Source organism: Gossypium arboreum, chromosome 4 (genome assembly GCF_025698485.1).
Source record: "Gossypium arboreum isolate Shixiya-1 chromosome 4, ASM2569848v2, whole genome shotgun sequence".
NCBI lineage: Eukaryota > Viridiplantae > Streptophyta > Magnoliopsida > Malvales > Malvaceae > Gossypium > Gossypium arboreum.
The window spans coordinates 40,002,066-40,074,154 of record NC_069073.1 but is presented as its reverse complement, the minus strand read 5'-3'; the positions used below and the strand labels follow the sequence as shown (position 1 = coordinate 40,074,154).

Genomic DNA, 72,089 nt, shown 5'->3' with positions numbered 1-72,089 from the left:
ATGTATGTCAAAATTTTAGTTGGCCCATGGAAACCACAAGATAGGTAAAGTTTACCTTGAAAATAGATGCTGGCAGCAGCTGTGGTGCGGATTTGAAAAATCACCAAAATTTGTAGAATTGGTATTAAATATTGAATAAGTTATATAAACGAACCTTGACGAGTCTATTTTCATATGAAAGTAACGAAACGATCATATGAACAGTATACCGAGAGATATTAAAGTTCTCGTGAGACAGGGCCAGGACGGTTTCTGGGTCCCCTTTCGCGACTTTGAAAATTTACTATAAATTATCCAGAAAGAATTAGAAGTTATTACTTATATGTGCAGATTCCATTTTGAGTCTAGTTTCATTAGAAACAAACAGGACCAGTATTAAAGCCCTGTACAGAGAGATATTCAAGTTGTAACGCGTGAAGGTCAGTGTAGTCGACCCCTGTAACATGGGTGATTTTTACTAATAAACTGTACCAATTGGCCCGACCAAAAATTCTAGAAATAAATCCATGGATGTATATATGAGTCTAAATTCAGGGAAAATTTATGGAATCAGTTTCGAGTTTTGAAACTCGAGATATGATTTTTAAGGCTGACAGTGACGCAGTTTTCCAAATTTGTCTGGAAAGGCCAAATTGGTCGGCACTTTAAGAGGATTTGTCTCGTTAACCCCTCGTGTCCGACAATCGCGATGGTCTCGGGTTCGGGTGTTACAATTTTATTGGTATCAGAGCTATGGTTTAGTCGATTCTAGGACTACCGTGATATGTTTGGGGTCTAGCTATACATGCCATTAAGTGATAATTGATAGTGTGGTGATTTCTGACATTCTGAATTTGTGTTTGTTTATAGCAATGGATCCCGATCCCAACCGAGCAATAGCTGATGATGTGGAGAGTGTGGCGCCTGCTCCCGAGCAAGGGACAGCGCCGACTCTCAACCTATGGCCAGCAATCCGAATGATGAGGCTAGGCAAGCCTTTTATAGCGTGATGAATGATTGGTTCAACCAATACATTCGAACTAACACTACTGCTCCACAACCTCCATTCCCAACTAACGCAACCCCTGCACCTACAATACCTCCATGAATCGACCAAATAAGGTCAAGTAAGCCCCAATCGACAGATTCGAAAACATGGGGCCACCGAATTTAAAGCTACGGATGACGACGATGCCGAGCAAGCTGAATTTTGGTTGGACAACACTATCCGGTGCTCGATGAGCTATCTTGTACACCGATGAGTGCTTAAAGTGTACTATCTCCTTGCTACGCGATTACGCCTACTATTGGTGGAGTACTTTGACTTGGTTGTGCCTAGGGAGCAAGTAACTTTGGAGTTTTTCCAAACCGAGTTCAAAAAGAAGTATATCGATCGAGATTCATCGACCAAAAGCGAAAGGAATTTCTTGATCTTAAGCGGGGCTCTATGTCCGTTCTTCGACTACGACGAAAATTTGTTAGACTCAATAAATACGCCGAAATGTGTTTCGTCCAAGCTATTATGTAAACGCTTCGAGGATGGGCTGAATGATGATATAAGGATGTTTGTTGGCATTCTCGAAATACGAGAGTTCGTAGTACTTGTTGAGCGAGCTTGTAAAGCCAAGAGCTTAGAAAGGAGAATCAAAAGTTGATGTGGGAACCGGAGAATTTCGAAAAGGTCATCGGAAAGTCTCTTCAACAGCATCGAAGAGATTTCGAGAAGATGTGAGCCGGTCTAGAGGCGCCGGGCCTTTTAGACGAGATCGTGATCGACCCACAATGGGTATCTGAGGCACTTCGGTCTCCTGTTGGGAATGATCGTCGAAACCAAATGGAGTGTTAGCATTGTGGCAAATGGCATTCGGGGAGCTGTAGGTTCCGTGATCGCTCCTGCTATAAGTGTGGATCGGCCGACCACTTTATCAAGGATTGCCCGAGGTTGCTTGAACAAAATGTAAGTCAGAGTGGAAACCCGGGTGCTACCACTGCTCGAAGTAGGCCATCCAGAAATACGGGCAATGCTAGTGGCGGTCAAAGAGGGTCGAGAGATGCTACAACAAGACCCGAGGCTCGTGCTCCTGCTAGGACTTATGCCATACGCGCACGCGAGGATGCTACCTCACCAGATGTCATTACCGGTACTTTCACTCTTTTCGATACTAATGTGATTGCTTTGATTGACCCTGGTTCTACTCATTCTTATATATGCGAAACCTTAGCATCCAGTAAGACTTTGCCTATTGAGTCTCTTGAGTTTGTAATTCGGTGTCAAACCCTTGGGTCATTACGTGCTTGTCAACAAAGTGTGTAAGAAAAGTCCCCTTGTATTTCGAGGTTCTTGTTTTCCGGCGGACTTGATGCTTTTGCCGTTCGACGAATTCGACGTTATTCTTGGTTTGGATTGGTTGACCATGCACGATGCGGTTGTAAATTGCAAAAGCAAGACTATCGATCTGAGGTGCGCGAATAACGAGATAATTCGGGTTGAGTCTATGGACTTAAAGGGGTTGCCGGTGTAATATCGCAATGTTGGCCCGAAATATGTAAGAAAAGGTGCGAAATGTACCTTGCGTATGTGCTCGATGACAAGGAGTCGAAAAGAAACCCGAATCTGTGCGATGGTTTGTGAATACCGGATGTTTTCCACAAGAATTGCCGGTTTACCACATGTTCGGGAAATAGAGTTTGGCATCGAATTGGTACCTGGTACCACTCCAATTTCGATAGCTCCGTATCGTATGGCACCAACAGAATTAAAGGAGTTGAAAGCTCAGTTGCAAGAATTGGTGGATAGAGGTTTTGCTCGTCCGAAGTTTTTCATCTTGGGGTGCGCCGGTGTTGTTTGTGAAAAGAAGGATGGAACCATGAGGTCGTGTATCGACTATCGTCGACAATAAAGCGACGATAAAGAACAAATATTCGTTATCACAGTATCGACGATTTATTCGATCAACGAAGGAGCCTCGGTGTTCTCGAAAATAGATTTGAGATCGGGCTATTATCGATTCTGGAATTCGAGATTCGACGTACCCAAGACGCCTTGAGCGAGATATGGTTACTACGAGTTCCTAGTGATGCCGTTTGGGCTTACTAATGCCCTGCGATATTTATGGATTTGATGAATCGGATCTTGAGACCATATTTGGATCGGTTCGTAGTCGTGTTCATTGATGACATCTTGGTCTATTCAAGAAATGAGACCGAACATCTTGAACACCGAGGTTAGTCTTTGCAAATTTTACGGGATAAGCAATTATATGCTAAGTTCAAGTGTGAGTTACGGTTAAGAGAGGTTAGCTTCTTGGGGCATGTGGTATCGCATCGGTATTCGAGTCGACCGAACAAAATTTCAGCCATACTTAACTGGAAGCCTCAGAAATATTATCAAGGTTCGAGTTTTTGGGCTTGCTTGTTATTACCGACGATTTGTAAAGGTTTCTCAACGATAGCCACGCCAATGACGGCTACTCCAAAAGGATGTTAAGTTCGAATGGACGGAGAAATGTCAGAAAAGTTTCGATCAACTGAAAACTTATTTGACTGAAGCCCCAATTCTAGTGCAACCCGAATCTGGCAAAGAGTTTGTCATCTATAATGACGCCTCCCTACTTGGGTTAGGTTGCGTATTGATGCAAGAAGGTCGAGTTGTGGCCTATGCTCGAGGCAATTAAAGCCACATGAGAAAAATTATCCGACCCATGATCTCGAATTAGCTGCCATCGTATTCGCCTTAAAGATATGGCGACATTACTTAGTTGGTGAGAAGTGCCATGTGTATTCGGATCACAAAAGTCTCAAATATTTGATGACTCAAAGAGACTTAAATCTGCGACAAAGACGTTGGCTCGAGCTGTTAAAGGATTATGAGCTGGTCATTGACTATCACCCGGAAAGGCGAATGTGGTTGCGGATGCCTTAAGTCGTAAATCATTATTCGCTTACGAGCAATGAATGTGCACTTGTCCGCTTCGATCCGACAATGTGTTAGTAGCTGAATTGAAAGCCAAACCATTATTGATACATCAAATTTGTGAAGCTCAAAAAGTCGACGATGAGTTGGTTGCAAACGGCTGAGTGTGTTCGAACAAGGAATCGGAGTTTCGGATCGATGATGACGATTGTTTGAGGTTCGGGGTCATCGGTGTGTTCCAAAGAATTGAAACTTATTTCGATAATTCGAACGAAGCCCATTGTAGCCGAATGGCAATCCACCGGGAGTACGAAGATGTACAATGATTTGAAACGTCGGTTTTGGTGGCATGGTATGAAGCGAGACATCTCGACTTTGTTTGAGATGTTTAATATGTCAACAAGTGAAAGCGGAACATCAAGTGCCTTGAGATTACTTCACCGATCACGATACCCGAGTGGAAATGGGATCGAGTCACAATGGACTTTGTATCCGGACCGCCATTGTCGTGAGTAAGAAGGATGCGGTTTGGGTCGTGGTAGATAGATTGACTAAGTCACTCACTTTGTCTCCATACGTCGGATTTTCAATGGACAAACTAGCCGAATTGTACGTTTCTCAGTTGTGAGATTACAAGGGTGCCTATTTCCATCGTGTGGGATAGAGATCCGAGATTTACCTCGCGATTTTGGAAGAAGTTGCAAGAAGCTTTGGGTACCAAGTTGTATTTCAAAGACCGCCTTTCACCCCCAAACCGATGGTCAATCCGGCGGATAATTCAAATACTTGAGGATATGTTGAGATGTTGCATCCTCGAGTTCGGTGGTTCATGGGAGCGGTATTTGCCTTTGATTGAATTCGCACAACAATAGTTTTCAATCAAGTATTAAGATGGCACCCTACGAGGCTTTGTACGATTAGTAAATGCCGTACACCATTGTTTTGGACCGAGCTCGGTGAAAGCAAAATTTTTGGGGTGGATTTGATTAGAGATCTGAATGAAAGTGAAAGTAATCCGTGAAAGTCAAGATAGCCTCCGACCGTCGAAGTCGACGCGGATCTGAAGTGTAAAGACATCGAGCATCGGTGGGGATAAAGTGTTTCTCAAGGTTTCGCCTTGGAAAAAGATACTCGATTCGACGAGAAGGGCAAGTTGAGCCCGAGGTTCATTGGGCCATATGAGATATCCGAGCGAGTCGGTCCGATTGCATATCGTTTGATTTTGCCCCGAACTCGAAAAGATTCACGATGTCTTTCATGTTTCGATGCTTGACGCTATAGATCGATCCATCGCACGTGATTAGTCCATCGAGGTTGAAATTCAAGCCAATATGAGTTATGAGGAAGAACCGATTCGTATCCTATCACGTGAAGTGAAAGAGTTGCGAAACAAGCGGGTTCCGCTAGTGAAAGTGTTATGGCTCAAACACGGGATAGAAGAAGCTACTTGGGAAACCGAGAACTCTATGAAAGAGCGATACCCAACCCTATTTACCGGTAAGATTTTCGGGGACGAAAATTTCTTAAGTGGGGGAGAGTTGTGACAGCCCAAAATTGACCCTAGTCGGGATGTGGTTTCGGGACCACAAAACCAAGGCATAAAAATAATTTAAAATTTATTTTGATGCCTATGATATGTGTTAAATTGTGTGTGACATTTTTGATGATTTGATTTAGTGTTATAAATGTGAATTTCACTAGAAAGGGCCTAGTAGTAAAATTTGAAAGTATGATGGGAAGATGTGGGATGACTAGTTAATCATGCATGTAAAAATAAGGGATTTGCATGTCAAATTTCCCCAAAAGAAGCATAGTGGCCGGCCAAGGTAGGTGTTGATGGGCAAGGGAAACATGTTTCCAACATGTTTGGTTAGTGAGTTATGTATGAAGAAATAAAATAAGAATTAGCATTAAAGAAATGAACAAAAAAAAAAGATGAGCATGGATGCCCCCCCTTGCCGTGAGTTGTAGAGAAAGAAAGAAAAAATTTTGTTCATCCATTTTTCACTTCTTTGGCCGAAAATACTAAGGAAAAAGGGAGGATTTTTGCTCCATTTTTTGGTTTAGAAGAGATCTAGAAGGAGATTTGGCTATACTTGCATCAAGATTAAGGTATGTATGAGGTTGTGTCATGAGATTCATGCATGTTTTAGTTGCTAACTTGATGTTCATGCTAGCCATGGTTCAAATCCTTGTTATGCCATAGAAATGGTATTTGGCCAATGTAACACCCCGAACCCGAGACCATCGCCGGTGTCGGACACGAGGGGTTAACAAGCCAAATCCACATGTTTCGCCCATCAATTTGACATTTCCAGTCAGGCTGGAAAACTGCGTCACTGTCGCCTTAAAAATCATATCTCGAGTTTCAAAACTCAGAAACTGTTTTTGTAAATTTTCCCTGAATTTAGACTCATATATCCATCCATGGATTTATTTCTAGAATTTTTGGTCGGGCCAATTGGTACAGTTTATTAGTTAAATTCACCCATGTTACAGAGATCGACTGCTCTGACCTTTGCGCATTACAACTTGAATATCTCTCTGTACAGGGCTTTAATACTGGTTCTGTTTGTTTTTAATGAAACTAGACTCAAAATGGAATCTGTAAATATAAGGCATGACTCCTGATTCTTTCTGGATAATTTATAGTAAATTTTTAAAGTTGAAACAGGGGACCCAGAAACCGTTCTGGCCCTGTCTCACAATAGCATTAATATCTCTTAACATGTAACTCCTATGACCATTTCGTTTCTTCCATATGAAAGTAGACTCATCAAGGTTCATTTACATAACTTATTCACTATTTAATACCATTTCTACAAATTTTGGTGATTTTCAAAACCACTCCACTGCTGCTGCCAGCATCTGTTTTCAAGGTAGGTCTTATCTATTTGTAGTCTCCATGATCCAACTAGTCTTGCCATACATAGGTTCACCTATGACCATTTAGCCATTCCAATGGCTGATCATGTGACCAACACTCCCATTTCCAATCCATAATTACATCATGAAACCATATATATATATACAAATCACAAATGGTCTAAGTTCGTACTTGACTTCTACGAGCCATTTTCGCATGGCCGTACACATATACATCACAACACAATTGAACCGACAAGGGGTAGTCCTATACATGCCATTTCAAAGTTCAACCAAAAATTATACCAAAATGGAGGCTTTGATAGTGTAGATGACTTGACTTTAATGATCCCGAATCCGATTGCTATCGAGCAAAATCTATAAAACAGAGAGCCAAAGCAACGGGTAAGCATTTTTATGCTTAGTAAGTCTCAAGGAATAAAATCAGCTTTAATTAAAGCAATACATTCACATAGCCAAATGCATCATTTCATTAATACACATTCACATAATCATTCTTACTTCACACTTCATCATTATATACTTTCACAAGGTATCAACCACTTCAATAGTTGATATCGTTAGTCGATTGAGCGAATGTTGCTCAAACATGTCGACTTTTCCAATGCACATATAAACATACCTTATTCTTTGGGCTTTTCGAGCGTACTAATTGAATTTATTACAGCAACCAACACTCACCTCCAGCCCAAGCTTCTTCAGAATACAACCGGATATAACCACGTGCACGAATGTCTTCGGGTCTTAGCCCGGATAGAACGACTTGCACGAATGCCTTCGGGTCTTAGCCCGGATGTAGCCGCTAGCACAATTGCCTTGGTCTTAACCCGGATATAATTTCCAGCATAAATGTCTTCGGGACTTAGCCCGGATATCATTCAATTGCTCATGCACACATACATCAATAATCATTAGACATTCATGTTTCATTTTACATAATTCAAGTAGGGTCACTTCTTGAGGACTTACCTCGGATGTTGTCGAACGGCTTTTACGGCTATTCGATCACTTTTTCCTTCCCCTTGTCCAATTGTGGCCCTCTAAGCTCTTGAGCTAATTCAAACAAATTTAATTTATTAAAACCTCATTATGCTAGCTTATGGCCGGATATGACAAGGAGTTTAAATGGTCATATGGCCACCCTTTAGCTTGAATACACAATGGTCATGCACATTTTATACTACATCAAGCAATTCAATACAATTCATTCAAGCATCAAGGAAAAGCTAAGGCCATCAATAGGCTACCTAAGGCCGAATATACATGTCCAATTTGAGGCCAATTATCCACTTAATACCACACAAAAAAACAGCATGCATTTTACTAGTTAATGTTTTACATATTGTGGCTCAATACTTATAATATAGCATCAAGCACTCATATGGCCGATTATACTTGCAATTTCACAAACATTCTTCAACATTTTCTTCTTTAAACAAACATATTCATCACTTACTTCATAACCAAAACATCATGTGCAAACATATATATACATATATGTGCATGGTCAATTTCAAGGTGCCCATAGCCATCCAAAACACAAATTTTAACTATCATGCAAGAAGCATGAACCATGCTCATGAATGCATCATGGCGAATACATCACAATCATGCCCTTTCAACTTCAATCATGGTTAAACAAAAAGAAAACTCAAAGTCTTACTCAAGATGGCTACAAAGAAATTTCAAGAGTAGACAATCCATCTTTGCATGCATCATCATCAAGCTTCACACTTAGCATGCAATGGCTTTATCACCATATTCACTTGGGCCGAATTTCATTCCCATGACATAACAAAGATTTGAACCATGGGCTAACAAGAACATCAATCTAGCAACCAAAAACATGCATGAATCTCATGGCACAACCTCAAACATACCTTACTCTTGATGCAAGTATAGCCATCCTCTTCCTAATCCTCTTCCAAACCAAGTATGAAGCAAAACTCCTTCCTTATCCTTAGTATTTTCGGCCAAAAGGAGAGTGAAAATAGATGAACAAAAAATTTTTTTTTCTTTGTTTTTGTTTCTCTCATGTACGGCACAAGGGGGGGAAAGCATCCACACTCATCATTTCTTTTTTTTCATTTCTTTACCCATGCTCTTATTTTATTATTTCTAACATCCACCACAAGCAAAACATGTTTAAGACATGTTTTCTTTTGCCCATCTTCATCACCATGGCCGGCCACTTCCTTCTCTTTGGGTAAATTGACATGCAAAACCATTCTTTTGCATGCATATACTATTAGACCATTGAAGATTGGCCTATCACCTTTCAACAATGTTTCATATAAGTCCATCTTAATAAATTCACATAGAAATGATCAAATTAATGCATGCAACTTTCACACATGCATTTGCTAACATCATAAACATAGAATATAACTTTTAATTACTTATAAGACTCGGTTTAATGGTCCCGACACCACTTCCCGACTAGGGTCAAATTAGGGATGTCACAGCCAAGGTTGATATTGTGTTGAAGCCATTGCATGCTAAATGTGAAGCTTGCTAATGATTCATGTAATGATGGATTGACTACTCTTGAAATTTATTTTTAGTATTCTTGAGTAGGGCATTGAGTCCTTTGTTTAACCATGACCAAAAATTTAAAAGGAATATGGTGTGTGAGGTATTCGGCCATGGCATGCTCATGAGCATGGTTTATGTTTCTTGCATGTTAGTTAAAATTTGTGTTTTGGATGGTTATGAACACCTTGAAATTGACCTTGCACCTATATGTGTATATGTGTTTGCACATGATGATTTGGTTATGAAGTAAATGATAAATATGTTTGTTTAAAGAAGAAATGGTTGAAGAATGTTTGTGAAACTTGCATGTATATTTGGCCTAGTACTTATATGGTGTGAAAATCTCGAAATTTATTGTTGATTTGTGCAAGTATGACTAAGTGTAATCGGCCATATGAGTGCTTGATGCTATGTTATAATTATTGAGCTTAAGTATGTGGATGTAAGTGTGTGCGGCCTTATAAGGGCTAAGTACCTTGGATTCCCCTTTCCATATTCAAAACGATTAAATCAATTTATTTGTTAACATTAAGCTCAAGAGCAAAGGGGAACTAGCTCCAATAAAGGAAAAGAAAAGGTGATTGAATAGCCGTTGGAAGCGCCGATAATCTCCAAGGTAAGTTTTAGAGTATCGAAACTTAGATTTTGATTCGATTGAACAAAGTAATAAGCAATCGAAATTGTGCCCTTGTATGTGGCCATTGAGCGAAATGATATTCTTGATTAAGTAAATTGTGCATAAAAGTTTGTTATGAAATTGAAACAAAGATGTGTATGAATGTGCGAATTGTGATATCCGGGCTAAGCCCGAAGGCAATTGTGCGAGTTGTGATATCCGGGCTAAGCCCGAAGGCAATAGTGCGAGCTATGATATCCGGGCTAAGCCCGAAGGCAATTGTGCGAGTTGTGATATCCGAGCTAAGCCCAAGGCAATGGTGCGAAGCTATGATATCGGGCTAAGCCGAAGGCAATTGTGCGAGTTGTGATATCCGGGTTAAGTCCGAAGGCATTTGTGCGGGTTACCATAACCGGCTATGTCCCAAGCGTTTGAACAGTAGCTATATCCGGTTAAACTCCGAAGGTATGTGATTTGAAAATTATAAGCTTGCTGGAAAATTTTCAGTTAATGCACTTGTGAAATTCCCAACAACAAGGTATGTGTTGTGTGTGCTTTGCACACTAGGAGTAAGTGCGTATGAATATTTGCTCCAATGATAAACGAGTTATCGGCCTTAACTAAGCCGTTATTTGTGTATGAATATAAGAGTTGAGATTGTGAAGTAAGCATGTCATTGAGAAATTGTGCATATGAATTATTGTTTAGCTACTTGAATGCTATGCTTTGGTTGTGTGTAAATTATGGCTCAAACTTACTAAGCATAAATTGCTTACTCCGTTCCTTTGTTTCTCTGTTTTATAGATTTTGCTCGTTAGCGATCGGATTCGGGATCATTGAAGTGAAGTCATCCACACTATCAAACCCCCTTTTTGGTACTCTTTTGGTTGAACTTTGGATATGGCATGTATAGGACTACCCTCGATTGTTTTTAAGTTCTTTGTGATGTATATGTGTACGGCCATGCGAAAATGGTTCGTAAAAGTGGAGGATGGAATTTGACCATTTGTGCTTTGTAATTATATTTGGTTTCATGATGTGATTATGGTTTGGAATGAGAGTGTTGGTCACATGATCAGCCATTGGAATGGCTAAATATGATCATATGTGGACCTATGTATGTCAAAATTTTAGTTGGCCCATGGAAACCACAAGATAGGTAAAGTTTACCTTGAAAATAGATGTTGGCAGCAGCTGTGGTGCGGATTTGAAAAATCGCCAAAATTTGTAGGATTGGTATTAAATAGTGAATAAGTTATGTAAACGAACCTTGACAAGTCTATTTTCATATGAAAGTAACAAAACGATCATATGAACAGTATACTGAGAGATATTAAAGTTCTCGTGTGACAGGGCCAGGACGGTTTCTGGGTCCCCTTTCGCGACTTTGAAAATTTACTATAAATTATCCAGAAAGAATTAGAAGTCATACCTTATATGTGTAGATTCCATTTTGAGTCTAGTTTCATTAGAAACAAACGGGACCAGTATTAAAGCCCTGTACAGAGAGATATTCAAGTTGTAACACGCGAAGGTCAGTGTAGTCGACCCCTGTAACATGGGTAATTTTTAATAATAAACTGTACCAATTGGCCCGACCAAAAATTCTAGAAATAAATCCATGGATGGATATATGAGTCTAAATTCAGGGAAAATTTACAGAATCAGTTTCCGAGTTTTGAAACTCGAGATATGATTTTTAACGCGACAGTGACGCAGTTTTCCAGCCTGTCTGGAAAGGCCAAATTGGTCGGCACTTTAAGAGGATTTGTCTCGTTAACCCCTCGTGTCCGACACCGGCGATGGTCTCGGGTTCGGGGTGTTACATTCCATCCATTTGGAAAAATTGCCTAAACACATGCATTCAATCAAATATGTTAGTCAAAAAATCTTCACATCAATCAATTAAACATAGATGAACTCATCAACGCAACATTCTTTCAATATATTATCATTTCATCTCATAATTCTATCATCATGTCAATTCTATCATCATGCCAAAGAGTTTTGTTAGTTGAATCATTGATATTCCGATGGATACTTAAGTAGTACACTCAAGGTGTATAATTTAATAACCCGTCAATTCTTATTCAGATGTACCCATTAGGGCACTTAATCGAAGAACACACTCTTGAGCCACATATTGTACTACAAGATTACCAGTCCAGGCTAAATCCTTTATGTAACGTATGCTCAGAAGAGCTCAATTAAGATTACCAATCTAGACTAAATCTTAATTATAACATATGATCAAGAGGGATTACATCAGGATTACCCATCCGAGCTAAATCCCGTCAGCAACAAATACAGCATCTCCTTCATTTCGGGAAGACACATTTATCCATCGAAATTCAATATTCAAACGACATTTTACCCTTTTTCCAACATTTCCGAACATGTAATCATTTCAAACATTTAAAACATTCACATAAATATAATTTATATTGCATACAATCATAACATTCAAGTTAACATATTTACATGCTCGATTAAGTTACACAAACTTACCTCGACACTAGCTCGCGTATAAAATTTACTAGTTCGAAACCTTTTCTTTTTCTCGATCTAACTTCAAATTTGTGTTGTCCAAATCTATATAAATAATTTAATCATCAATTTCACATATTTCATATTTATTTGGACTCAATTTCCGTCTTAGGAGAAATTACCATTTTGCCCCTAATTTTTCCATAAATTTCAATTTCGCCCCTAGGCTCGTAAAATGAAATTCATGCAATTTACTCCCTATTCCAAGCCTTATCGAAATTTCAATCTAAAATTTACAGCATATTTTCTATAAATTTCAAAAATTTTCATCAATTTTCACAACTTTGCATTTTAGTCCCTAAATCATGTTTTCATCAAAAATCACTTTGTAAAAGTTGTTTATCTATCAACAACCTTCCATTTTTTACCATAAATTTCTAATTTTTAGCATATACATCCATTACCTAATTTCCATACTTTGATAACTCTTCAAATTGATCCCCCAAATAAATAAATTATGCTATCTCGGTTTCAAAGATATCAAAATTACTAAAAATGGGACAAGGAAACTTACCCAATTAAGCCATGAAAGTTTCTCTTCTCTCTTTCCTAGAGTTTCCATGTATTTTCAGGGAAGAAGATGAGAAAATAAGATGATAATTCTTTTATCATCTTTTAATTAATTAAATTGTTTCAATTTCCAATTTAGACCTTGCCTTTTTTTCTAAATTTCCATGGATGAGTCACTAAAATATCTACATACTGTAATTTAATGGTCTAATTATCATATAAGGACCTCAAGTTTTGAATTCCATAGCTATTTAGTCCTTCTAGCTACTAGAATTTAACTTTTGCATTTTATGCGATTTAGTCCTCATAATTAAGCACATAACCGATAAAATTTTCTTATCAGAATTTTCACATGACATTTCTAACATATTACGGACTAAATAATACAATAAAAATAAATTTTATTTTCGAATCGGATTTATGGTCTCAAAACCATTGTTCTGATTTTCATTGAAAAATGCGTTGTTACAACTCTCCCCCCTTTTAGGATTTTTGTCCTCGAAAATCTTACCAGTAAAAAGATTCGGGTATTACTTCCTCATAGTATTTTCTGGTTCCCAGGTAGCCTCTTCTATACTGTGTCGTTGCCAAAGAACTTTTACTAAAGCTACATTTTTATTTCTTAACTCTTTTGTTTCCCGAGCTAAGAATTTGATCAGTTCTTCACTATATGTCATATCATGCTGAATCTCTACCTCTATCGGAGAAATAATATGTGAAGGATCGGATCGATACCGTCGTAGCATAGACACATGAAAAACATTATGAATCTGATCAAGTTTTGGTGGTAAAGATAACCGATATGCAATCGGTCCGATTCTTTTTGTAATCTCATACGATCCAATGAATCGTGGACTCAGTTTTCCTTTACAACCAAATCGGAGAACTTTCTTCCAAGGCGATACTTTCAAGAATACCTTGTCACCGATTCAAAATTCTATTTCTTTTCATTTCAGATCAGCGTAAGACTTTTGATGATCAGAGGCTGCTTTCAAACTGTCCCAAATTACTTTCACTTTTTCTTTGATTTCACGGACTAAATCAACTCCGTGTAACTTTTTCTCACTGAGTTCTATCCAATACAATGGAGTTCTACATTTACGACCATACAAAGCTTCGTATGGTACCATTTTGATGCTGGACTGATAACTATTATTGTAAGCAAATTCAACTAAAGGCAAATACTTTTCCTGTAATATCCCGATTTTAGGTCTAGTTAAAACAGTAGTTTCGGGATCACAAATCCGACGCAATAAAATTTATTTTATTATATTTTTATGGTCTACAATTTTATGAAACTATTCTGTGAAAATCTTGTTCGAAAATTTCGATGTTTGGGCACTCAATTTAGTTTTAAGGACTAAATTATAAAAAGTGTAGAACTTCAATTTTAGATGTTAAAGGTGTCCAATTTCTATGAAATTTTAAATTAGAGGTTCTTATATGATAATTAGACCATTGGTTAAGTTTATGGACAAAAATGGACATGATTAGGTGAAATTTTAAAGTAAGGCATTAAGGGCATTTTGGCTATTTGGTTATTAAATGAATTAAAAAGGGAAAATAAAGCCAAAATTTTGTCCATCTTCTTCACCATAGCCGAAATTTTCAAGCTCTCCATAGCTAGGGTTTGTTCAACTTTCAAGCTTGATTGTAAGTACATCCTAGCCCCGTTTTTAATGCTCTTATGTTTTTGAAGTCGTATTCACCTGATCTTTCTATTTCTACCAATGTTTTGAAGTAGGGTTCATGTTTAAAATTTTACTGATGAATGTGTTTTTATGTTTTATGGTAGAAAATGAAAGTTTGATATATAATAAACAACTTTTAGTAGGTGATTTTTTATGGAAATGCATAAAAGGACCTATTTGTAAAAATTTATAAAATGGGTAGTAAAAATCTGATTTAATGGAAAATGTGGGCTGATATGAGCATGTATATGGTTCGGCTAGACTTCGGTTACCAAGAAATTGAACACATTTCATTTTACGAGCCTAGGAGCTAAAATGTAAAATGTCAAAAAGTTAGGCAGAAAATGGTAACTTTGTCTAGGATGCAAATTAATGTAAATGCATGTGTAAAACGATAAATTGATAGTCAAATTTACTTATATAGACCCGAAACAACCGATTACAAAACTAAATTGAGAAAACGAAAGGTCGCTGAATAGTTGAGTTCGAATATGAACCATTCTCAAGGTAAGTTCGTGTACTTTAATTTGGTATGTTATTATGTTTTAATTGAATTGTGTGATTGGATAATATGTACGTAATGATACACACTATGAAATAATCATAAGATGAAAAAGATGAATAAAATGTCATTTTTCCGGTTGAGCATTGTATTTCGATGGATTATAATAATTTCCTTGAACTGAACAAAAATAATATAGAAAGGACTTAGCCCGGACGGGTAATCTTGAGCTACACTCTCTTGAGAAAATGTTATGAAATGGATTTAGCTCGAACGAGTAATCTATAGTAGGCTCATTAGAGCTAACGTTACTGAAGGGATTTAGCCTGGACTGGTAATCCTGAATAAGCTCTTGAGAGCGAATGCCAAAGATGGGATTTAGCCTGGACTGGTAATCTTATTATATAAATGTGGCTTGAGATTATGCTCTATGAATATGTGCTCTATGAATATGTGCTCAATGAGCACTCTGGATGTAAATTGATGGACAATTGACATGTATACCTCGAGTATACTACCCGAGTCTCCATTGAGATTTACAATAGTTCAACGAAAAGAAATCTTGAAAAATGAAAATTGTGAAATGATATGAAAATTTATATTATGGTGAGCACATCTATGTTGGTTTGAATACTTCATGATGTGTATGACTAACTTGTTAAATTAGCGAATGTATTTAGGTAACTTGTCAAAATTACTGATGGAATGAATGCGTAAGTATGCTTATTTTAATAATTATGACTGGTAAGTTTTCTTTCTATTACGCAAACTTACTAAGCATGAAAATGCTTACCCCGTTTCACTTTTCATTATTTTATAGTGCTCGTAAGGCTCGCGAAGGTTGAAGGATTCGGTCGGAGCAAGATCACACTATCCACACATCTCATTTTGGTATAGCTAAATGATTTATTTTCGTATAATGACCTGTATAAGCTATTTGCCATAGATGAAGGGTTGTAAGTAATATTTTGTGACTTAGCCATTGGAATGGCTAAGGATGTTCAAGTGGTGCATGTCTAATGTTAATGTATATCCAAACTCTTAAGTGTCAAGTATGGTGGATGATACTTTTTGTAAATGGCCATTGAAATTGGCTAACATTGGTTTAAGTTTATATGCATATGATAATGTCTTTCATTGATGTGGAAATTACATGGTATAAGTTAATAAGTATGTAAATGATGTGTGGATCCCTTGGTTGTGGCTGAATTGGTTGTATATTTATACTTGGAATGGTATTACATATTGTTGTGTAGGTTGTGCATGGAAGGGTGGCAAAAAATCTTGGTAAATAGCTTTATTTTTGTCCACGTGGGTAGACACACGAGCGTGTGTCTAGTTGTGACACATGGCTTGCCCCATGAGCGTGTGTTCTGGCCGTGTGTCCCTTACACCTTAATTTTTACAAAACAGAATGCCTAGTATCGAGCACACGAGCAAAAACACGGGCATGTGTCTCAGCCATGTGGACGGCATGGCCTTGAACACATGTGTGTGAAGTCTGCACCTATTTTATGAAAAATTATGAAAATTTATAGATGTCAATTTGTTGATGACGTCACAAACAGAGAGTTACACGGGATAGAGATACAGGCGTGTGTGACCACATGGCCTGCCCACACGGGCGTGTCTCAAGCCACATGTGTGTGTGACCTCTATTTTGATGAAAAATTTCTAAGCATTGTAAAATTTTCTAAAGTTCTCGGTTTAGTCCCGAACTACTTTCAATGTATGTTTTCAGTCTTGTAAGCTCGTTTTAGGGACGAAATGAATGTTTATGAAAAGTTTTAAATTTGAGTGAAAATTCGTGTCTTGGTTTTGAATGTTTGTTTGAATTCAAGTCCAGTAATGCCTCGTACCTTGTTCTGGAGTCGAATACGGGTAAGGGGTGTTACATTTCCCAGTTACCTTCAAACTCAAGTATACAACACAAAAGCATATCCTCTAAGATCTGTATTACACGTTCGGGTTGACCATCTGTATATGGATGCAATGCAGTGCTAAAGTGTAATTGAGTACCCAGAGCTTCTTGCAATTTGTTCCAGAATCGAGATGTAAATCTAGTGTCTCTACCTGAAATAATGGAGACAAGCACTCCATGCAATCTGACAATCTCAGAGATATATAATTCAACCAATCTGTCTAGAGAATAATCCATACGTACCGGAATAAAGTGTGTAGACTTTGTCGGCCGATCAACAATCACCCAAATGACATCTTTCTTCTTTAGAGGTAGAGGTAATCTCGATACAAAGTCCATGGTAATTGTAACGCCCCTTATCCATATTCAACACCGAAACAAGGTACGAGGTATTACCAGAATATAACACATACCATTAAATAAAACCGAGACAAAAATATGGCATCCAATTAGATCATGAATCGTTATAACATATGCCTTTACAATATTAGCCAACTTGGCTTTGTAAAAAATAATCAGTCAAATACTACAACCAATATTTTAAACCTAGGCAATTATGACACGTAACAAAATAACTAAGCCTACTATACATGCCATAATTCAAAATGTTTAGTTCAAATACCAAAAGTATTGATAGTGCAGGCAGATCTTCAACGATCCCTAACTCTTGTGCTAGCTGGGTGACACTATAAGACAAAAGAGAGAAAAGAAAGTAAGCTTATAGCTTAGTAAGTATGTATATAAATAATAAATAAGGAATCTAATATGTTTACAAAATAACTCAATTATATCTATTTTAATTTCACTATTTACTCCAATTTGATCAAACTGTCCCTCCTGCGTCATGTTCACAGAATAAATAATAACTCGAGTTACGAAACTCGAAATTCAAATCCATAAAATTTTTATGAAACTAGACTCATATTACTTCTTACTAAAATTTTTCTAGAATTTTTGGTCTAGCCAATTAGTACAGTTTATTAGTTAAAGTTTCCCCTGTTATAAAGCTCGACTGATCTGACCTCTATTCACTACGAATTAATTTTGTACCTGTGCAAAAGTCAAATAGCCATGAAATTTGTTTTATTTAAAACTAGACTCAATAAGGAATCTAGTAATGTAAACTATATTTCTTAATTACTTTTGTACAATTTTTAATGATTTTTCAAAGTTAGAACAGGGGATCACATAGTCATTCTAAACAAGTCTCACAAAAATATAAATATCTCAAAATATAGGATTCCTTTACTTGCTCTATTTCTTTTACATGAAAATAGACTCATTAAGCTTTAATTTAATATCTCATTCAGTTTCTAATTAAATTCCTACTATTTTTGGTGATTTTTCAAATTCACGTCTCTGCGACTGTCCAAATAGTTTTATTATCAATTTTGATCTTTGGTTGCATTCTTTGCTTATCCTTAACAATTTTTCCAACTTCCAGTCACATATCGAGCTTATTACTCATACGTTACACATCTGTATTCTTACACTTATCATTACAAGGTTATACATAATTTCATTTAGTCGATTTTCCCGTTGAACACTTCGGATCGAGTCTCCGATACTTGGTGGTTTCAGCGCGTAGTTCCACCCATCACATAGTTCAGCTCTCTTGTACACATGGTGAACATGAACACTTAGTACCACTCATGTGACCTAGCCATTTTACCTCGTAGCTCTCTTATCTACATGGTGTCCTTCACCTGGAACCACACATGCGACCTAGCTACATTTATCCCGTAACTCTCTTGTCTACATGGTATACATCCCGTATCACACATGTGCCCTAGCTACCACATAGTATCTCATAGCTCTCTTGTACACATGATGTGCACTTGGCACCATACATGTGACCTAGCTACATACCATCTATATCTTTCGATTCCGAAGGTTCAACCAGGAAGTATTTCACTTTCTAATACTTGTTTTCATTCTTCCAATAGTCGATTATGATTCAAAATCAGCTACAATATATAAAATATGCTGAAATATAAAAACATAAATAAAGATAGTGTATTATTTACATACAAACTTACCTCGGTGCAAAATATGGAAATTTTATAATTTAGTCCAAAATATTTTCCTTCCCCCATTCGAGGTTGATTTCACGCCTTTCTTGATCTATAACAACACATTTAGCTCATTTAACACTCATACTATCTATTTCAATCCAAAAACCAAATTATGAAAAAATTATGTTTTTGCCCCCTAACTTTTACAAAATTACGATTTTTCCCCTAGGCTCGAAAATTTAATTTCAGCCCTTATTCTTATGTTTTATGACATGGTGAACATTTTTCTCTTCTATGACAACATCAAATTCTCACTCTAACATGTACTTATGAACATTAGGTATTTTTACCGATTATGCCGTTTTGCTCATTTTCGCTAAAAATCGCTTAGAAAAGATCGTTCTCCTAACTTCAAACATTCATATTGTACCATCAAACATCAAAATACATGCATATCATTCATGGGTAAATTTTTAAACATAAACTTTAACTCGAAATAATGGTAGAAATAGGTAGACCGAGCTACGAGGATTTCAAAAATGTAAAGAACATTAAAAACGGGTCTTGAATGCACTTACTATGAAGCTTGAAAGCTTGGGAAAGACCCTAGCTATGGTGTTTATGAGAGTTTTGGCCAAGCTTGGTGAAGATGATACCAATTTTGGCTTTGTTTTCCCATTTTATTATTTTATTTACCAAATGACTAAATTACCCTTCATTAAAAACTATAGTGTTTTATCTTCCTTTAGGTATTTTTGTCCAAACTAGTATAATGGTCTAATTACTATTTAAGGTCCTTTACTTAAAACTCCCATTTCAATCAAGTACTTTATGAACTAGAACACACAGTTTTCACCTATTTCAATTTAGTCCTAAACATCAAATTAAACACCCAGTCATAAAATTTTCAACCTCGGATTCGTGGTTTTGAAACCACTGTTCCGTTTTGGCCCTAAATCGGGCTGTTATAGTAATTCTTTTCCATTTCCATTCTGGTATTGTGACTGGCTGTAGTAATTTCGAAAGCAACTGATGTTCAGCTTTTACTTGCTGACATATCAAACATTTAGATACAAACTCAGACCCGGCCACTAGTACATCTTTTTCAAATCATTATACATTTTATTACTACCAAGATGGATAGACATGTTACCATTATGAGCTTCATTCAAAATCTTCTGTACTAGTTCTAAATCTTTATTATGAGTTTTTGGGGGTTTGAATTTTTGTCTCTTTAAATTGGTATTCTAATTTGTCCAAGTTACAATTTAGCCTTGAAAATTGACTAGTTTAATTAGAGCTTTAGATGATAAGGAAACTTGGTAAAATTTTAGGATTAGTCTCATAATGGGTAAAATTCGATAGGAATGCACTTAATTTATAATTTGGAATAAGTACTGATAGTTTGCATTTGTTACAATTTACTCCCTAATAATAAAAACTTGATTTAGACATAGTAAACGAACTCAAATTGAGTTGAAAATTTTTAGGCTTGTATAATTTGAATAAAAGAAGGTCAATAAATACTTAGATCTAAAATTAGGTTATTTTTACCATAGGTGATAAAACGACGAAAATGTCCTTAGGTTAAATTACCTATGAAAAGTTTAAAATTGGTTTATAATTTGCTTCCGAATTAATAAATAACTAATAATTAGATAAGATTGAAGTGTTATAAGTCGGGGTGTGTCTTGAGTGGTTGTTAGCCAAAGGGTCACTTAGATGGATAATGTAACGCTTTGAATTCAGGCTAGTTAGTCCCGGTCAGGTTTGAGGTGTCACATTCATAGTCTCAGGAAAGGATGTCTGTGCTTGCTTGCTGAAAAAGTCTCTTTATTACTTGAAACAGTCACCTAGGCAGTGGTACAAGAGGTTTGTTCATTTATGAGTACTCATGATTTCAAAAGAAACAGTTTTGACAGTTGTGTTTATTTTAAGAAGAGTAATGATGGTTTATTTGTAAATTTACTTCTCTATGTTGATGACATGTTGATAGCAGCCAAAGATAAATGAGAGATAAGAAATGTTAAAATCCAACTTAGTAAAAAATTTAAGATGAAATATTTGGGAACAACAAAGAAGATACTCGAGATGGAGATTCTTAGAGATAGAAAAACATGTAAATGTACCTAAGTCATAAATATGGTACATTGAGAAAGTTCTTTGCAGGTTCAATATGCAAAGTGCTAAGCTTGTTATTTCGCAATCTGCATATGAGTATGTTAATCATGATAACCTGTTATTTTTGTATCTTCTTCCTTTATTTGTTTTGGGGTGAGATTTGTATATGTGGAAGAAGTATTCTGTACGGCGATAATCGCCTATTTTCTGGCAGCTTGGCTGCAAATTATCTTATGTGTCATAATGACACGATATGGTGTGTAGGGTTAGGTAAGTGTTTTTAACCCCACACGGTGTGATGGGATGGTCGGAGTTGGTGTGTAGAGGATGAGGTTAGGATTCTGATTATCTGATTTTTTTATCTAACTCTGTTATCTATATCCGAAATGGGCATGAGCCCGAATCTATATCTGACTGTATGTGAGTTTTCTACATGTTTGCATGTCTATTTCTGTTGAGTTACACACTGAGTTTACGTAAACTCACCTTTGTTTGTCTATTCTGTTCAGGTAATCCACAAATATAGGCAAATTAGTGCGACAGAGACTCAGCGGTGACCACTCATCTGTAAAATTGTTTAAACTTAGTATTTATGGTTTATTTAAATATTTTGGATTTATTTAGAAGTTTGTAAATTTTGGGACTCTCTAGACTGTTTGGTTCTTAACTGTTAATTTTCTGTTTGTTTGACAATTTGATTGCTTTGGTAAAATGTGTTATGAAAACGACAATTTTACGTAAATAAAGGTTTTTTGAAAATGGGAACTGGATTTTTAAAATAGAATGGTTTTCGTAAGCTTCCGCTGCAGAACATGTATCAAGGCAAATTAACAAATCAGATAACATTTTGATATTGGATACAAGCAAATAAGTATTGAAAAACTGAAATGGTTTTATCGTATTGACTTCGTTTTCAAACTCATTCTTTGTAACATCTCTGGATTTGGCCACAACGTCTAGGCCAGATTTGGGGTGTTACAATATTTATTTAATATTATATCTTATATATTGTATATTTTTGATTGATTAGGAATGATATTTTTTCTTTTTTTTAGTTTGTCTTTTAATGAGAATTTTAATTTTAAAAAATATTCTCTTTTAAGTTTTGAATATTAAATTTGTCAATAACTTCAATTATGAATTCTTGGTCTTCAGTTAACATAATTATTAAAGGCTTTTTTTCATCAGGGGATTCAAATATTCTATTTAATTCATCTATTTATAATCCATCTAATTCAATAGATGTGTCATTTTTGAGGTAGTGGATTCTAGAAAATTTCATTGATCATTTGTTCTGTTTCTTCATCTAGATTGAACTTATCAAATTTTCTCTCAATCTTACAATATTTTGAGATTTGTTCTAGCTTTCCAAATCTATGACATTTTATTGTTTTGTTTATTTTGTTTTATGATTTTTGTTGTTTCTTTTCCTTTCAATATTTATTATATTTTGGTTTTTCATAATATTCGATATGTTATTTTTCCTATTTTTGATTCTACATGACAACATATTTTTGAGAAAGAAAGTTTACTTCTAACATTAAATTGGTGGTAAAATTATTTCAATTACTTTTTACATTGATATCATTCTTTCGTTAGTTATTCCTTTTAATTTTAAATCTTGATAGATTTTTATCCTCCTTCGTGAAACTAATTAGTTCACCCGTATATAAGTTTTACATATAGAATAATACATTTGTAATTCTCCTTAATTTAATTTCTAATTTTTCTCTTAATGAAGTAGAAAGTCCTACTCGAAAGTTTTCTTTTTAAAATTGTTGTTGGTTATCGATCTTTATATGATTCTACAAATAAAGACATCTTTATACCATTTAAAATCTATTAATTTTTACATTTTAAATTTAATAATAATTTTGAAGTTCTATCTTTAAGATGACAATGATCTCCTATAAAATTTTTAGAGACTGAAAAAATCAAAGTTACAACCGCATCTTGGATTTGTTTTACTTGTTCATCTAAAATGATTTTTCCTTGCTCATCCTTTTTTACTACTTTTAGAATTTCTTTTTGTTGGGTTTCAGTAAGTGTATGGTTCCACCATCCTTTTATTTGGTCAATAAATCCGGTAACTAAAAGATTGATTATAGCATGATCACTAATCAACACATTTTGGTTTTAAGTTTTATAAACATTTGAAGTAATTGTCATTTGTTGTAATAAACTGAGAATATTATCTTCAGACATTTTGTCTCTATTCCATTCATAAATATTGTTAGCATTATATTTATTTTGGAAGATGGGTTTTTCTTTTATATTAGGATTAGGTGCAGTAATTTTTTTTGGTAATATAATCTTTTTGGCTAACTCCAAGCCATTTTGTTAATTTTTGTTCTTTTGATTGATCAGAGTCAAATTGAAAAGATTGGTGTAATGTGCTTACTGAATGTTGAGCTTGCATTGGGGGTATTTGGGGCTACTAAGTCAAACTTGTAACATTCCAAAGCATCAAGTCTATTTTGGATTTCTGTTAAGAAATCATTTTGGGGTTTTTGAAAAGATATTGGTATTTCATATGGTGTAAACATTGATTCGTTAGAACTTTTTTCAATTATTTCTTTTGCTAATTATTTCCTAATTGACTAACTTTCTAAAAATTTTCAATATAATCTAATTGTTTTCCTAATTTATGAAGGCCAAGATCTGTTCAGTTGTTTTGTCTCACTATCATTTTAATGTCTTTTGATAAGATTTATTATCTTACATCAGGAGCTCTCGTTCTTAAAGGGTTTGTTGCTTTTTTTTCTAGTATTTGTATGAAGATATTGATCCTCTATTAGAGAGGATGTTGATATTCAACTTCTCTATTTCTTTGCCATATAGTATTATTATTTTTATAATATTGATAGTTTCCAAATAATGCTTTTCAAACTCCCTAAAGAATTTTATATGAATTTTATGAGTGTTCACAAATTTGTAATATTTTTGGAGAATGCTCTTTTTCTCGTTATAATTTTTAAAGGAATCTTCTCTTTTTGTTCATTCATGTTGGAATAGAGGTGTTTCTTACACCATTTTTCATTGATCTTAAAAGACTTTTCTAGTACAAAAGTTTCTAAATATTAAGTGCATTTTGGGGGCTCCCTTCCTATCTGATATTGATAGGTTAGGCAATATTTGAGGAATTATCTATTCCTTTTAAATTGGTTCTAAATGTTATTAGGATGGAAGAGAAAGAGACTCTAATAGTTTTAAAATCTATTCTGTGTGTTTTGTGATTTGATTCTTCATCTATATTTAACCTTCTAAAGGTTATACTAGTAATTTCTATTTTAAAAGAATGCCTCAGGGGCATTCTGAGTGGTTTATTGAATATTAATTCAATTGTCACCTTGGTCTTAAGAAATTTCATTAAATAAAGTGTTTCTAATAGGTGTTGGTGCAATAGGGTCTTTAGCATCTTCTAGCTTCCATTTGGCAAGGAGATTGATTTCATATCATTGTATTGTTTTTGAAATTGTAGTATGAAATCTTAAAGTGTTTATTTCTATTAAAAGGGTTTCTCCTTTTGAGCTTTAGAGTAAAGCTTTGGTGTTGACTACAGAATACATGACTTTGAAATGGAGTTGATAGACTAATGTTAGCACTTTGGATCTAGGGTGCATTTGGTAATTATGAGTATGAATTTGAAGGGTCAATGATTTTAAAATGTTTTTATCAATTAATGAAACCATAAAATTTGGGTAGACATTACAATGTATCGAGCCATTACATAAGTTTGTTTCTACTGTTTCTAGTAAGGTGTCATTAAACATTGTCTTTGGTCCATTAAGACAATTAAAATTGAAAATATTTTGGTTGCTTTAACACTAACAGGTTTGACACCGACTTGAACTAATCCAAAATGAATGTATTTATGGTGTAGTTCTTTAAGCTTATTGATGATAACTCTATCTAATAATTAAATAGTTTCATATTCCTTTTGGATAGGTAAACTTTTTTCTTTTGCTTTTATAATATTGCTACAAAAGGCTTTTAAAGTTTCAAATCTTTTTTATTTATAACTTTTGTTTGTTGAAACTCTTAAAAGAGTCCAAGTATCACATCTTAGGGGAACATTTTCATAATGTTCTTGTTCATTGACTATTATTGGAGGTTTGGTCAAGCCCTTGAGATTGATTAAAGGTAAAGCTTGTAGAAGAATTAGTTTTCCTAAGGAAATGAAATATTTTTTTCATTTTTGAATTTACTACTATGGGTTCTACAATCAAAGTTTCAGGATTACTAAAATTGTCTATAGGGATACTTTGTCATTAATACGCCTAACTCATGACTACCTGGACTATGTATCATTGCTCAACATAAATAATAATACATGAATAAAAAAAATTAAACCATAACTCAAAAATATTGAAAAAAAAATTAAAGATTTCCAAAATTTAGAATTATCTATTCCTCCTTAGCTCTGACACCAAACGAGTCTCAATGATCTGAGGGATAGATACAAATGTGAAATTTAAATTTTTGAATTTAAATTTTTAAAAAGCAAAAACTTAAAATTTTTTGAAGCTAAGAGACTATTTTGGAGAAACTTTACCCAAGAGAATTTATTATGTCGTTACAACAACCCGCCCGACAGAGACTCAATATCAAGTTACTGTTTGGTAACTAAGTTGGTTAAGTCGAGTAGAATGGAGTAAGTAAAATATTTGTTTTGGCTGAGTGACTTACTCGGTGGGATTCGTCATCTAACGAACTCCAAGTTTTTGTGAACTCTAGGGTTTGACAGACTCATATGTTAAGTATCTGCCCACCCTAGATGTTTAGGGCGAACTCGTTAAGTTCACAAGTTTTAATAGATATATTTATATATTTAGTGCATATTATGAAAACTTAGCTAGTCATGTTGGGATTTAGTTGAGACCTAATTAGAACTAAACTAGAATATTGTAAATAATTAGACCTAAAACTTGTCAAGTGTGTTTAATCATGAAAATCAAGTGTTAGTGAAATCATCTAATTTTCCCACTAAACATTGTCTCTGTTGCATGAGTATATAAGGATATTGTTGGCTATCATGAGTCACTTTTACTATTCTGTAAGTTTCTGAAAAACCTTAATAAAGATCTCAATGTTTAGGGAGTACTTACGTTTGTACCAACTTACTGGTAATTTCTAATAAACCCATATGTTATTATAAAAGAAATTCATGTGTTCTAGTATTACATACATAGACCTTAGAACTGTTCGTGAGGAAGGAAACTTCTTGATTTTGGGATATTTGATACTAAATCTTACATACATGTTAAGTTTCAATAGTTTAATAATCTGATAGAGATATTTATCTTTCTTTTAGCTCAAGAAGCTACGAATGTCCCAATAATAAATGTAAAAGACCTGTTGAGTATATCATTGTACTAGAGTTCCTGGTCAGTTTTCACTTCAATGTTTTGTAAATTCCCTTTTGTATAAATTGTGTAAAGTAAGTAATCTCTCTCAGTAATGAATAGTGTCTGTCTTGGTAGTGGTCATCCAATGTCATTAGTGTGAGTATAGTCTGTCAGTGTGAGTACCCTCATTATTACACAAGCTAGTACCACCAATATGTAATATGTGACAGGTGATATGTGAGATGTGATGATGAAAAAAGGGATTATGTTTGTGATGCCTCTGGTAAAGTAACTATATTACTTAGTGAACCACTATAACCATACCTTTAGGGATACTTGGAAATCTTGTTTGAATTGCCATGAGTCAACCATATACTACACCATTTATTTTGACTGATACCATCACAATGTTATTTTAACGCCCCAAATTTTTGAAATGTTGTTATTTGTTTCTGTCAATAATTAAGTATCTGCTTCAATGATTAAGTATTCTATGGTGTGATTGAGGTTAGGGGTTCAAGTCTCGCTTTTAGAAAATTTTGTTATTCTTTTGGTTAAAATCTTATCCTTTAATGTTTGCCTTAAGTTTATTTTTGTGTTAATCTATGTTAAGAATGAGTATGCTAGTTCGATGGTTAAGTTCTGTGTAGTATCAGGTCCTATGTCTGAGTCTCCAAGCATGCGATAAGAAAATATTTTTATGCTACTTGGTAAAATTTTAGTTATAATTTTTTCCTGAATTAAATAGTTTTTAAAAAATAAAAACAAAATGTTCTTTTCCTTTCTTCCTCTTACCATATTTCTTCCTTATTCTCCTTATTTTCTTTTCTTTTTTATTACTTCCATAAATTGTGACTAGGTTGAATTGGGAGTTTTATGTTGCTCATCGTGTCGATTGGAAGGTTATTGTGTAAGTTCTGTCGTGATTCTGTTATACTTTAGCGAGTTTGCGTTTGTTATGGTTCGTTTTGTCGATATAGGTTTTTTGTTTATTTTGATCGGATTCCCTATTTAAGCATTCGATTAATTTCATTTTTAGGTTGAGATTTTACTAGAGATGCTCCTCCAACGTGTTAGTTCCATTTTTAATTTTACGTGTAAGGTGAGTGGGTGAATTTTAGGGTTAAGATTATGTCTAACTTCAACATAATTTTGGGTTGCTTATTATTTCTTACGATTTGTTTGAGATTGATTGTGTAATTGGTTATTAGATTGTCATTTTTAAGTCTCAGATTAACCCCGGTTGTTTATACGTCAAAATAATGTCAAGTGTATAATAAAAACCTAAATTTTGGGATTTGCGAATGCCGAAAAATATGACTGTCAACGCACATGGCCGTGTGGCAAGCCATAACTCATTATTTGTGAATTAGGGTCATACGGGTCAAGGACACAGATGTATGTCCGAGCCGTGTAACTCACTATTTTGGAATTAGAGTCACACAGACCAGAAACACGGTGTATGTCCATGCTGTGTGAGAGATATTTTGAGTTTTGAGTTAAACAAGCGTGTACTTGGTCGTGCATGGCATTAAGAGGGTCATACGAACGTGTGCTAAGCCGTATGGACAATATTGGTGAACTGTCTAGGCCGTGTGAGTCTACAATAGCGTGTGGGCCAAAAATTAGAAATTTTCTTTCAGGTCGTAATCATCATTCGAATCGAACGTAAGCCTATCGTAAGGTCTATATGATCTGAATTAGACAATAAGACTGTATTCTTATGATTTGTTACTGAACATTCTGTTATTTTTAAATATATAGTTGACATGAAATTTGAAAAGTAATTGTTATAATTTTATAAGAGCATGATCTGAATTGGTATTTCTGTATATACATATCTTATATATTAATATGCATCTGTATTGGGTTAGGATTGCGAAAAGGAGGAAGTGTGGGCAATTTAATATTCTGCCGAACTTAGTGGCTAAATCAAAATCTCATATCTGACTTAGCGAGTTATCACATTTTGATCCGACAGCTTGACTGCAATATTTCTAAAGCGTGACACATAATAACTATGCAATGTGTAAGGATGGACAGAGACGGTGTGTAACAGTTAGGGGTAAGAATTTGCATTTGTATCTTAATTGTTATGCAATTGTGTCTGATATATTTTGTTTTTGTTTCTGTATCTAATTTTTAGAATTGACTAACTAAAGACAAACTAAAATCACATATGCTATTTTACTGTTTAATTGAGAATGTAAGTTACACACTAATTTGTAAACTTATTAGTTGCCTGTTTTGATTACAGGTAACCCACAGGCTTATGCGAGTTGGCATGACATGAGCTCGGTCATTCTTCTTTAGTTATTTTATCGTTCCTTTTATAAACTTATACTAGTGTGCTTATTTTGGATTACGTTTTAGAAGTTAAATTTTATGTTTGATCTATCTAATTAAATGCTTTTCGACTGTTCAATTTTTAAGTAATTAAAGGTTGGTTGGTTTTAAAATAATTTGATGTAACCTTCAAACTTGGGGTGTTACAATTATCATACTTAATCTTCCATATCTTGTTAATTGAGGTATCCTTCTAATCATTTTATCAATTTCTCGTCCCATAATTCTTTCTTAACAGAACATACCCTTATAAACCACTTCCAACAATCCATACATTCAACCATACTCTTATTTCAAACAGCTGTTCACTAATATTATCTTAGGCGGATACTTCCGCAGTGTTTCACACCATTGGTTCACACTCAAACCTACCCTAGTCCAGTTCTGTTCACATTTCCATACTGATAATTCATTACGTATAATGTCCAAATGAACTTCATATTATGCTATAACAGAATCTCATAATTCAAAATATCATTGATTCAGATTCAAACCAAATTTAAAAGATGTTATACCCCATTACTTTTTATAATTATATATCATCATAACAAATACTCATATCTTATACATTTCGACACATATACATATTCAGCCATGCTTCAATGTTTTAATACTTATTTCAATCATCACATATCATACTCTTTATGACTTCAAACTAGAATTCAATCAATTTTCTCTAGATGACTCATAATATGAACAATATACATGCAAAAGTCAACATAGGATTCACCTAAATCTCACATACTGCAATTCAAAGCTCCAGATTCAGATATCCATCACAAACCCGTAGCAACCACTGCTTAGAAACATAATTTCACCATTAATACTCTTGTACAATAAAATTACTTATCATTTCAATCACTGACAACCTCATACAGAAATCTTATACTTACAGTCTTACTGTTCAATTACCAAATACAAATTTATCCATTCAGTACGTAACATACAGAGTTAAAATATTTACCTTGATGCCAAGTAACTACTACTAATAAAAGAACCTTAACCTCTAGATCATTGAGGTAGGATACATTCAAATTTAAGAAAGATTTCAATATATACCACTTAAAAAAGAGGAAGAAGAAGAAATAACCCCTTTCAGAACACATTCTCACATATAAATATTACTTATCTTGCTTAGTGAAATTTAAAAAGTGTCATGCGTATCATAACTTACTTTCTTATTAACCTACAATTTTCGAGAAAAATATAAATAACTTCCTTTCATAAAACTTATCAGACTAAACTAAACAGTTGATTTCTAATTAATGTACTTAAAATCTAACTAGCACGGTATTCCATACAATTCAAGCGTACTATATTTTTGGCAAATACTCATACCATATTTCTCTTATCCTTTAACACGAATATCTCCTTAATACATGGTAAAATATTTAAAAAAATCAAATTCGTACTCTTATGGCGTTTACTACACACCCACACGTATACGCCAAAACAATCTTTTGGGACGATAACACTACGCTAGAAAAACTATTTACTGTTATACGCCGAAATTTTGGATCCGCCAGATCTAGGGTGTTACAATTGGCGTATTGAATCTGTCTGTATTATGAACACAATTTGGCATATTATGATCCTTGTGTTGTGCTTCTCTGAAAGGTTTGGTACTATATTGGGTATTAATACGTATGATTTATATGTGCTTTCTTTATCATTGTAACTCATTAATTTCATTTGAATTGACTCGATTATCTTTTCATTCTCAAGAGTGTTAATTGAAGAAAGAGAATCCTAAAAGGTCTACACCAGAGCAATGTTGATTGTGAGCCTTCCGTTAATTTCTATATCATGTATACCGTGGACAACATGGTGTGTAGAAACGTTTTGTATCAACTCTTGTAATGAATTAGAGTTTTTGCTAAGCTGTGTTTTATAAAATCCTTAGTTAACTCTAGTAATATATATAAGTTTTTTTTTTATCAAATGAGATGATTTATGACATAATAATTTTAGGCGTGCACCAAACTCTTTGATAATTAATTACTAATGATGCACTTGAAACTTTTGTAAAGGGGATAACTCTAATGATTTTTATAAGACTTCCGCTACATGTTTTGTTTTATAATTTTTTTCTTTGCATATAAATAATTTGATTATTTTCATTGTCGTATTGAGAACTACGCCAATATCTTAAGTTTTATAAGTTTCCAATAATTTTACTATCCGTATGATTTTAACTTATGACACACCATACTCGGATTCAATTATTGGGTCGGGTAAGACATGTTATAGTCATGCCTTCCATTGCCAAACTGAGAGCCTCTTATAAAGGGCTTTTGCCTCTTTCCATTGTCTTTTTTAGAGAATATGATCGCTTACATTATTATAATGATTTTTCTCTTCCTACATAATTGCTACTTTCAAGGCTATAATTATAATTGTAAAAAATATGTTCTTTAAATGACAATTTTTGCAAAGAATCTCTACTATGTATTTTCGTCTTTTGTTTTATAAGAATATTTCCAGAAAATTTTTATTGTTCATCTCCATATTTTCTTTGTAGGGAATCATTCCTATTTATCTGTCTTTTCTTCCATAGAATCTTTAAACGTTGCAAACTTTTTTTTTTCTATTTCTTTCTAGTTTTGGTGATTGCCACTAATGTGATGTCATCTACAAGATCCACCACTTTGATTAAAGATGTCAAGTATTTCTCATCATCCGAGTGGAAATCCATTGAGTTAATAATTTCAATCATAAAGTTTTTGTATTCTTTCCTAGTTTGGTTTGAGACAACAATGCGTTGGCAATCGACTTGTCTTGAAGAAACTTTGCAATAGTTTGGTTCGAAGCAATAGAGATGCATAATCTAGGAGTTTTTGTTATTAAAATACTTGGAATCATATTTTTCATTATTAAATTTGTCCCACCATTTCATTTTGAATTAACAATAGGATTTTCATATATGGATCTTGTTCATAAGCATAATTCTAGGAAATAATCCAATAAAATACAATTTTGAAAAGAAATGGATTGTTTTGTATGTTTTTTTGTCTAGTTTTAGCTGAAATCTGTAAAAGAACTTGGACCATAAATTTTTTATGGTAAGAAGTCAAAAAAAGGTGAATTATATCAATTCAATCATTTTTTTAAACTAATTTGGGAAATTAAATTAGGTGTCATCCTTGAAATATATGAGCTGAGAATGCCTCATATGTTGGTTGTTGATAAAGAAAGCCTTGTACTATGTAGTTTGATAGTCCACGTATATAAAATATGGGCAGTAATCTATTTTTATGGTGAATTTGATTGGGAATTTCTTTAGTGAGTTTAGGTTTTCACCCCAATCTCTTGATCAAAGAATTTTGATTATTTGGACTGTTAAATGGATAATAAAGTTAGGGTATTATGGATATGTATAATGTTTGAATAATACTAGTTCAATTTGAAACAATATGTTTTCATAATATTGCTTAGTTTTTTGTAATTCTAATGGCTTAAAATACCATCTTTTGAAAAGAAAAAGTAAAAAAATTCTCCCCAAAAACAAAAATACTGTTAAAACCCCTCAAATTATAGTATAAATTTTTTTTGTAGAAAGAAATTGAGGGATCATTACCCTTATCAAGAACGTCCAATAATGCATCCTAGAAAGATGCATAAGACCCAAATGAAATTAGTTCACAAATCAAAATTGGATTGAGTCTCTCAATTGGATTGAGTCTCTCTTTCAATCTTTAGAAGCCATAGCCTTGTCTAAAAATGAAACTTCTCTCAAACAAATTGCTACTGAAGCAACCAAGATTTCAAAAAATAAAGACTTGTTTTACACAAATAAAATATATCTCGAAAATATTTCAAAAGAAACATCTCTTCAAGAGGTTTTTCCAAAAGAAGTAGCATATTTGCAGACTACTACACAAAAATACTTACAATATTTTACAAATAAATGTTGTGAAAAAAATTTCATTATAGAGGAAGAATTTTTTGGAAATCCACCACATATTGTTATCAAAGAAATTTTTAAAGGATGACATTTTAAGTTACTAGAATCACAAAAAAAAAAAAAAACCCCAACAATATTATGAAAACATATTGGTTCAAACTAAATCAGTATTGTTCAAAAATTACACAAATCTATATGACCCTAACTTTATTATCCATTCATCAATCCAAATAATTAAAATTCTTAAACCAAAAGATTAAGGTGATCACTCGAACACTCCAAAAAAAATCCTAACCAAATTCACCACCAAAATAGACCACCACTCATATTTTACATGCTAGACTATCAAACAGTCTGGTATAACGCCTTCCATATCAACAACCAACATATGAAACATTTTTTTGCTCATATTTTAATTATGGCACCCAATTAAAATTCCCAAATTAGTTTCAAAAATGGTGGAACTGGTATGGATCATCTATTGATATTTCTACTAACAAAAATTCAAAATTTATGACACAAGTTCTTTGACAAATTCCAACAAGTACTAGACAAAAAACACATACAGAACAATCCTTTTCTTTTCAAAATTGTATATTTTTTGTATTGCTTCTTAGAATTATGCTTATGAATAAAACCCATACATGGAAATTTCATTGCTAATTCAAAATTTTAGAACAAAATGGTGAGACATTCAATAATGAAAAATATGATTCCAAGCACAGAGTCATAATAATCTAAATGAATTACCTCAAAATCCACATTGTCTTTCCAGTCGTCGATTTGTAGCTTAACTCCTTGTGCTACTCCTACAATTAAGACCTATTTAGAATTAACCCATCTTGATCTTCTTAGTCAATTTAGCAACTTTGAGACCAATTTTACCCACAGCTTTCCCTAATATACACAAGTCAAACACCCCCGTATCAACAAGAGCACTCCTTCGACTTGTGTTGTTGATGAACATAAATATTAACCCTTTCTATTTGTGATATTTTTTCACTTTAGCAAAATTATCATCGATCCAAGCTTCAATAGCCTTTCATTATTGAGTTTCATTTCCTTTTCTTTGTTGATCTCGATGAACTCAAATTATTGTGGGCCATTCCGCACCCTATACAGGCCACAACATAAGTATTGAATCTCATTTTTCTTTCATTCAAGTTATTGTTAGGTTTTCACTTATCATTTTATGATTTCCTATTAACACCATTACTATTGTTATACTCAAATTGTCTTTCAACATCTCCCCCACCATTACCCTTCTCTTTGGGCTTGAAAGACTCAAACTTGTCTTTTCTTAAAACAAGTTTGATTAAGGCCTACCATGATCATGGCTTTCGATATTTCTTGGACCCTTCAACGTCTCAATTCCTATTTAACCCATAGCTTCAACCTATCCATGAAATAGAATAATATTTCTTTCTCACTTAAATTTGTGATTGAGGGCATCAATTCAATAAACTCATTCACATACTCCCAAATTATGCATTGTTGCAAATACTGACGCAACTTAGCCCGACCTTCCTAGATATATTGAGAGTAAAACTGCTCCTTGAACTCTTTTAAGAACTCCTAAGTCCCAATTGTGACCTGATCACACCTTTCATCTTTGGACCTACGCTACCACCATAGAAGAACAAAATCAGTAAAATATCTAGCAATAGTATTTACCTTAGCATCATCATCCTTGATACGAATGATACAGAAGTATTAGTTCATCTCCCACAAGTTGTCCACTTACCTTTTGGGCCTTGCCCTCTTAAACTTCTCCACTTCTGGAACATCAATCTTTTCGGTTTAATGTTGCACCCAACACCCCTTTACCCACAGCGGCTTAACAAATAACAAGTTCTCCATCGAGCTCCTCAATTATCGTGCTCAAAGCCTTTGTCATGACTTTAATTTCCTCTTTCAAAGTCATCACCAAGGTCTCGAAAACATCGTCCCTCATTGTCAACTTATCCTCAGTGGAATTGACCAATGCTCACACTACTTCAACATTGGAACTAAGAGACTCCAATATAAATTTCCTAAATTTCTCTTCCATCAAGTCCAACTTTGCAGTACATCCCTCAATTGCTTCGAGTGTCCCCCTCACATCCCTGATAGATTCCTCGAGATTGACCATTCAACCTTTCAAAGTTGACAACATGCCCTCGATCAGCTAACTTTTTTAGCTCTTTTACAAGTCTCCGTTGACTCAATCTAATCTTCTACTCCTTTCATCATTTCAATCAACACCTTTAAACCTTAGCTCCGATACCAACTATCACAAAGGTAAAACTTTAATCTCACAATTCGTGCAACTTTAGGTAATTTCTTTGTCGCAAATCCCCTTAAATCAACCCAGCTCTCGAGAAATGAAAATTCACAACAGAAATTCTCCAAGACTCCTAAAGTAAAACAAAAGCAACTATAAAAAAACAACGAGAGAACAAAAAAAGCCACAAGAAAACAACCCTCACAAGATGATTAAGTAAATGCTCTCAATAATATTCAATAATTATGAATAAAGATACAATGGTATTATATGGGATAATTATAAATAAAAAAGAATACTATGATTCCCCTCGATTAAATAGTACAATTTAATTTATATCGATGGTCAAAATCGAAACCAATCTTTAATTTGAGTTTTTTAAGGGATTGACATGATCCCTTAATATTACAAATCAAATTTTTTAAAATTACAAATCTTCTAAGATTAATTTCCACATTTACCATGGCAACCCTAATTTTCTTTTAAGTATTTTACTAGGCCACCAAAGCTTGAAGTAGATGAACTTCTTGACATATTATACGAATCGAGCCAATTCAAGTGGGTCGAATGAGCCTCGTCTAAATAATTAACCTCCATTAGACGCTCTTTGTGCATTAGTCATGGGTTTTGATCCACGACCCATGACACTAGTATGTACAATACCACAAGTGCTAATTTTGTTTTGAAATATAGTTTGCCCTCATTGTTAGTCCTTTTACCATACACAGACCACTTCAACTAGTTACTTTCCTTTCACATAACATGTCTATTTCCTCGTAATCTTCCAGTATACTAATGATTGGAGTCTAACTATCCTAAGTGATAAGCACTGTTAAACCTTAATTTAGTGCCTAATTTCTTCTACACCACTCTATTAGGGGGTAAAGTGACAAACCTTAATGAAGTGAGATGAATGTTGGTCGTATTAAATTCTCTTTTGTTCCCTCTTTTATACAAATGATATTGTATTCTCCTAGAATGTAAAAATACTAATAGTGCAATAGTATTCCCCTAGAATGTAAAATACTATTAATGTTTTTATTCTCCTCATATGTAAACTACTACTATTGCAGTTAATTTTGTTGAAAATGTTCTATCACTAATCGTCTGGTTATTATTTTGGTGTAATTGATTATGATGTGATACATTGCTCTAGTTTCAATTGGTTTTAGAATTCTAAAGGGAATTGAGGAATGCATTAAAAAGGTTTAGCACTAACCTTAAATTGAGAAGACGAAACTTTTATGAGTTTTCGATAAAGTAGGTCTTAAATTCTTTACTTTTTTTTAAGGGTAAATAGGAGTAAATGAAGATAGAGCCCTAGCATCTATTGATAGAGTACTGAACTTGTAATTTTTGAGCAAGCATCAAACCTAAGTGACCTTAGTTAAGAAAAATGATAATTCGAGTACGAACAAGAATTAGATAAAAAAAACAAACAAAAAGTGAGTGGTTTTCTGATATAGATGTTTTCATTGGAAAACAATATCAACGGAGGAATAGGAATTAGAGTTTTACATTTATTTAATTTCTTTAAGAGTTTTAGTTTTACTAGGTTTTCTATTTCCTTATAAACTTTAAATTAAGAATTCTATTAGGACTTTAAATTAGGAATTAGATTAGGATTTTCCTTTATAATTACCAGCCTATAAAAAGGCTGCCAATATGAAACAAAGGGAGGAGTTTATTTTTTATCACAAACGTTAGTTTGGGAAGGGGGTTCAGTTAAAGACGAATCTACCTTTGAGTAACCATAGGTCGAAGCAAGGATACTTTCTCGTCTAGACCTGTGACTAGATCTTACGCCAATGCGCATAACAACTTGGTATCAGAGCCAGCTGTCATGGGTGACGAAAAAACTTTAACAGCCAAGCTGGAGGCATTCATGGAAGAAATGACTACAAGGCAACAAGCATTAGAAGAGCAGATGGCGATCTTATCTCTTTCGGTCCAAAAGACAACGAAAGGGAATTCAGAAAAAAATAATGAAGAACAAGGCAGCAGTGGAGGCAAGAAAAAAAATTCAGATTCGCAACACGGTGTGGGCATGGTGCCAAGATACTCCAAGTATGATGGTGTTGGAGATCCTTTAGGATGGTTAAAAAGATGCGACAATTTTTTTGGCAATCAGCGGACCAACGAAGAAGACAAAGTCAGCTTAGCTTCATTCCATCTCTTAAGAGAAGCACAATTGTGGTTTGATCAAATCGAGGAAGAAGAGGTAAATCTGGATTGGGAGCGCTTTAAAGAGTGTTGTCATGTCAGGTTTGGGCCACCTATGAGTAATAACCCTTTGGGGGAACTTGCCAACTTAAGACAAACTGGGACGGTAGAAGAATATCAACGCCAATTTCAATCACTACTGGTTAGGACTACTGATCTTAAACCTCGACAACAAGTAAACCTTTTTACTGTCGGATTGGTAGAGAAACTTAGAATTGATATCGAGATGCAACAACTGGGAAAACCTTGGAGTTGCAATGAATATGGCTCGAGCTTTGGAACGTAAACAAAAAGTCTCTTCCAAGATGTTATCTCAAACCAATCTAAACTTATCAGCTTTCCAAAACGCTGGCAGCACTTCAATTTTTCCAACAACTAAGAGCTTTGCAAAGGGAGGAAGACAAACAACGAAACCAATGGGGAATAACAGCAAAATAGGTTCTTCCGCACCATTTATCAAAAGATTGACACGAGCAGAGATGGCGGAGAGAAGGGCCAAGGGATTGTGTTATAATTGTGACGAGTCTTACTCCGTGGGGCACAAATGTAAAAGGCTATTTTGGATAGAAGTACCAGATATTGAAGATGAGCAAGATGATGAGGTAGATGATCTTGAAATTTCCTTACATGCCATTAGAGGAACTGTGACAGCCTTAAATTGACCCTAGTCGAAAAGCGGTTTCGGGACCGCTAAACCGAGTCACCAAAGTATTTGAATATGATATTTATTATCTAAAATATGTGAATATGAATGTGTGAAAGTTTTAAGCTTCGATTTAGTCTATTGCATGTGAATTTAGTTAATATGACTTATGTGTGACACTTTTGAAATGTCATAGATTAATCTATAAGGACCTATTAATGCATGTTGTATAAATGATGGGTTTGCATGTCAAATTACCCAAGTTTTAGATAGTGGCCGGCCATGCAATGGGTTAAAACATATTATAAACATTTTGTGTTAATGTGTTGTGTTAAAAATAATAAAATAAAAGGTTAGTAATAAAGTAATGAAAAGGGAGGGGTGATGAAAACAAAGTTGTTTCATCCATGCTCCTCTATTGCTGTGACTTGAAGAAGGAAGAAGAAGAGGATTCTCTTGCTTCATGTTCGGTTGGTTGATGTTTAGGAAGAGGTATGTTTGATGATTATTCCATAAAACTCATGCATACTTTTAGTTGTTAGTTTGAATTCTACCTAGCCCATGGTTTAAATTTTTGCTATTTGAGGGAGATGATACTCGGCCATGGAAGTTGCCTTCCTTAGTTGGTGTTTGATGTTGTGGTAATGAGGCTTGAAGATGATTGAGTTTGAGTGCTTAACAAAAAGGATTGGATGTGAGGGTGTGTGAGAATTAGAAAAGGATGGGTCTTAACAACTTCATGAAGTATTCGGCCATGGTACTAGAATGTTGTAATTGTGTTTAAACTTAGAATTATGTAGTTGTATGGTTAGTATAGGTAGGGATGATCGAATATGAGAGCATGAATAGATGAAGAGTTTTGTAATTATAAAAAAATTGGTTAATTGATATGTGGTAAATGTTAAGTGTTAAATGAAATAGGAATGATATCATGTTGGAATAGGTGTATTCGGCCTTTGATTAAGTATGTAGATGATAGTGATAGATTGATGTTGCACATTCGGCTATAGGTAAGCATATTGATGATTTATCTTGACTTAGATAATCGGCTAAAGGAGAATATTAGCTAATATGTTGAATTTGACTCATGATTTCATATATATGACTCTAATGTCTGATATATATATGGGCTAAATACCTTGAATTTCTCTCGATGTTCAAGATGATTGAATCAATTTATTTGTTAAATTAAGCTTAAGAGCAAAGGGGAACTAAATCCGATAAAGAGAAAGAAAAAGTAATTGAATAGCCGTTGGAGTCGTTCGACAACATTCGAGGTAAGTTTTCGAGTAATGGAACTTAGTTTATGATTTGTTTAAGTCATGACATATAAGCATAACAAATAAACGGTGATGTAATAATTCTATTTGAGTTATATATTGAGGTAATTAGTTCATACTTATGACGGGCAGCCGAATGCGTATAGAGATCATGTTATAAAGCAAATCGAAATCATGTTCTTTGTATGTGGCTATTGAGCCGAAAATGGTAATGGTTGATAAATGTCTTGTGTTTGAATTCTAGTATGAAAATGAAATATAGATGTGTTATGACTTATTGATATATGTGCATGATTATTCGGATGATATCCGGCTAAGTCCCAAGGCCTTTTGCTAGTGACTATATCCTGCTAAGTCCCAAGGCATTTATGCTTAGTGACTATATCCTGCTAAAACCCAAGGCATTTGTGCAAGTTGCTATATCCGCTAATTCTCAAGGTACTTGGGTTTGGAAATGAGTGATCTTGCTGTAATAATTTCAATTAACACGCTCATAAAATCCAAACGATAAGGTATGTTCAGATATGCATCGAAATGTTGATTCCTTTCAAATAGTATTCGCTCAATTGATTAACGAGCTTCCTACTCTAGTTAGGTTTGATTCCCTGTATGAATATAATGGTTGAAGCGTGAAGTAAGTATGATTTTGAGAACATGCATATATGAAATTATTCATTTAGTCATATGAACGCTATACTTTAGTCGTAAACAATTTCATTACTCAAAACTTACTAAGCATTAAATGCTTACTCCGCTTTCTTTAATTCTCTGTTTATAGATTTTGTTCGTCACCATCGGACTCGGGATTGTCAAAGTCGAAGTCGTCTACACTATCTAAGCCCTTTTGGTACTCTTTTAGTTGAACTTTGATAGAGGCATGTATAGGACTGACCTTGTTGTTAATTAAGTACCTTTTGGTAATGTATATATTCGGTTGGCCATGCGAAAATGGCTTATATATTTTGAGCATAGCGTTATAATCATTTTGTGTATATATGGTTATTGAGAGGTGTGGAATTGCTTGGCAATGATTAGCCATTGGAATGGTTAATCACGATCATATTTGGTGCTATGAATGTCAAATGGCTAGTTGAATCATGGAAACTATGAAATAGGTGAGATTTGCCTTAAAATAGATCTTGACAATGAGAGTGATGTGAGTTTGAAAAATCAATAAAAATAGTAGGAATGTAATTAAATAATGAATAAATTATATAATCGAATCTTGATGAGTCTATTTTCATATGGAAGAAGCGAAACGACCATATGAGCCGTATTTTATGAGATGTTTAAGTTTTCGTGAAATAGGGCCAGAGCGATTACTGGATCCCCTGTTCTGAATTTTGAAATTCACCATAAATTAACCAGAGATAATTAGAAGTCATGCCTTATATGTACTGATGCCTTTTTGAGTCTAGTTTCATTAGAAACAAACGGCATATGTATTGGAGCCCATGCAGGAGATATCTAAGTCGTAATGCATGAAGGTCGAGTAGTCGAACCACGAAATAGGGAGATTTTAACTAAGAAACTGTACTAATTGGCACGACCAAAAATTCTAGAAAACAATTTGTAGATGGATATATGAGTCTAGTTTCAGGAAAAATTTACGGAATCGTTTTGAGTTTTGGAACTCGAGATATGATTTTGAGGTGATCTGTGACGCAGATTAGCCGCTTATTGGAAATTTTAAAATAATCTGTATATAAATGAATTAAGTCCGTTAACACCTCGTGTTCGACTCCGGCAACGGTCTCTGGTATGGGACGTTACAATTTTATTGGTATCAGAGCTACGATTTAGTCGATTCTAGGACTACCGTAATACGTTCGGGTCTAGCTATACATGCCATTGTGTGTCTATTTGATAGTGTGGTGATTTCTAAAAGTTAAAAATGTGTTTGTATATAGTAATGGATCCCGATCCCAACCGAGCGGTAGCTGATGATCTTGAGAGTGTAGCGCCTGCTCCCGCACAAGGGACAGCGCCAGTGGACTCTCAACCTATTGCTAGTAATCAGAATGATGAAGCTAGACAGGCTTTTTATAGCGTGATAAATGATTGGTTCAACCAATACATTCGAACTAATACGGCTGTTCCACAACCCCCATTCCCGACTAATACAACCCCTGCACATGCGATACCTCCGGTAACTGACCAGATAAGGTTAAATAAGCCCCCAGTTGATAGAATCCGAAAACACGGACTCTTGAATTTAAAGCTACAGACACGATGACGATCCGAGCAAGTGAATTTTGGTTGGACAACACTATTCGGTACTTAATGAACTATCTTGCACACCGATGAATGCCTAAAGTGTACTATCTCCTTGCTACGTGATTTCGCCTACTATTGGTGGAATACGTTGATTTCTATTGTGCCCAGAGAGCAAGTAACTTGGGAGTTTTTCCAAACCGAGTTTCAAAAAGTATATCGACTAGAGATTCATTGATCAAAACGGAAAGAATTTCTTGAACTTAAACAAGGTTCCATGTCTTCATCGACTATGAACGAAAGTTTGTAAGGCTTAACCGTACACGCGAGAATGCATTTCTTGAAGGTCGTGATGTGTAAACGTTTGAAGATGGATGAACGATGATATAAAGTCGTATGTTGGCATTTTAGAAATCGAGAATTTGTAGTACTTGTCGAGGAGCTTGCAAAGTCAAGAGCTCAATAAGGAGAAAAGAAAAGGCGATAAGAGAGCAAAGGAGTTTCAGAAGAGATCTTCGGAAAGCCCTTTAACATCATCAAAGAAATTTAGAGATGATTTAGGCCGATCTAGAGACACTTGGGCTTTTCTAGACGAGATCGTGATCCCCGTGAGTACACGAGTCACTTGATCGCCATGTTGGAAATGATCGTTGAGATGTAGCAGAGTGCCGATGATTGTGGTAAATGGAATTCGGGAGTTGTAGATTCCATTACCGCTCCTGTTATAAGTGCGGATCAGTTGACCACTTTATTAAAGATTGCCCGAGATTGTCTGAACAGAATGTAAATCAGAGTGGGAAACTGGGTGCTACCACTGCTCGAGGTAGACCATCTAGAAATACGGGAAATTCTAGTGGCGGTCAGAGAGGATCTAGAGACGCTACAACCAGATCTGAGGCTCGTGCTCCTGCTAGAGCTTATGTTATACGTGCACGCAAGGATGCTTCTTCGCCTGATGTTATTACCGGTACTTTCACTCTCTTTGATACTAATGTGATTGCTTTGATTGACCCTGGGTCTACTCATTCTTATGTATGTGCGACTTTAGCATCCAGTAAGACTTTACCTGTTGAGTCTACTGAGTTCGTTATTAGAGTGTCGAATCCTTTGGGTCGTTATGTACTTGTTGACAAAGTGTGTAAGAAATGTCCCTTAGTAATCCGAGGTTCCTGTTTTCCGACCGATTTGATGCTTTTACCGTTTGATGAATTTGATGTTATTTTCGGTTTGGACTGGTTGAGCGTACATGATGCAGTTGTGAATTGCAAAAGTAAGACTAATGATTTGAGGTGTGCAAATAATGAGATAATCCGAGTTGAGTCTACTGTTTCGAATGGATTGCCAACAATAATATCCTCGATGTTAGCTCAAAAATATGTGAGAAAGGGGTGTGAAGCGTACCTTGCATACGTACTCGATAATAAAGAGTCAAAAAAGAGACTTGAATCGGTACCAGTGGTTTGTGAATATCTAGATGTTTTTCCCGAAGAATTACCAAGGTTACCACCTGTTCGGGAGGTAGAGTTTGCAATCGAACTTGTACCTGGGACTACACCGATTTCGATAGCTCCGTATCGTATGGCACCAACGAAATTGAAAGAATTGAAAACTCAGTTGCAAGAGTTGATGGATAGAGGTTTCGCTCGACCGAGTTTCTCGCCGTGGGGTGCACCAGTATTGTTTGTGAAAAAGAAGGACAGAACCATGAGGTTGTGCATCGACTATCGTCAGCTGAATAAAGCGACAATAAAGAATAAATATCCGTTACCGCGTATTGATGATTTGTTTGATCAACTAAAGGGAGCCTCGGTGTTTTCAAAGATAGATTTGAGATCGGGTTATTATCGATTCATGAATTCGAGATTCGGATATACCCAAAACTGCTTTCAGAACGAGATACGGTCACTACGAGTTTTTAGTGATGCCGTTTGGACTCACTAATGCCCCGGCGGTATTTATGGATTTGATGAATCGAATCTTCAGACCGTATTTGGATTGATTTGTAGTTGTGTTTATCGATGATATTTTGGTCTATTCGGAAAATGAAACCTAACATGCTGAGCACCTGAGATTAGTGTTGCAGATTCTACGGGATAAGCAGTTATATGCTAAGTTCAGTAAATGTGAGTTCTGTGACAGCCCAAAATTGACCCTAGTCGGAATGTGGTTTCGGGACCACAAAACCGAGGCATAAAAATAATTAAAAATTTATTTTGATACCTATAATATGTGTGTGCTCATGTATGACATTTTATGATGATTGATTTAGTGTTATAAAGGTGAATTCCACAAGAAAGGACTTAGTAGTGAACTTTGAAAGTACGATAGGGAAATGTGTGATGACTAATTAAAGCATGCATGCAAAATAATGGACTTGCATGTCAAATTCCCTTTACAAGTGATGGCCGGCCATGACAAAGAGATATGGGCTAAACATGTCATGAAACATGTTTTGTTGGGCATTAGGGAGAAATAATAAACAAATAAGCATGGGTAAGAAAAGAATGAAAAAAAAATGTGTGAGAGAGTAGCATTCCCCATTGCTTGTGCAACCAAGAAGAGAAAACAAAAAATTTGTTCATCCTTGTTCTCTCCTTTTGGCCAAAAATACTAAGAGGAAGAAGAGATTTTTGCTTCATTTCCTTTGTTTAGAAGAGATCTAGAAGGATATTTGGCTAAACTTGCATCAAGATTGAGGTATGTATGAGGTTGTGTCATGAGATTCATGCATGTTTTAGTTGCCAACTTGATGTTCATGTTAGCCATGGTTCAAATCCTTGTTATGCCATGGAAGTGGTATTTGGTCAAGGTTGGTATTGTGATAAAGCCATTGCATGTTAAGTGTGAAGCTTGATGATGATGCATGCAATGATGGATTGTCTACTCTTGAAATTTCTTTGTAGCCATCTTGAGTAAGACTTTGAGTTTTCTTTTGTTTAACCATGATTGAAGATAAAAGGGCATGATTATGATGTATTCGGCCATGATGCATTCATGAGCATGGTTCATGCTTCTTGCATGTTAGTTAAAATTTGTGTTTTAGATGGCTATGGACACCTTGAAATTGGCCATGCTCATATATGTATATATATGTTTGCACATGATGTTTTGGCTATGAAGTAAGTGATGAATATGTTTGTTTAAAGAAGAAGATGTTGAAGAATGCTTGTGAAATTGCAAGCACATTCGCCTAGCACACATATGAGTGCTTGATGCTATATTATAAGTTTTGAGCTACAACATGCAAAGCATTAACTAGTAAAATGCATGCTGTTTTTGTGTGGTATTAAGTGCATAATTGGCCTCAACATGGACATGTATATTCGGCCTTAGGTAGCCTATTGAAGGCCTTAGCTTTTCCTTGATGCCCGAATGAATTGTATTGAATTGCTTGATGTAGTATAAAATGTGCATGACCATTGTGTATTCAAGCTAAAGGGTGGCCATTTGACCATTTAAACTCCTTGTCATATTCGGCCATAAGCTAGCACAATGAGGTTTTAATAAATTGAATTTGTTTGAATTAGCTCAAGAGCTTAGAGGGCCACAATTGGACAAGGGGAAGGAAAAAGTGATCGAATAGCCGTAAAAGCCGCTTCGACAACATCCGAGGTAAGTCCTCAAGAAGTGACCTTAATTGAATTATGTGGAATGAAATATGGATGTATTGATTATTGATTTATGTGTGTATGAGTATTCGAATGATACCCGGGCTAAGTCCCAAAGTAGGCGATTATGCTAGTGATTATAATTGTGTTTGAGCCTTAGTAACGAAAATGAAATATGTATGTCCAATGATTATTGATGTATGTGTCCATGAGAAATTGAATGATACCGGGCTAAGCCCCAAGACAATTATGTTGAAATTATATCCGGTTAAGACCAAGGCAATTGTGCTAGTGGCTACATCCTGCTAAGACCAAGGCATTCGTGCGAGTCATTCTATCCGGCTAAGACCCAAAGGCATTCGTGCGTGGTTATATCCGGTTGTATTCAAGAAGCTTGGGCTGGAGGTGAGTGTTGGTTCTGTAATAAATTCAATTAGTAAGCTCGAAAAGCCCAAAGAATAAGGTACGTTTATATGTGCATTGGAAAGTCGACATATTTGAGCAACATTCGCTCAATTGACTAACTAATTTCACTATTGGAATGGTTGATACTTTGTGAAAGTATATAATGATGAAGTGTGAAGTAAGAATGATTATGAGAATGTGTATTAATGAAATGATGCATTTGGTTATGTGAATGTATTGCTTAAATTAAAGCTGATTTTATTCCTTGAGACTTACTAAGCATAAAATGCTTACCCCGTTGCTTTGGCTCTCTGTTTTATAGATTACGCTCGATAGCAATCGGATTCGGGATCATTAAAGTCGAAGTCATCCACACTATCAACGCCTCTATTTTGGTATAAATTTTGGTTGAACTTTGAAATGGCATGTATAGGACTACCCTTGTTGGTTTAAATATCTTGTGATGTATATGTGTACGGCCATGCGAAAATGGCTCGTAAAAGTGAAGTACTGAACTTAGACTATTTGCGGTTTGTATATATATATATGGTGTCATGATGTGATTATGGATTGGAGATGGGAATGTTGGTCACATGATCAGCCATTGGTATGGTTAAAATGATCATATATGAACCTATGTATGGCAAGACTAGTTGGTTCATGGAGACTACAAAATAGGTAAGACCTACCTTAAAAGCAGATGCTGCCAAATTGCAGTGGCGTGAATGTGAAAAATCACCAAAATTTGTAGGAATGGTATTAAATAGTGAATAAGCTATGTAAATGAACCTTGATGAGTCTATTTTCATATGGAAGAAACGAAATGGTCATAGGAGTTACATGTTAAGAGATATTAAAGCTATTGTGAGACAGGGCCAGAACGGTTTCGGGTCCCTGTCATAACTTTAAAATTTACTATAAATTATCCAGAAAGAATTAGGAGTCATGCCTTATATGTACAGATTCCATTTTGAGTCTAGTTTCATTAGAAACAAACGGCACCAGTATTAAAGCCCTGTACAGAGAGATATTCAAGTTATAACGCGAAGGTCAGAGCAGTCAATCCTCGTAACATGGGTGACTTTAACTAATAAACTGTACCAATTGGCCCGACCAAAAATTCTAGAAATAAATCCATGGATGGATATATGAGTCTAAATTCAGGAAAATTTACGAAACCAGTTTTTGAGTTTTGAAACTCGAGATATGATTTTTAAGGCGACGGTGACGCAGTTTTCCACTTGATTGGAAATGTCAAATTGAGGGCAAAATATGTGAACTTGGCTTGTTAACCCTCGTGTCCGAAACCGCGATGGTCTCGGGTTCGGGGTGTTACAAGTTCTGGTTGAGAGAAGTTAGCTTTTTGGGGCATGTGCTATCTGCATTGGGTATTCGAGTTGATCCGAGCAAAATTTCAACCATACTTAATCGAAAGCCTCAGAAATATTACCGAGGTTCGAGCTTTTGGGACTTCTTACATTACTACAGACGGTTTGTAAAGGGTTTCTCGATGATAGCCACACCAATAACGAAACTACTTTAGAAAGATGTTAAGTTTGAATGGACGAAAAATGTCGAAAAGTTTTGATCAATTGAAAACTTATTTGATGAAGCTCGATACTAGTGCAAATTTCGATCGTAAGGAGTTTGTTATTTACGGTGATGCATCCTCACTTGGGTTTGGTTGTGTATTGATGCAAGAAGGTCGAGTTGTAGCTTATGCGTCGAGACAATTGAAGCCACATGAGAAAAATTATCCAACCCATGATCTCGAACTGGCTGCCATTGTATTCGACTTGAAAATATGGCGACATTACTTATTTGGTGAGAAGTGCCATGTATATTCGGATCACAAAAGTCTCAAATATTTGATGACTCAAAGAAACTTGAATCTGCGACAAAGGCGTTGGCTTGAGTTATTGAAAGATTATGAGCTTGTCATTGACTATCACCCGAAAGGCTAATGTGGTTATGGATGCTTTAAGTCGTAAATCACCGCTTGTTTTATTGACGATTAATGTACACCGTCTGCTTCTATCCGACAATGTGTTAGTAGTGAATTAAAGGCCAAACCATTGTTGATTCATCAAATTCGTGAAGCTCAGAAAGTCGATGATGAATTGGTTGCAAAACGGGCTGAATGTGTTTTGAATATGGAATCAGAGTTTCAAATTGACAATGAAGATTGTTTTAGGTTCCGAAGCCGTTTGTGTGTTCTAAGAAATTCAGAACTTATTTCGATGATTCTGAACGAAGCTCATTGTAGTCGAATGTCAATTCACCCGGGGAGTACGAAAATATACAACGATCTGAGACGTCAGTTTTGGTGGCATGGTATGAAATGAGACATTTCTGATTTTGTTTCGAAGTGTTTAATATGTCAACAAGTGAAAGCGGAACATCAAGTGCCTACAGGTTTACTTCAGCCAATCATGATACCTGAATGGAAATGGGATCGAGTCACGATGGATTTTGTATCTGGGTTGCCATTGTCGGCAAGTAAGAAAGATACGATTTGGGTTGTTGTTGATAGACTGACTAAGTCGGCTCACTTTATCCCCGTACGTACGGATTTTTCATTTGATAAACTAGCTGAATTGTATGTTTCTCATATTGTAAGATTACACGGGGTACCTATTTCTATTGTGTCGGATAGAGATCCGAGATTCACCTCGCGATTTTGGAAGAAATTGCAAAAAGCTTTGGGTACCAAGTTGCATTTTAGCACCGCTTTTCATCCAGAGACTGATGGTCAATCCGAGCGGATAATTCAGATACTCGAGGATATGTTGAGATGTTGCATCCTTGAGTTTAGTGGTTCATGGGAGCGGTATTTACCTTTGATTGAATTCGCTTACAACAATAGTTTTCAATCAAGTATTAAGATGACACCTTACGAGGCTTTGTACAGACGTAAATGCCGTACACCATTGTTTTGGACCGAGCTCGGTGAAAGTAAAATTTTCGGAGTTGATTTGATTAAAGATCTTTGAGCGAAAATAAAATAATTCGCGAAAGTCTAAAGGCAGCATCAGATCGTCAAAAGTCGTACGCGGATTTAAAACGAAGAGATATTGAGTATCAGGTGGGAGACAAAGTATTTCTTAAGGTTTCACCTTGGAAAAAGATACTCAGATTTGGCCGTAAGGGGAAACTGAGTCCGAGGTTTATAGGGCCGTATGAAATATCCGAACGAGTTGGTCCAGTGGCATATAGATTGATTTTACCCCCTGATCTCGAGAAGATTCACAATGTTGTGAAACAAAAGGGTTCCGTTAGTAAAGGTGTTATGGCTCAAACACGGGATCGAAGAAGCTACTTGGGAAACCGAGAACTCTATGAAAGAACGATACCCAAATCTATTTACTAGTAAGATTTTCGGGGACAAAAATTTCTTAAGTGGGGAGAGTTGTGAAAGCCCTAAATTGACCCTAGTCGGAAAGCGGTTTCGGGACCGCTAAACCGAGTTACCAAAGTATTTGAATATGATATTTATTGTCTAAAATATGTGAATATGAATGTGTGAAAGTTTTAAGCTTCGATTTAGTCGATTGCATGTGAATTTAGTTAATAGGACTTATGTGTGACACTTTTGAAATGTGATAGGTTAATCTATAAGGACCTATTAATGCATGTTGTATAAATGATGGGTTTGCATGTCAAATTACCCAAGTTTTAGATAGTGGCCGACCATGCAATGGGTTAAAACATATTATAAACATTTTGTGTTAATGTGTTGTGTTAAAAATAATAAAATAAAAGGTTAGTAATAAAGTAATGAAAAGGGAGGGATGATGAAAACAAAGTTGTTTCATCCATACTCCTCTATTGCCGCGACTTGAGGAAGGAAGAAGAAGAGGATTCTCTTGCTTCATGTTCGGTTGGTTGATGTTTAGGAAGAGGTATGCTTGATGATTATTCCATAAAACTCATGCATACTTTTAGTTGTTAGTTTGAATTCTACCTAGCCCATGGTTTAAATTTTTGCTATTTGAGGGAGATGATACTCGGCCATGGAAGTTGCCTTCCTTAGTTGGTGTTTGATGTTGTGGTAATGAGGCTTGAAGATGATTGAGTTTGAGTGCTTAACAAAAAGGATTGGATGTGAAGGTGTGTGAGAATTAGAAAAGGATGGGTCTTAGAAACTTCATGAAGTATTCGGCCATGGTACTAGAATGTTGTAATTGTATTTAAACTTAAAATTATGTAGTTGTATGGTTAGTATAGGTAGGGATGACCGAATATGAGAGCATGAATAGATGAAGAGTTTTGTAATTATAAAAAAATTGGTTAATTGATATGTGGTAAATGTTAAGTGTTAAATGCAATAGGAATGATATCATGTTGGAATAGGTGTATTCGGCCTTTGATTAAGTATGTAGATGATAGTGATAGATTGATGTTGCACATTCGGCTATAGGTAAGCATATTGATGATCTATCTTGACTTAGATAATCGGCTAAAGGAGAATATTAGCTAATATGTTGAATTTGATTCATGATTTCATATATATGACTCTAATGTCTGATATATATATGGGTTAAGTACCTTGAATTTCTCTCGATGTTCAAGATGATTAAATCAATTTATTTGTTAAATTAAGCTCAAGAGCAAAGGGGAACTAAATTGGATAAAGGGAAGGAAAAAGTAATTGAATAGCCGTTGGAGTCGTTCGCCAACATCCGAGGTAAGTTTTCGAGTAATGGAACTTAGTTTATTATTTGTTTAAGTCATGACATATAAGCATAACAAATAAACAGTGATATAATGATTCTATTTGAATTATATATTGAGGTAATTAGTTCATACTTATGACGGGCAGCCGAACGTATATAGAGATCATGTTATAAAGCAAATCGAAATCATGTTCTTTGTATGTGGCTATTGAGCCGAAAATGGTAATGGTTGATAAATGTCTTGTGTAACACCCCTAACTCGTGACCGTCATTTGGTGTCGACACGAGGGTTAACGCCAAATCCTCTCAAGGTACCAACCAATTTGACATTTCCAATCAAGTTGAAAACTGCGTCACCGTCGCCTTAAAAATCATATCTCGAGTTTCAAAACTCGGAAACTAGTTTCGTAAATTTTCCCTGAATTTAGACTCACATACCCATCCATGGATTTATTTCTAGAATTTTGGTCGGGCCAATTGGTACAGTTTATTAGTTAAAGTCACCCATGTTACGAGGATCGATTGCTCGACCTTCGTGACGTTACAACTTGAATATCTCTCTCATGCAGGGCTTTAATATCGGTGCCGTTTGTTTCTAATGAAACTAGACTCAAAATGGAATCTGTACATATAAGGCATGACTCCTAATTCTTTCTGGATAATTTATGGTAAATTTTCAAAGTCGCGACAGGGGACCCGAAACCGTTCGCCCTGTCTCACGAGAACTTTAATATTTCTCAAGATATCTTGCTCATATGGTCGCTTTCGTTTCGTCCATATAAAAATAGATTCATCAAGGTTCAATTTCATAATTTACTCACTATTTAATTCTACTTCTACTATTTTTAGTGATTTTTCAATCTCATCTCACTTCTGTTGTCCGCAATAGCCATTCTTGCGAGACTATGCCAATTTCATGAATCTTTCCTTGGCCTTAATCATCCATCATACATGACACAAATTATGGCCACCTTATCAAAATCGAGTTTCTAAGACTCGTGGCTATAGGTTCTAGCATCCCACTCGACGACCCCATAGGCCATTTTCACATGGCTTAAAGTTTACACATTAACTCATTTTCCAGCACAACCATACAATTTCAATCATCACATAGATTTAAGGCTTACCAAATTCAATCCCCAAGCATGAACGAATTCTCTATTCGTCATGAGCTCGAGGTACTTACCCGATCCGCTGTCCATACTCAATTCAATGGAGACACACCTCCATATATATAGCGTCACGCACACACAAGCTTACTACTCGATTTACACACTTAGTGCCACGCAATTTAAGCCCGCACACATAGTGCCATACCCTTCGAGCTCGCACACCCAAGATCAGATTTTTCCAAGATGCACACTTAGTGCCATATATTTCAAAGACGCACACTTAGTGCCATATATTTCCAAAGACGCACACTTAGTGCCATATATTTCAAAGACGCACACTTAGTGCCAATCTCGTCACCATACACACGTATTGCCAAGACACATAGTGCCGAAAGCAAACTTTCTACACATTCCACTATTTCTTTTACATTCAACAATTATCCTCATTCCATACACATACAATTTCATTTATACATATATAGCATTCCATTAAACACAATTGCATAGATTTTCCAATCATTTAAGCAATATCAAACATATGTGCTTAATGACTTACCTTGTTTGGGGTAGAACGGTTCCAAATCGGCTACTCGTTTGCTTTCTCCTTTCCTTTGTCCAATCTAGTTCCCTTTGCTCTTGAGCTAAATCAAACAATTTACCTCTCCATCAAACACAAACATACGGCATTCACATGCATTATTATGGTTATTGAATACTTAACACAACTAAGTGAAAATTTACTCAATCTCATCTTAAATTATTGCTACTTATTTATCAAAGTTTCCAATACAAGGTATTTAACACCTATGCCCATTTATACCCCATATGGTAGAATGCTTCATTCCTTACCCAATTAACCATCCAACAATTTTTTCACCTCATTACCACCCTTTTCATGTCTAATTGTTTAAATACTCTCAAGCTCATTCACAAGTACTATTATACTTCTCATTAAGAATTAATCATTTTGCAACATAAATTCTATAGCATGGCCGAATACTCATGCACACACACACATAACAACAAGAACTCAATGGCACAAAATTTCCTTTTGTTAAACATTGAACTCACTCATCTCCATGCTTTCATCACAACAACATTAAAACACTCACCAAGGAAGACAACATGCATGGTCGAATGTTCTAGTCACCTCAAAATCACAATTTCTAACATGGGTCACCTTATTTATGGCTTAGAAACCACATGGTTGCTCTCTTTTCTCCCTTAGAATCGGCCAAGAAGAATCAAGAACAAGGACTTGTTTCTTTCACCCATTTCTAATTATTCCTTACATCATAAAGGCAACAACCATCTCCTTAAACATCCTCCATGGCCGAACACTTGTATTACTACCACCTTCAAATTTTTTTTGACATGAGCAAGTAAAGGACTTAGTAACTAGCTTCATACATGCAAAGATTTCAAAGACTAACATGGATTCCATACCTTAGTTCAAGCTCAAGTGACCGAATGCTAAGTCTTCCTTTTCTTCTTGAAGGATCGGCTAAGCTAGGAGGAAGATGAACCAAACTTCTCTTTTTTTTTTCTTTGCTCAATACACGGCAATGGGGAGGGGCAACCACACATACCCTTTTTTTCTCTTCCTACTAACACCAATATAATAACCATTCTAACATCATCCATTAGCAAGACATGTTGGGAACATGTTTCCCCTTGCCAATAATTTGTCATGGCCGGCCATCCACCTTAGGAAATGGGATAATTGACATGCAACTCCATTTATTTCACTTCATGCATTATTAGGCCACTTCAACATTTGCCTATCTCATTTCTAAGTTTTCTCACACAAGTCCTTTCTAGTGAAATTCACCTTTATAACACTAAATCAATCATCATAAAATGTCATACATGAGCACACACATATTATAGGCATCAAAATAAATTTTTAATTATCTTTATACCTCGGTTTTGTGGTCCCGAAACCATATTCCGACTAGGGTCAATTTTGGGCTGTCACATCTTGTGTTTGAATTCTAGTATGAAAATGAAATATAGATGTGTTATGACTTATTGATATATGTGCATGATTATTATATCCGGGCTAAGTCCCGAAAGCCTTTGTGCTAGTGACTATATCCTGCTAAGTCCGAAGGCATTTATGCTAGTGACTATATCCTGCTAAGTCCCAAGGCATTTCGCTAGTGACTATATCCGGGCTAAGACCAAGGCATTTGTGCGAGTTGCTATATCCGCTAATTCAAAAGGTACTTGGGTTTGGAAATGAGTGATCTTGTTGTAATAATTTCAATTAACACACTCATAAAATCCAAACGATAAGGTATGTTCAGATATGCATCGGAAAGGTTGATTCCTTTCAAATAGTATTCGCTCAATTGATTAACGAGCTTAGGCCTCTAGTTAGGTTTGATTCCACGTGTATGAATATAATGGTTGAAGCGTGAAGTAAGTATGATTTTGAGAACATACATATATGAAATTATTCATTTAGTCATATGAACGCTATACTTTAGTCGTAAATAATTTCATTACTCAAAACTTACTAAGCATTAAATGCTTACTCCGTTTCTTTAATTCTCTGCTTTATAGATTTTGTTCGTCACCTATCGGACTCGGGATTGTCAAAGTCAAGTCGTCCACACTATCTAAGCCCTTTTGGTACTCTTTTAGTTGAACTTTGATAGAGGCATGTATAGGACCGACCTTGTTGTTAATTAAGTACCTTTTGGTAATGTATATATTCGGTTGGCCATGCGAAAATGGCTTATATATTTTGAGCATAGCGTTATAATCATTTTGTATATATATGGTTATTGAGAGGTGTGGAATTGCTTGGCAATGATTAGCCATTGGAATGGTTAATCACGATCATATTTGGTGCTATGAATGTCAAATGGCTAGTTGAATCATGGAAACTATGAAATAGGTGAGATTTGCCTTAAAATAGATCTTGACAAAGAAGAAGTGATGTGAGTTTGAAAAATCACTAAAATAGTAGGAATGTAATTAAATAATGAATAAGTTATGTAACTGAATCTTGGTGAGTCTATTTTTATATGGAAGAAGCGAAACGACCATATGAGCCGTATTTTATGAGATGTTTAAGTTTTGTGAAACAGGGCGAGCGATTCTTGGATCCCTGCTCGACTTTGGAAATTCACCATAAATTAACCAGAGATAATTAGAAGTCATGCCTTATATGTACAGATTCCTTTGAGTCTAGTTTCATTAGAAACAAACGGCATATGTATTGGAGCCACATGCAGGAGATATCTAAGTCGTAATGCATGAAGGTCGAGTAGTGAACCACAAACAGGGAGACTTTAACTAATAAAGCTGTACTAATGGGCATGACCAAAAATTCTAAAAAAATTTGTAGATGGATATATGAGTCTAGTTTTAGGAAAAATTTAGAGAACCGGTTTTGAGTTTTGGAACTCGAGATATGATTTTGAGGTGATGTGACGCAGCTTAGCCGACTTATTGGAAATTTTAAAATAATCAGTGTATATAAATGAATTAAGTCCGTTAACACCTCGTGTTCGACTCCGGCAACGGTCTCGGGTACGGGGCGTTACAGGAACTTGCAATTCATCTACTATGCAACTACCAGCAAAGGTGTCAGGGAAAACAGTGTTAGTTCTCGTTGATTCAGGCAGTACACATAACTTTCTACTTGAAGGTCTAGTGCCAAGATTGGGACTGAAAATACAAAAGAAATCAGGGTTGCAAGTATGTGTGGCAAACGGAGAACGGGTTCCTAGCATTGGCATTTGTAAATCAGTACAGTTCGTTGTGGCTAATAACAACTTTCAAGCTAATTTTTATACAATACCATTAGAAGGGTTTGATATGATTTTGGGGGTTAAATGGTTGTGTACCCTTGGTCCAATTTTATGGGATTTTAGCTCATTAACTATGCAATTTGCAGTAAACAAGAAGATACTCTGGCAAGGGCAGCACCTAGAGGAAGTTCCACGACTTAGTTTGATACAGGGACAGGATTTAACTATATAGTATTAGATAAACTACTGGTAGAATTTGCACATTTATTCCAAGAACCATCTGGGTTATCTCCTAACCGCAAATGTAACCATCGTATAACTCTTAAACCAGGAACGGGACCAATTGTAGTCAGGCCTTATCGATATCCACATTTTCAAAAGGATGGGATTGAGAAGCAGTGTGATCAAATGTTACAACAATGAATCATTCAACCCAATAGATCACCATTCTCTTCTCCAGTACTATTAGTAAAGAAGCATGACGGGTCATGGCATTTTTGCATCGATTATCGAGAGCTTAATGCTTGCACTGTTAAAGAAAAATATCATATTCCTGTCGTGGATGAATTGTTGGACGAACTTCATGGGGCAAAATATTTTACAAAATTGGATTTACGATCGGGATATTTTCAAATTAGAATGGCAACCACTGATGTGGAAAAGACAGCCTTCCGAACCCACCATGGACACTTTGAGTTTCTTGTCATGCCATTCGGGCTTACCAATGCCCCTTCCACATTTCAGAGTTTGATGAATGACGTTTTTCGCCCTTACTTGCGTAAGTTTGTTTTAGTCTTCTTTGATGACATATTAATTTATAGCAAAACATGGACTGAACATATCCATCATGTAAGATTAGTTTTTGAATTCTTGCGAGATAATATGTTGTTCTTAAAGAAATCCAAGTGTTTCTTTGGAGAGTCTCAGGTAACCTACCTCGGTCATGTCATCCATAGTGAAGGGGTCGAGGTTGATCACACTAAAATTAAAGATGTCACCGATTGGCCAACTCCTAAAACTACCAAGGCTCTACGAGGCTTTCTTAGGTTGGCAAGATATTACAGAAAATTCATCAAGAATTATGGACAAGTGACTGCACCCTTAACATCTCTTCTAAAGAAAAATGCCTTCAACTGGACTAAGGAAGCTGATGTTGCTTTCACTCAATTAAAAACTTCTCTTCAATGACCTAGTTTTGCAATTACCCAACTTTGCGGAGGAATTTGTGGTTGAATGTGATGCTTCGGACAGTGGGTTTGAAGCCGTACTGCAACAAAAGGGACACCCCATTGCCTTTTTCAGTTGCAAGATTGCAAATCGACACCTTAAGTTGGCTGCTTACGAACGTGAATTAATTGGTTTAGCAAAGGCAGTGACTCATTGGCGACCCTATCTTTGGGGAAGGCACTTCCTCATCCGTACTGATCACTTCAGTCTTAAGTATTTGTTAGACCAATGACTTACGACATCCCCACAGCAACATTGGATCAGCAATCTAATGGGGTTTGATTTTCGAGTGGAATATAAAGCAAGAAAATTGAATAGGGCTGCAGATACTTTATCTAGAAAAGACGAAGACTTACTACACCTCATGACTGTTTCATTCCCTCAAGTTGAAATTCTTAAAGCCATCATACGAGAAATAGAAGCTTCCCCAGAATTATCACAACTCCAGCAAAGAATTCTACAAAAAGAGTTGGGGTCCGATTGGGTTGCACAAGATGAGTTGATTTTCTTTAAAGGGAGGTTATACCTTTTACCTACCTCACCAATTATTCCCACTCTTATCTCCTCCATACATGCTATGGCACATGAAGGGGAATTGAAAACATTGCATCGTCTTCACCAAGATTTTTTTTAGAAAGGAATGAAGCTTGCAACCTCAGAATTTGTGCAACATTGTTTAGTATGCCAACGCCACAAATGGCAAAATTTACAGCCTACAGGTTTACTTCAACCTCTTCCAATACCACAACATGTTTGGGCTGATATCTCTATGGATTTCGTGAAGGGTCTACCCAAAGTAAAAGGGAAATCGGTACTTATGGTGGTTGTGGACAGACTGTCGAAGTACGCTCATTTTTTACATTTGTCCCATCCATTTACTGCTATATCTGTTGCTACCGTTTTCTTTGCAGAGGTATTCCAACTTCATGGCTTGCCGGAATCTATAGTTTCGGACCGTAATAAAGTTTTCCTCAGCCTGTTTTGGAAGGAATTATTTTGTCAAAGTGGTTCTAAGCTTGCTTTTTCCTCAGCATACCATCCCCAATCTGATGGTCAGACAGAGGTAGTTAACCGAACAATAGAAATGTACCTACGATGCCTCTCTAGTGATCGTCCCACGACAAGGTAGATTAGGTTCCATGGGTGAGTATTGCTACAACACCTCATATCACACCGCCTAAAAGGCCACTCCTTTCCAATTAGTATACGGTAGGGATCCACCTCGACTTCTCTCCTATTCAGCTGGTTCTACAAGGATTGAAGCTGTGGATAAGGCTCTACAAGATAGGGATGCACTTTTACACAATGCTCGGGATAGACTCTTGCAAGCTCAGCAACGAATGAAAGCCACTTATGATTTAGGGCACAGAGAGTTGAATTTTAAAGTCGGGGATTGGGTTTGGTTATGGCTTCAACAGTATCGACAATTGACGATAACTAAACAGAAACATCACAAGTTATTGCCAAAATATTTTGGTCCTTTTAAAGTCTTGAACAAAATAGGATCAGTGGCCTATCAGCTTGAATTACCTACAGGCAATAGAATACATGATGTATTCCATGTTTCTTTCCTCAAAGAATACAAGGGACCTCAACTAGATGCAGTAGGAGACTTGCCCTTAGTATATGATGGCAAGGCCTTGCCTACTCTACAAGCTATTATTAATACCAGGCTTAATCGAGGTCGGCGGGAACTATTAGTGCAATGGGCAGGATGTCCTCAAGAAGATGCCACTTGGGAACCAATTGATAATTTTCGAACAGCTTATCCTGAATTTGAGCTTGAAGACAAGCTCAACTCCGAGAGGGGGAGTAATGATATAGATGTTTTCATTGGAAAACAATATCAACGGAGGAATAGGAATTAGAGTTTTACATTTATTTAATTTCTTTAAGAGTTTTAGTTTTACTAGGTTTTCTATTTCCTTATAAACTTTAAATTAGGAATTCTATTAGGACTTTAAATTAGAAATTAGATTAGGATTTTCCTTTGTAATTACCAGCCTATAAAAAGGCTGCCAATATGAAACAAAGGGAGGAGTTTATTTTTTATCACAAACGTTAGTTTGGGAAGGGGGTTCAGTCAAAGACGAATCTGCCTTTGAGTAACCATAGGTCAAAGTAAAGATACTTTCTCGTCTAGACCTGTGACTAGATCTTATACCAAGGCGCATAACATTTTCATACTCTCACTCAATCATTTATTTATCCACATGATTTAAATAGATTAACTGAAACAAAGTAAAAAAACATAAAGTACTATATGATTTAACATTCTGGCATCGACTTGGGGGAAAATATTTGCAAGATAGAAGGCAAGAAGAGCAACCAACAGACGAAAATTAAAACTATACTCTAAATGCAAGGACGGATTGTGGAAATAGCATTTTAATAAAAGCTATACGGTGCAAAATGAGCTAATAACATGGTATTGAACTCCAATCAAACACGAAAATATTACAAAAAACATTCAAAGTTTAAAAAACTAAATAGAGTGAAGAATGAAGTATTCATATGAATCAGATCTCTATTTGTAATCACAAAAAGCTATTCTACCCGATTTACAAACATAAATGTCATAGTACAGTAAGAGCACCAGTTTCATCCCAAGGAGTAGAGGCAAAGACAGATGTAGACATAACATCAATAGAAAAGCAGAAGGAAAAAGATTTAAAACTTACCAATAATAAAAGCCAACCAGTAGAAGCACCATTAAAATATCTTATTATACTGGCTGGTGAGAGAATCTCTGAGGTTAGAATAAAGACCAAACAGTGAGTACTGCCGAAGATTCTCCGCTTCATACCACGAGTTGAGAGCAGAAAGGTGCTTATCGGTCCCGGAAAATGCTAGCTGTATCCCGAGACTGCAATCGACAGACCCTCCATGGTTTTTGCAGCTGCTCGTGTTGATTGCACAGTTTTGCTTGTTTAAACACACAAAATTTGAATTTCCTGAGCATTGAGCACATCCATCCCTTTTCCAAAACAAGTTTTGCAACCTTCCTTTCTTAAACTCAAGCACCTGCATAAACGACAATTATCATCAGTTTCTACAGACCTCACAAGGAAAAACTAATACCATAAGAAGGGGAAAAAAAAGCATTCTGGTTAATCGCTTACAAGAGTGAAGCTTGTTACAGTGTATGAACTGTTTGCGACAAAAGCGGGCAGGGACCTTGCAGCGTATTTTCGACCAGAAAATGCAACCATATACCCACCAACGGAGTCCTGTAAACATCAAAGCTTACATATTCATGTTATACAAGAAAACATATATTCAACTGTGTTATTCGCTTCGATATTAAATTCTAATCGTTTTCTCATTTTAATTGATTGTGCAAAAAGCAAACACTAAACGGGAACTTAAACATCAAAATAAATGTACTAATTTAACTGATTATAATCCATGGATACCGTATCCAAAGATCCCATAATTTCATAATTTCCATAGTTGAAAAATTCATGAAATTATTAAACAGAAATGGAAAAAAGAGAGAGAGAATTGGAGAGGGGCTAACCGGAGAGAAGGAAGAGACGTTGATGGTGAGGAGAGATATCTCGTCAACTTTAGGTCTAAAGAGAGCGACAGGAGAATTGGAGTTGGAGAGAGAGAGGCGGCGGTCGCAAGGAGACAACTGAAACGAACTGTCGAAGAAAAAAGATTGCCTTGATCCGAACGCGATCCCGAACGTGAACCCATCCGATAACTGCACTGTGGTGTCCGAACACGGCGTGTACGCGTTGTTCATGTCGTCACTTGATTCCACTGCCGTCATCATCAGAAGGAGAGGAAGAAAATAAACCGCCGGTTTCACCATTTTTCAAAACTGGAAAATATCCCTTCAAACTTTTGAAGTTGTGTGTTTTTCTGGTTGAGAAAGAATTGAAGAGATCGGGGGGAAGTTAAGAGTAAAAAGGAGGTTGGAATTTGAATTCCTTATGTGTTTGGGCCTCAAAGCTGAACCGGAGATTCAGCCCATTGTGTTCAGGCTAGAACACATCGAGTTGTATGATTTATCTATCTATAATTTATAAACTAGAGGCTAAACTACCCTATTGCTCATTCATGTATTACCCTATTTTTGTTTTGGATTTTCAATTGTAAAATGTTTTAGGTTTATCTGATATTGAATTTTTTTAGTCACTCATTTATTAAATCATTAAAAATATAAATAACTTTTCTTTTAATTGAAATAATATCAAATTTAACTAGCTAACATCTTTCAATTAGGCCTAAATTCTATTTACAAAATAATTTTTTTAAAATATATAAAAATACATAAATTTTAAAAATATGAAAAATAAAAATAAGTAAAATATTTCAAAATATTCATAAAATAAAAAATAGATAAAAATCCAAAAGATGGAATGATCAATTCCTTTTCTCTTTTCTTGATTATGCTTTTCTAGAATGAAATGGGTTGTGAAGAGATTCTTTTCTTGGTTGATCTTTGTTTGGGTTCTTGTTGTTTTTTTTTTTTTTTAGTTTAATAGATTTATTAGTTGGATTTAGCCACTAGAATTGTAAGGGCCTAACCACATGATTAGGCTTAGAGTTGCATTTAGGATTGTTTTGGAGATTCAATTGCTAGGTGGGATTTTTCTTCTTTCTTTCTTTCTTTTTTTTTTTTTTTTTTGCGAGGTGGAGTGTTAGGGTGTTGATTGTTGTTAAATTTGGTGATGAAAATGAAAATACAAAAAAGAAGATACTTCTACGAAAGAGTTTCTATTCAAGAAGTAAAACACATTAAGTTACAAATGAACATACTTTAATAGCTAAAAGGCTATAGAACTAACTAACCCTTTTCAACTAACTTGCTAACATACTCTTAACACTCCCTCTCAAGTTGGAGGAGTGATAGATGTCCTTCACCCCTAATTTGGAAACAAGATAACCATGTTGCTGAACTCCAAGTGCTTTAGTCATAATATCAAGAAGTAGTTCTTTTATGCATATATATTGTGTATGTATGAAGCCCTGTTGAATTTTTCCCTTATAAAGTTACAATCGATTTCTATATGCTTAGTTTTCTCATGATAAATAAGCCTTGTTGCAATTTGAAAGGTTGCTTGACTGTCACAATATGGTTTTGCAAGTTGCATATGTTCTACTCTAATGTAACACCCCCGTACCCGAGACTGTAGTCGGAGTCGAGCACGAGGTGTTAACGGACTTAATTCATTAATTAAACAGCTCAAACAATTTATTTTAGAATTTCCAAACAAGCTGGCTAACTGCGTCACAGCCGCTAAAAAAATCATATCTCGAGTTAAAAAACTCGAAATCCAATTCTGTAAATTTTTCCTGAAACTAGACTCAGATATCTACTTACTAATTTTTTTCTAGAATTTTTGGTCTGGCAAATTAGTACAGTTTATTAGTTAAAGTGTCCCCTGTTTCAGGGTTCGGCCACTCTGACCCCTGTACACTACAATCAAATTTCTTCCTGTACAGAGATCCAATGACTATGAATTTTGTTTCTTTTAAAAATAGACTTAATAAGGAATCCATACATATAAAATTTGAGTCCTAATTATTTTTACACAATTTATGGTGAATTTATAAAGTCAGAACAGGGGATCCAGAAATCGCTCTGACCCTGTTTCACCAAAACGTAAATTTCTCATAAAATACAACTTTTTTACCTATTTTGTTTCTTCCACATTAAAAATAGATTCATTAAGATTCAATTACATATTTTATTCATCATATAATTCTATTTCTACTATTTTTAGTGATTTTTCAAATTCACATCACTGCTGCTGTATAACACTGTTTTATAGCCAATTTCACCATTTTATGGTTTTCCATGGAGTAGGTAATACATTAAGCATACATAACACTAAATATAAATTTTAATTAGCCATTCCAATAGCTAATTATCAACAAGCATTTCCACATCACTCATTCACCATATCATAAGATTATATACACAAAAGGATTATAATGTTATACATGCCATATTCCCAAAATATGCAAGCCACTATACCGAAATGGTCTGTTGATAGTGTGAGTGTGCCTCCGACCGTCTTGATCTCCAAGCCGGCTTGTCAAAACTACAAGGAATAGAAGGGAGGAGTAAGCATAAATGCTTAGTAAGTTCACATGTAAATAGCAAGTAACATAACCATGCAATAATACGAATTCCACATTTGCATAATATCACCAAAGCATTCATATCATATTTCTCATTCATGATCTTACCATATTATTGTTATATTGAAGTCTCAACCCGAGGGTTAAGTACATACCTGTACAAAGTATCCATTCTACAACACTTACCAACTAGTTACTTTCATCTTGAGAATTCTTCCATTTCACTAGAACTTTACCTGTTGAACACAATCGGAATATAATTCGGATACATGGATTTCATGCACGTAAGTGCCATACCCGCAGCTAGACAAACTCAATAGCCTGCGGAAATTATGTAGCTAAGCTAACATTTAACCCACCCATAAGTGAACTCAGACTCAACTCAACGAGCTCGGGCGTTCGCATCTATAAGTGAACTCAGACTCAACTCAACGAGCTCGGATGCCTAGTTACATCTTACGAACTCGGACTCAACTTAATGAGTTCGGAACTCAAATATCCTAGTGACATGTCACTTGTATCCTAATCTATTCCCAAGGTTCAAACGGACTTTTTCCTCGATTACACATCTTTTCCCTCTTCCACAGAATGTTGAAACCGATACTCGGTAGCAATTCATATTTAACAAGTACCACACATAAATTTGCATATTACTCAATAATAACCACAAAGCATAATATTTCATGATATTAATCATCATATCATATAAATAACATTAAATTACTTAAAATGACAATTATGTTACTACATTTACACATGAACTTACCTCGTATGCGAAAATGGTCATTTTTACTATTTTGTCCATAACTTGGTATTTTACCGATTTTAGCCCGAATTTCGATTTTCCTTGCTCTATCATTTCAAATATAGCCTAATTAGGACTCATATTATTCAAATCAACCCAAAATCATATTTTTTCAAAATTACAATTTTGCCCCTAAACTTTCACATATTTACACTTTTGCCCCAAATCTCGTAAATTAAACTTCACCCTATTTTCTTATGTTTTGTGATATGCTGATCATTTTTCCCTTCTATAGAAATATCCAATTCTCACTCTAACATGTATTTATGAACATTAGGTATTTTTACCGATTATGTCATTTTAGTCGTTTTTACGTAAAATCACTTAGCAGAAGTTGTTTAACACAATCTCAAGCTTCATATTCTACCATAAAACATCAAAATTCATGCATATCATTCATGGGTAAATTTTTAAATATAAACCCTAGCTCAAAATATTGGTAGAAATAGGTAAACCGAGCTACGAAGATTTCAAAAATGTAAAGAACATTAAAAACGGGCATAGAAATCACATACAATCAAGGCTTAAAAGTGTTGAAACCCTAGCTATGGTGGAGAGCAAAATTCAGCAGCAATTTATGGAGAAGATGATCATTTTTGTGTTATTTTTCCCATTTTATTTCATTTAATATCCAAATGACCAAAATGCCCTTCCTTACTAAACTTTCAAAAATTCCATCCATGTCCAATTTTTTTCCATAAACTTAGAAATTGGTCAAATTGCTATTTAAGACCTCCTAATTAATATTTCAAAGCAATTTCATACTAGAAACTTCTAGAATGCAAGTTTTGCAACTTATTCAATTTAGTCTCAAATTTCAAATTAAGCACTTTATGCATTGAATTTCTTCACGAAAGTTTCACACAATCATGAAATAATATTATAGACCTCAAAATAATTATAAAATAATTATTTCTATCTCGGATTTATGGTCTCAAAACCACTATTTCGATTAGGCCGTAATTTGGGATATCACAACTCTCCCCCCTTTAGGGATTTTCGTCCCAAAAATCTTATCGGAAAAGTGGTCTTCACTTAGATTCTTCAATTTCATATTCGGTGCTGAAGAACTTTCACTCAGGCAATGCCTCCAATATATCTCTTTAATTTCTCATATATTCTGAAAGCTTACGGACTCATCTCTCAATTGTTCTTAAATTTTCAACCCTTCTCAGTTTCCCTTGTCATCTTGACATAAAACCAGATCTCAATTTGGTTAATGGGGACCAGAATTCCAAGAAATCCAACAATAAAAGGGACCTGTACTATTCCAAAATAATCATACATATTTTCATCATCAATAAATCACAATCCAATAACATCTGAATCAAATTACAGTACACGTCATTACACTCTGAATTAATAGGCAAATTTTCACCGTGAGCTTCATACAATTCTTTCTGTATAAGCCTCGGAATAATAATACCATGAATCAGATCCAATTTGAAATTCAACATCAGAAGTCAATCCTCACTGTACTCTTTTAGTTTACTACTCACTATCACATTTTCCTCTTTCCGCTACGGAAATAATTCTGATATAGCCTCGAAAATAATCATTTCTCATTTTCATCCTAATATCAATACTGGCAGAGATAACTCTGGTAGATCCTGATGCTCGGCTTTAACCCCATTAACAACTCAGATTTTTCGTGGCATCGAACGCTCTAAACTATTACATTACCTTATTGTCTTGAATCACATTACAATTCATATAGATTGAACACTCGAGTCGATCTTAATCACCAGTGAATGACATTTCAAGTAATCCTTTCTTCTAGTTACAAAACAATTCATCATGCCATCCTTTACTATTCATTCCTTACGTTAATCAAAACCGTCTTAATTGCATTAGCTCAAATAACCAAAATATCTCAATTGAAGACATTAACTATAATTGACTTACTTGAGAGAAGTAATCCACCATACCGATTGAAACTCGCACTTTTATCACTTATGCCTTTACTGTTGTCAAACTTTACACGAAAATTAGAAAAATCCCAATACTGAAATCACCACATTACCTAAATCAAATCAGAAGTATAGTCATACTTGACATGATTATCACGAGCTAAAGAACGCACTTCGAACATGAGTCATAATTGACAAATTACGGAATAAAGATAACAAGAAAACCGAATAAAGAAATCCAAGATAGAGAAACCTAGAATAAAGAAATCCAGAATAAAGAAACCCAAGATACGATACTATGCCGGAAAATCGAAAACCAAACTCATAGGAAAATATAGAAGATCCCGATAATTCCTCAAAGAAAAGAAATCCAGTAGAAAACATCATTTAATCTCACTAGAATCAAATGCAACAAGAACAATGTATCTTCCCATATATACATATCAAATGGAGCATCAAGTAGAAGAAATAGAATCATAGTATCATATATATTCTCTCATCAATTTTTATCAGGTAGAATATAATAGAATGCCCAAAGGAATAGAGCAATACAAATTATAAACCAGTCAGGCTACCAATGCTTTCGTCTAACATCAGGATTAGAAAACATCCCCATATAACAAGAATTTCTTCAAAAGATCAACAACCATAGAAATATTTCTTGGAACAGATAAACACATAGAACATCTTAGAAGAAACTGCTAAAATCATCCAATTGTAGAATCGCTACACTCGGATATTACACATTTCGGATATCATTTCCCCAACTATTTCTGCCATCACAAATTTCATATTACTTTTCACTAAAGAAGACTAGTTCTGAATAAATTTTGATTTCCACTTTTCTCGACCTTATACCTTAGTAATTTGATTTATCAAAATAAATTTCTTCTCTAACTGGAACAGTGCATAACTCCAATAATCCTTATGCCAATCTGATACTTTTCTAGCTTTGACTTTACTTATCAACTCATTCTTCAATCTCTAATCATATTTATAATTATTCTTGCACTGAACTCTTTAGTTTCTCAACCGAAAACTTATTTAGTATAAATCTCATGAAATTCCATTATAAACACCACTTCGGTAAGGGGAAGGAGTTGTAGGGCCTTTGACTCGATTTTCTCATACATATACATATGACACAATTTCCATCATCATAACAACATCATCAAAATCATATCATCTATTCAGGCAATGCATCATTCATGTTGGTTTACACAAATTTTCTAGTTATCCATTTAGACAAGTATACTTATGCATGCATCCTATGTTTTCTGGATAGCTTGACTTATCCATTCATCTACTTAAACAAATCATACTCATGACATCATATAAGGGTTAAACAAACATAGATATTTGCATCACAATCGCAATTTTCATTTCGTGCATCATCATATACATATCATTACAATCATATAATTCAGTCCAAACAATTTAACATAGATAAATTCATTTCATTATAATCATTTATCTTATAAAAAAAATATCATTGACATTCATCAACATTCAACGTTCAATCAAGGCAATGACATTTTCATTCATATCATGATATTAGGAACTTTTACTCATACCTCTATGAATTTCTATTTATCCCGTTCATCTTATCAAGTAATCCAAGTGCACTACATCATATGAGCATCAAGCAAGTATGGATATTTATCACAACATGACCTTTCATCTCACGTGTTATCACTTATATATATATCATAAACTTTTATTCATACTTTTCTGAATCGAGACTCATCATAATTGTAATTTTATACAAACACCTTCGCATCACATTGAACATGGTCGGTGCAGCTCGGTTGGAGAGTACCTCTGTCTAAACAAGACAGTGCTCATACGCGTCGGGAGGCATCACACTATCACGGATCCGTGGCATGTATAGCTAGACTCTTACACATGCTAGGTTAGTCCGAGAACCGACTAAACCATAGCTCTGATACTACCAAATGTAACGCCCCCGTACCTGATACCTTCGCCGGAGTCGAGCACGAGGTGTTAACGACTTAATTCATTAATTAAACAGCTCAAACAATTTATTTTAGAATTTCCAAACAAGTTGGCTAACTGTGTCACAGTCGCTAAAAAAATCATATCTCGAGTTACAAAACTCGAAATCCAATTATGTAAATTTTTCCTGAAACTAGACTCAGATATCTACTTACTAATTTTTTTTCTAGAATTTTTGGTCTGGAAAATTAGTACAGTTTATTAGTTAGAGTCTCCCTTGTTTCAGGGTTCGGCTACTCTGACCCTTGTGCACTACAAATTAAATTTCTTCTTGTACAGAGATCCAATGACTCTGAAGTTTGTTTCTATTAAAAATAAACGCAATAAGGAATCCATAAATATAAAATTTGAGTCATAATTATTTTTATACAATTTATGGTGAATTTATAAAGTCAAAATAGGGGATCCAGAAATTGCTCGACCTGTTTCACCAAAACGTAAATATCTCATAAAATACAACTTTTTTACCTATTTTGTTTCTTCCACATTAAAAATAGATTCATTGAGATTCAATTACATATTTTATTCATCATATAATTCTATTTTTACTATTTTTAGTGATTTTTCAAATTCACGTCCATCGCTTTGTATGACAATTGTTTTATAGCCAATTTCACCATTTTATGGTTTTCCATGGAGTAGGTAATAAATTAAGCATACATAACACTAAATATAAATTTTGATTAGCCATTCCAATAGCTAATCATCAACAAGCATTTCCACATCACTCATTCACCATATCATAAGATTATATACACAAAAGGATTATAATGTTATACATGCCATATTCCCAAAATATGCAAGCCACTATACTGAGATGGTCTGTTGATAGTGTGAGCGTGCCTCCGACTATCTTGATCTCCAAGCCGGCTTGTCAAAAATAAAAGGAATGGAAGGGAGGGAGTAAGAATAAATGCTTAGTAAGTTCACATGTAAATAGCAAGTAACATAACCATGCAATAATACGAAGTCCACATTTGCATAATATCACCAAAGCATTCATATCATATTTCTCATTCATGATCTTACCATATTATTGTTTTATTGAAGTCTCAACCCGAGGGTTAAGTACATACCTGTACAAAGTATCCGTTCCACAACACTTACCAACTAGTCACTTTCATCTAGAGAATTCTTCCATTTCACTAGAACTTTGCCCGTTGAACATAATCGGAATATAATTTGGATACACGGATTTCATGCACGTAAGTGCCATACCCGTAGCTAGACAAACTCAATAGCCTACGGAAATTATGTAGCTAAGCTACCATGTAACCCGCCCATAAGTGAACTCGGACTCAACTCAATGAGCTCGGGTGTTCGCATCCATAAATGAACTCGGACTCAACTCAACGAGCTCGGATGCCTAGTTACATCTCACGAACTCGGACTCAACTCAACGAGTTCGGAACTCAAATATCCTAGTGACATGTCACTTGTATCCTAATCTATTCCCAAGGTTCAAAAGGGCTTTTTCCTCGATTACACATCTTTGCCCTCTTCCACGAAATGTCGAAACCGATACTCGTAGCACACATAATTTGCATATTACTCAATAATAACCACAAAGCATAATATTTCATGATATTAATCATCATATCATATAAATAACATTAAATTATTTAAAATGACAATTATGTTACTACATTTACACATGAACTTACCTCGTATGCGAAAATGGTCATTTTTACCATTTTGTCCACAAGTTGGTATTTTGTCGATTTTAGCCCGAATTTTGATTTTCCTTGCTATATCATTTCAAATATAGCCTAACTAGGACTCATATTATTCAAATCAACCCAAAATCATATTTTTTCAAAATTACAATTTTGCCCTAAACTTTCACATATTTACACTTTTGCCCCAAATCTCGTAAATTAAACTTCATCCTATCTCCTTATGTTTTGTGACATGCTGATCAGTTTTCCCTTCTATAGAAATATCCAATTCTCACTCTAACATGTATTTATGAACATTAGGTATTTTTACCGATTATGTCATTTTAGTCGTTTTTACGTAAAATCACTTAGCAAAAGTTGTTTAACACAATCTCAAGCTTCATATTCTACCATAAAACATCAAGATTCATGCATATCATTCATGGGTAAATTTTTAAATATAAACCCTAGCTCAAAATATTGGTAGAAATAGGTAAATCGAGCTACGAGGATTTCAAAAATGTAAAGAACATTAAAAACGGGCATAGAAATCACATACAATCAAGGCTTAAAAGTGTTGAAACCCTAGCTATGGTGGAGAGCAAAATTCAGCAGCAACTTATGGAGAAGATGATCATTTTTGTGTTATTTTTCCCATTTTATTTCATTTAATATCCAAATGACCAAAATGCCCTTCCTTACTAAACTTTCAAAAATTCCATCCATGTCCAATTTTTGTCCATAAACTTAGAAATTGGTCAAATTTCTATTTAAGACCTCCTAATTAATATTTCAAAGAAATTTCATACTAGAAACTTCTAGAATGCAAGTTTTGCTACTTATTCAATTTAGTCTCAAATTTCATATTAAGCACTTTATGCATAGAATTTCTTCACGAAAGTTTCACACAATCATGCAATCATACCATAGTCCTCAAAATAATTATAAAATAATTATTTCTATCTCGGATTTTTGGTCTCGAAACCACTATTCTGATTAGGTCGTAATTTAGGATATCACACTAATTTCTCGTAACATTCCAAGAAACCACACAAGTTCAGTTGATGTTGACACCATGCTTCTGTATTTGGCTTATAACGATCCAATTTTTAGTGGTATCAAAAAATATGATTTTGGAACTCCATTTCTATCAACTGAGTCTGTAAATATAAAGTATGAATAATTATGGAGTTAATATACAAATATATTGAAGAGTGGTCGAGAAATCTGGCCAATAAAATAGTTAGTTAAGGTACAAGGTCTAAATTGTAAAAGTCCAATCACTATAGATTTTTAATTGATAAAAAGGCTTGGGGACTTATATGAAAATTAGCCAAATATCCAAAATGGTAACTAAATCATTTTCAAATGGGAGATAGTGGATGATGATGACATTTCCCACTAAACATGATTAATGATTAAATAAACCATGATTATGTTAATTAAGTTAAATGAATTAAGCCTAATTATACTATATATGTTAAATTAGTGGGTGGCAGTGTCATCTTCCTCTTCCATCTTCTTCTTGTCATCCCTTGAAGGAAGAAAACCTAGAAAAGTTTTGTTGATATTCGGCCATTAATATGGTAAGTAAACCAAGCTTTTTTTTTCTTGTAATTTTTATAGATTCATGATCATGAAAGCTTGATTTAGCTAGAACATGTACTAATTCGATAAAATGTTAGAGTTTTAGAAAGTTTTCATTGTTGATTAATTGATGAATTAGACTTGAATTTGATAGATTTTAAGCTTAGATTATAAAAAAAGACTAAATTATGAAGTTAATTTAGCTTGTTTGTCAACATTGTTACGTGAGGGACCAAACTGAATAAATGTAAAAATTATCATGAAATTATGTTAGAAATATAAAATATAAGTTCTCTAATGATAATATGTGAAATCATTTTTAATCCAAAGCTAGGAATTGAAAGTTATGCTTATCCCGAGTTTTAAGGCTAAATTGAATAAAATATAAAATATAAAATATAGGGAAATAAAATAATATATATTTATATAAGATCATGTATCTCATGACATTGTGTAAAAATGTTTGGTATTGATTTGTTAAACAAAGTATTTATATAAATCAGGATTTGGATGAAAGTAGAACTAATACGAAAAAAAGTAAAAATTGTGGATTAGTCCTTGAAGGACCCACTCATTTTGTATTTTGAAAAGGTAAGTTCATATGAAACTTACTACTCATCTTTGTGTTATATGTGTGCTCGTGTTTTGTTTTGTTTCATTTTAATTATGTTTGAACATGACTTCGAATGTTAATTTTTTTAACATTAATCTCATTATAGGTTCTTATCATATCTTCTCTTTTTTATACAATGCTTAAAACTACCTATTGCCCCTCCCCAACCCTTAAAATAAGAGGATAATGCGCTTTAGCGCATTCGAACCCACGTCCTCCTACATTGGCAACAATGTTGATGTAAATCGAACTAAGAATCAATCAGCAACTTTGAATGTGAATTGGTACAGGGTATGACTGTGAATGATTATTGTAACGACCTAAAAGTTAGTGGTGTCAGAAAGTGTGATTTTAGGACCCCATTTCTGTAACCAGACTTGTAAATATTTTTATTAAATATCTACGAAGTTAGTTTAATAACTGTAACATCCTGATTTTGGGTTTAGTTGGAACAGTGGTTTCGGGACCACAAATCTGATGAGGAAAATTTTATTTTTATTATATTTTTATGGTCTACGATTTCACAAAATGATTTCGTGAAAATTTCGTTTGAAAATTTCGACGTTTGGGCACTCAATTTAGCAAAAAGGACTAAATTATAAAAAGTGTAAAAGTTGAGTTCTACATGTTAAAGGTATCACATTGTTATGAAATTTTAAATGAGAGGTCCTTAAATGATAATTAAACCATTTTATAACTTGTTAGACAAAAATGGCCTTGATTGGGTAAAATTTGAAAGAATAGTAAAAAGGGCATTTTGGTCATTTAGGGGTAAAATGAATTAAAAGACAAATTTTAAACTCCAAATGTGTCCCTTTCTTCTTGCTACAGTAGAATGTACCAAGAGCAACCATGGTTAGGGTTTGTCCAAGCTTCCAAGCTTAATAATCAAGGAAATCGAGATTTGGGCTTAAATCGGGAAAATATAAGGTTATGGACTAGAATGGTAAATTGCCATTTCTGGATCCGAGGTAAGTTTGTATATAAATAATTTATGGATTCTTTTTATTTTATTATATTTTGTTATCATATGAAATGTGGCTGCCTATAGAATGATTATTTGTTATAAATTGCAAATTGAAAAAGGACTATGAATAAATTGTAACATGTTGGAAAGTGAGGAATTTCCCGGTTGAGCCTTCAGAATAGAAA

The 72,089-nt window shown here is 34.9% G+C and overlaps 1 protein-coding gene and 1 long non-coding RNA gene across 2 annotated transcripts; both read right to left on the bottom strand.

Annotated features, from left to right (window-relative positions):
* Positions 1–29,439: 29,439 nt before the first annotated feature.
* Positions 29,440–51,890, bottom strand: LOC128291842 (uncharacterized). The gene is made up of 2 exons (XR_008281778.1): positions 51,815–51,890; positions 29,440–29,726 (listed from the first exon to the last, which is right to left on the bottom strand). It is a non-coding gene; the product is annotated as an uncharacterized LOC128291842 (long non-coding RNA).
* Positions 51,891–58,621: 6,731 nt separating this feature from the next.
* On the bottom strand, positions 58,622–60,247 carry LOC108458266 (uncharacterized). Its single transcript, XM_017757596.2, has 3 exons — positions 59,770–60,247; positions 59,372–59,479; positions 58,622–59,273 (listed from the first exon to the last, which is right to left on the bottom strand). Exons 1-3 carry the CDS (start codon positions 60,067–60,069, stop codon positions 58,962–58,964), a joined length of 720 nt encoding a protein of 239 aa, XP_017613085.1. The 5' UTR covers positions 60,070–60,247; the 3' UTR covers positions 58,622–58,961.
* Between the last annotated feature and the right edge of the window lie 11,842 nt (positions 60,248–72,089).

What these genes read in the sequence shown, in the direction of transcription:
- LOC108458266 (XM_017757596.2), bottom strand. Translation starts at nt 60,069, where the DNA reads ATGGTGAAACCGGCGGTTTATTTTCTTCCTCTCCTTCTGATGATGACG. An exon ending in ACGTCTCTTCCTTCTCTCCG is followed by an intron (nt 59,480 to 59,769) that starts GTTAGCCCCTCT and finishes TGATGTTTACAG; the next exon opens with GACTCCGTTGGTGGGTATAT. An exon ending in CTGTAACAAGCTTCACTCTT is followed by an intron (nt 59,274 to 59,371) that starts GTAAGCGATTAA and finishes TCGTTTATGCAG; the next exon opens with GTGCTTGAGTTTAAGAAAGG.